At 34.2% G+C, this 72,089-nt stretch overlaps 3 protein-coding genes across 3 annotated transcripts; 2 read left to right on the plus strand and 1 right to left on the minus strand.

Annotated features, from left to right (window-relative positions):
- The first annotated feature begins 10,281 nt into the window (after positions 1-10,281).
- Positions 10,282-10,869, plus strand: LOC141519457 (olfactory receptor 14I1-like). Its single transcript, XM_074231695.1, has one exon. It carries the CDS (start codon positions 10,282-10,284, stop codon positions 10,867-10,869), a length of 588 nt encoding a protein of 195 aa, XP_074087796.1.
- A 12,425-nt stretch (positions 10,870-23,294) lies between these two features.
- Positions 23,295-24,188, plus strand: LOC141519458 (olfactory receptor 14I1-like). Its single transcript, XM_074231696.1, has one exon. It carries the CDS (start codon positions 23,295-23,297, stop codon positions 24,186-24,188), a length of 894 nt encoding a protein of 297 aa, XP_074087797.1.
- Positions 24,189-60,697: 36,509 nt separating this feature from the next.
- Positions 60,698-61,642, minus strand: LOC141519459 (olfactory receptor 14I1-like). Its single transcript, XM_074231697.1, has one exon. The coding sequence runs from the start codon at positions 61,640-61,642 to the stop codon at positions 60,698-60,700; it is 945 nt and encodes a 314-aa protein (XP_074087798.1).
- Positions 61,643-72,089: the final 10,447 nt, after the last annotated feature.

The following is a 72,089-nucleotide window of genomic DNA, read 5'->3' on the forward strand; positions in this document are numbered from 1 at the left end:
TATGGAAATACATTTTTCAATACTGCACAAGTGCAATCTATATAAAAATGATTGCCTTTTTAAGGAGGGGGCAAAAGAGAGATGGAGAAAATGAGTGAATTAGGATCCCAACTTTAAAACTGTCTAAAATGTGACTACTACACATCTGAAAGAAAGTTTGTGACTGATTTGTGAATGTTTCATGATTCTAAAAAAGCAAAATCAGATAAGAAAAGGCAATTATTTCAGAAAAATTGGGCCTGAAACAAGTAACTATTGCAGAGGAAGCAGGTGTGGGGGTAGAGGGTTTGTAATATTGGAACCTTACTCTCATCTGATTTAAAGAGAAAACAATGTATGCATCTGAAGAAATTTAGAAAATTTCAGAATGTCTGGAGAGGCAAGAAAGTCGGGACATGGGGGAAAGACATTTAGAAGGGTGTATAGACTAAGATTAGGAGAGTGGGGGAGAATATAGGGGAGGTCATTTTAGAGTGTTGGATAAAATAAGGAACAAGTAAGAGGAAAAGATAAGGTAACAAAAATAGGGCAAGAAAAGGTGCTAAGAAGGAAAATAGTGAGCAATAATAAGACTGAGAGAAATTTACACATTGTAATTACAACTTCATCAAAGCCATAAGAATATAAACCCTTCACAACCTTGATGAATGGTCAAAGATACGAACATATAGTTTTGCAGTGAAGAAATCAAAATAATTTGCAATAGTATATATGCTCTCAAAAATAGTAGTGTAAATAACAAATCTTAGAGAACACAAGGAAAACTTGAAAATACAATTCATTGTCTGAGGAATTGTCAGTTGATTCAAACAATTTGGAGACCATTCAGGAATTATGCCCAAAGAGTTATTAAAATATCTCTGCCCTTTGGGCATAATAGAATATTGTATACAGTAACAGCAATATTATTTTTAGGAATGATTTTGAGATAATAAGTTATTTTATTTGTCATAAATGTAAGAACTAGAATTAAAAATTTTAAATCAAGAATTCTAGTTCTTACTGTACAAACGTTATTCTCCATCCACCAAAGAGAGGAAGGAAGAAGGACTGGAGGCGATAGGGAGCCCAGAGCCTTGCCTCTGGGTCTGAGCCAGCTTGGATTGATCCTGATTTCTGAGCTTTGGTCCTGAGTGGAGGAGGATGCAGAGGACAAGGTGAAGATAGGGGTGAGGTGGGGTGGTACAGTTTTAGGAACAGTATCAAGGTTAGGGCTAGGTTCTCCTGTGAATTATTTATATGGATAGAAGCAGAGAAGTTTTAACAAGTTCCATTCGAAAGCACTTCAGCTCTTAGGAAACATTGTAGTAAAGTCTTTGTGCTAAAAATTTCTTTCATCTTCTCTCTAACTGCTTGCACTTTGCTTCTAGTTTCTTTGAATATGCATCCGACTTGGAGGCTGCTTGCTCAGGAGCTGCTACTTGCTCCTCAACTAGTTGGAATCTGTTTGAATTCTACTTCTGTCTAAAGCATTACCTTTCACTTCTAGATTTTTCAAGCTACTCAATGTGTTCATTTTTTTCAGAAGACAAGAGTCTTTACTGATGGCTATCAACTCGCTTGGCCAGGTACATGGTCATGTTGGAGAGCATGTCCTGGCACAACCTCTTGATTTCCATCTGGACAGACAGTGCCACAGCATCTCCTAGTCAAGTGAAGGTAGAAAGGAAAAGCTGTGGAGGTAAGGTTAGGGATGGAAGAGGAGAGGGGAAAGAGGAAAGGCAAGAAGAGAGAGGGGAAGGGGGTTAGGGGGAAAGAGTGGGGAGAAAGAGGGAAGGATGAAGAATCAGAGAGGGAGATAGAGAAGTGAGCAAAGGTGGGGTGGCACTTGCCTCTTCATCATTTCTGACTGCACATTGACATTCCATAACAATCATGTACTACATCATTTTTTTTTACAAGGCAATGGGGTTAAGTGGCTTGCCCAAGGCCACACAACTAGGTAATTATTAAGTGTCTGAGGCCGAATTTGAACCCAGGTCCTCCTGACTCTAGGGCAGGTGCTCTATCCATTGAGCCACCTAATTGCCCCACTACATCTTCTTTTGCCATTCACCAATTGATTGATATACCTAGGGATTCTAATTCTTTATGGCCACAAAAAGAACTGTTTCAAATAGTTTGATGCTGCAAGATCCTTTTATTTTTCTTAGACGAAATAGTGATATTACAACTTGGTTTTGGCTTAAACTTTTACCTTTCTCATTCACAGCCATATTTCCCACTATTAGTTTCACTTCCATTAAAACACCTACCTCACCCAGTCTAATGGACAAGTTTTCCTAAACAATTTTCCCAGAATATACCTTTAAGTTTATTCTATCACTTTTATAAATATAGACAACAAAACAACAAATCAATGTCTGATTTGTGATTTTTGAGGAATAAATTATCACAGCGAATGTTTGGCATTTGACTCTCTTCAGTCAGTTGGGGCTCACCTCAGCATCATTCTAAGAATGTCTCAATTTCCATGGCCACTATCATTTGGTAGCCTCTCCTGTGAGGTTTATTCATTTATACTAAGCATGTAATAAATAATTTACTAACCCCATAACAATATCCTTCTTTTCTCAACAAGTTCAGTGCTAGATTCTCGGTCTTTCTTCTCTAAACAAGAGAGAAGTTAGACTAGAAACTTTTAATATACATGTTGAAACCCTCCAGAGAATCTCCATTTTCCAGTCCTTCCTACTGCACAATCACAATGACTTATTCTTTTCATTCCATATAAGCTACAAAGATAGTTATGACCTGATTTTGCCATCACATGCAAGAGTTTTATTTCTATGAGCAGGAACTCCAAATTTCTTTCATTTCATCACAATTGTTTTTATACAAGCCTTCACTAATCCAGGAAAGTCTTTATCATTGCCATGATCTCAAACACCTCCATCCCTCAGTTACCCCAATTCCCTCAGTCATCTAACCTGAGCAATAACACCCCTCGCTTCTCTTTTCCAACCCCTTGATAAATCTGCTCAACTCTTACCATTTTTTCCATTCAAGTTTTTTGTTTCATTGTCCTTTTAGGAGGAATGCAATGATATCTTGCCAAATTTTAAACCTTTATTACTCCTATCATTTGGCTCCTTCACTGCTTTTCATGTGCTAAGGAATGGAATTGTTGATAGCCACAGAAGTTTATTGTCTGAATCCATTAAAAAGTAATCTCACTAAGATATTATAACATAGCAATTCCTTCATATCTCCATAATTAATTCATAAATTCAATATCTACAAACTTCATCCCTTCCTCCTAAATTATTACACATCACATTTTATCAGTGTGTTTTTCTACTTCTTTTCCCATCCTTTGCTTAATATTTAATAAAGTGGTCAGTAAAATGAAAGTCCTCCAAACATAATGATATCCACAGATGTTTTGGGACACCCAAACTAGAATTCTTTCTTCTTTTGGTTGAGTCTGAAGGAATTAATTAAATGAGAGAATCTATTAAATTTGAGGATTGTGTATTATTCTCTTTAATTCATGGAGGAAAAGTTGGAGAGAGAGAAAGAGAAAGAGAAAGAGAAAGAGAAAGAGAAAGAGAAAGAGAAAGAGAAAGAGAAAGAGAAAGAGGAAGAGGAAGAGAAAGAGAAAGAGAAAGAGAGAGAGAGAGAGAAAGAGAGAGAGACAGACAGAGAGACAGAGAGACAGAGAGACAGAGCCAGAGACAGAGAAAGAAACAGAGACAGAGACAGAGACAGAGATAGAGAGGCAAAGAGAGACAAAGAAACACAGAGTGAGAAAGACACAAGTCATTTGACTAAGTGCTCAGAATGTAAACACAAGCCCAAGAAAGACATTCCCACTCTCGAGTATCTTACATTTTAACTGGAGATGACAAAAGAAGGATCTAGGAGAAAGATACCACTAGAGAAAAGGTTATTACATTACTTAAAGTCCAGGGATTTTAGAGAGAGAAATAAGTTGTGACTGACCCCAGCATTTTCTCAAATAGAGGCTGAGGTCAGGAACTCATCAGTAGGAAGAAGTTATGGGGAAAAGTGAGTGAACACTGGGATGGAAGCATCTTGGGGGGGGGGAGAAACACCTGGAATAGAGGTGGGCAAGTCCAGAGACTAACAGCTTAGTTCAGAGAAGTGTGAGCTGTGATTGACTCAGCGATTTACAACAGGATATTCTAGAGAAAAAGGCATCGACAGGGGTTTGAAACAGACCTTAGATTAGAGTTGAGAAGGCAGGTAGAGAAGCCTGGGATATGTCCTTAAAGGAAAAGAATGAAAGAAAGATTTCAGCTCTATAGAAAATTAAATTTTAAAATATTAAGAGTAATTATGAACACTTTAAGTTTTTCAAATTAATTGAGATTATTTTCTTACTTGATATTTAAGATCAGCTTGTGAGGGAGGGCTTCATTTTAGAGATAATAAAATTGGACCTGAAAGAGCCTTTCTAATCCAGAACTGAACCTGTTGAGGTGCTTCTAATAATGCTTAAAATAAATTGTCTTTTCCTATAGTAAGTCCACACTGATGGTTAAAATGGCAAGAGTCAAGGTTCTGGCAGTATCTAGCTCTATCATTGCTTTACTGTCAATACAGAAGAGTAATAGAATTCAGAGGACATGGAAAAAAGGACTGAATTGAGAATCAGAGTCTACTCTATGTAATATATGAAATTTGTATCCAGAGAAAGAATTATGGACTTTGAACAAAGACCAAAGACTAATACCTTCAAATTAGAAAAAGCAAAATGTTATCTTATTATGTAATTTTACTATCTCATAATTCATTTTTCTTCCTTAAGGATATGATTTCTCTCTCATCACATTCAACTCAGATAAATGTATAACATAGAACCAATGAAAAGATTAACAGAATGCCTTCTGTGTGGGGTAGGGGAAGGGAAGCAAGAATGGGGGGAAAATTGTAAAACTCAAAATAAATAAAATGTTTCTAAAAAACAAAAAGAAAAGAAAAAGAAAATGGCAAATTTGAATTCTGTAAAAAAAAAGAAATATCTGAGTCTACATTACACCATTTTTAAGATAAGAATTTATTATGCATTCAAACAAATGTAGCAACACTGTTTAGACAAAACAACTGATTTCTTGCCATTTTAAATACTGATTTGTACTTATTATTTAGCTAGCAATCATAAAATTGGCAATTACCTAAATTTCATTGTTTATTTTATGACTATTTTTAGAAGCTTAGGAATTTGATATTTTTCAAATATAAGTGATTTTCAAATGTAAGATTTTGATCACATTTAAATTAAACTAATATACAGGTTATACTAACAGTGTATATGATAGGAACTGTGTTTGAAATACAGTTGGTGATCTCAGAAGTTTTTTTTACAAGATATGCACATTTTAGTTTGTATGTAGTGTTTCTTAAAGCATTTTCACATAGTTTTAAAAAAATAAATTTAATTTAGTTTGAGAAGAAAAGAAATTTGATTAATGACCACAAATGCATCTATCCAAAATAATTTTTCATAATATTGTCATGTAATTTAGCATGTAAGTCATATTTAAAAATATGACTGAATGAATGATTAGATTGTTGGCTCCATAAAGGGAGAAAAAAAGAGTTGAAACTTGTCTTAATGGTTTATTCCAGGTCACAGGATGTATGGGAGATGCATGTCTTACACACTATTTTTTTACCTGCTAATTTACTTGCTAATCTTGTTGGGAATCTTCTCACTACTGCTACAATTACCACTGTCCCACAGCTTTATGTTTTTTTTTATCTTCTTATGAATAACTTCTCCTAACTGAATATCTGCAACATGTCACTCATGCTTACAAATACAGTGAGGAGTCAGTTCATCTTCCTTCTCTTTTTTGAAGCTACAAAGTTTGTTTTGCCAATGGTCACATCCAGGATCTTTGTGGGTGTCTAACACACCTTTTCACCACTACTCTCTATTTAAGCGGAGAGCACAAAACATTTTTCCCCTCATTTCCTACCAGTTAAATTGCCTTTGTCCTTCTCCTTTATGCCCTTGTACTAGGTGCTTTTTACCTTCCTCGTCCTCTCTCAATTTCCTTTACAATTAACACATTGTCTGGTATATGATAGGCATTTAATAATTGTTTATTGATTCTTGACTTAGACCCTCATGAACTGAGAGAATCCAATTAGCCATAATTTTTTCACTGATATTTGAATGAGACGAAAGGGAGAAAGTTTTTCACCATGTTGTTTATACTGTGGACTCTACCTAATTAATAATTCTCAAGGGATGGACAAAGAGTTCATAGGAACAAAGGAGATGATGCTGTTTGCCTTGTATACTCTGAAGAATTCATAGAACCATCTCCAAATGACACTGGGCAATATATTTCACTAATTCCTTACCATAAGAAATACCCCAAATCACCAGAATGTCTTTGGATTCTGATGTTTAGATTTCATTGCTTGACCATATTTTTGAGTATGCCAGGGAGAGTGGAATTAGTTGGTGAAGAAATAGTCTCCAGATTGGGTGTAGGATTCTAAGAAGCTAAAGAACTTGATGACATTAACAACAAAGCTGAAATGTATGCACATTTGAACAATTTTTTCAGGTATTTTCATTAAGATCATGATTTTTTTTTGTGACTGATCAGTTTGCTCAGGGGCTTAATGTTTACTCAAAAGCATGGGGATGACATCGGTATAAGTAACTCTTTTTTTGTGAGAGGTAGTTTGGCATCATACTGTGGATAAAATGGTAGGTTGGAATAAAATAAGATCTTAGTCCAAATTCTGCTCCTGGTCCTTATGAGCTGGGTAATCTTTTAGGTTCCTTTCTTGGATCACCTCTAGCTCTTCCTGTATATATCATTTTTTCATCCTTATTTGCTTTCTCCTCTTCATTGACTGAGTTTGCTGAGATCAGGAACTGTTTTTTGCCTTTCTTTTAGTAATTACAATGCTCCCACAAAGTCTGGGACATAACAAATACTTAATAATGGCTGTTGACTTACTGTAACTTGACCATGAGTAAATCTCATTCTAGCTGATTCCCCCTACACATGCCTCTAACATGTATATAGTATAAATTTTGTCATTTTGATGCTCATCAGAAATCATTTAATATACTTTGTGAATCTCAAGTATTATGTAAATCAGTCAAATTTATTTTTCTGATCTATGATGACAGACCCCAATTTTAATTTCAATTAATTGCAAATTTGTGGTACTGATAGCAAGGAGAATTGAGCAAGTGGGCCAATTCCTTGATTTTCTTTGTCCAAAGATTTGTCTTTATGATGGAGCACCACAAAGTTACCTGGGGAAAAAAGGAACTGTGTGACAATTCGTCCTTCACCTCTCTATTTCCTCCATTCCTTTATCTATAATTCAGTTTTGTTGTAACAAAGATAGATTGGACTTTTGCATAAATTCAGTTGGAGTAGTAATGAATTTGGAAGCAGAAGACAGTTATTTAACCTGGACTGTGTCTTTTCAAACTTGAAAAACTATTATTACGGCGTGTCTTTGTCCTTCCTTTGTATACAAAGGAACTGGATAATTTACTTGTTCCCTTTGTCCAGTTTGAATTTCTGATCCTATCATAAAGCTTGAAGGAGACATACATACATATAGGTATGACTTACTTTGTTGGGGAATTCAACAATTCCCTAGGAATTTTCAAAGTACGTGTTTGTCCTTCAGAAATTCTCTGAATCGGAGGACACTTTCAAATGACTTGAAATAGATGTAAAATCCCCTGAATTCTACTGCCTAGAAAATTGACTTTTATAACTGCAGGCAATAGAGCAAAATGCATGTAGATGTACATCTAAATGTAAAGGTCAATGAATTCAAGGGCACCAGGTTTGGGCAATGCTGTTAAAAGGGTTAACAGATGAGAATGAAATGATGGAATATTTGGAAGATTGGAGTAGAAATTCTAATGTCCACTTGGGAGTTCAAGATGGGGAACAAGTTTCAACAGAAGTTGATATCTAGAAGAGTATTTTTGATTAAGGAGGATGGTGATTCACATCTATTTATCTATCATCTATATATCTACGTATCTATGTATCTATGTTTTTATGATTCTATCTGTCTATCTAGCTAGCTAGCTAGCTAACACCTATCTGTCTTTCTGGACATACATAGACATACCTATATGCAATTAATTATTATTTGATTTTACAAATATATTCATGCAAGTTATATGCTTATATATACATATATATGGGCATGTGTGACTATATAGATGCATACACAAATAAAATATATCTACATTTCTCTCCATCAAGATATTTATTACTGTCCAAATATTCATGTAACAATCAATTATCTATTTCTTTACTTCTATATCTCTCTATTAGAATCTGCATCTCTACTTCCATCTCTGTCTTTCTTACCTATCTGCATTGTTGAGTGTTTTCTCTCCAGGAGGTCCCTATAAAGATAAAATCACAATGCCATTCCTAATTTCTTTGCAAAGTCAATTAACTATTAGAGTAGTTTATCTTCCTAGCAGCTGATTTGGAGGAATTTCTTTCACACAATAAGAAGAGTATGCAGAGATGATAGGAATCATAAATGTTGGTTCTAGTAGGGGCAGTTGCACACTATATCATCCAATGTGAAAATTTTACAAATTCTGGACCTGATAATCCAGAGGAAGCAAAAAAAATGAGAGATAAAGAAGTGACATTAAGGATGAAATGCCTTAGAAGTGGTAAAATTATTTCTACAAACTATAGCTCTGGAATTCCCACTTCCATTTTCTGGTTACTGAATCAGATGAAAGACATATATTAACCTTAGTCCAGTCTTGTCCAACTAGCGGAAAGATAATCTCATAAGAAAGCAAAACCCCTTCCATCTTAGTTACAGTAAAGATGCTCAGTGAGTAAGGATAAAAAGAATATTTCTTCAGGTGGAAATTCTTCAGACTGAAGGGAAACATAAAGACTTCTGATTGGCTTTCAAATTTTGGATGACAAATGAGGTCTCTAGGTAGCACTATAGAAGGACTGGCCAGAAGTCATTTCTGAGTTCAATTCTGGACTCAAACTCTTATTGTCTCTGTCATCCTCAGCAAGTCACTTAACTCTGTTTGCCTTAGTTCCTTAAATGTTAAATGAGTTGGAGAAATCGCAAATTATTCCAATATGCCAAAAATGGAGATCTGGAAAATTAATACAATTGAAAAAATGACAAGAACAATAATGGAAAAAATTCTCTGTGAATGGTTTTATAGCTATTTGTATTTCTGTTTTTTATAAGAAGAAAATTCTTTTTAGAGTTAAGATAATTGATGTCAAGTTCCGATAGAAATACTAAAGAACTTTGTTACTTGCCCAAGAGACTGAATTACACATAAACTTGTTTACCCTCCTGTGTATTAATACTATCAAAAAATTAACTTAACTCATAGAATGCTTGAATGTTACCAACCACTTTTCTGAACCATATTACTATAAAATAAAAATAAAAATCTTTCCCTCATCCTCAACTTTCATTTTCTCTTGATTTATTTCAATAGATAGTTAAAATAGATAGAAAGATAGATGTTTTTATTGATGATGATTGAGAAATATAAAAGTATATATAGCAAGACACATATTTATATACTTATAAGCAAGTATTTCTATGAACACAGAGCTCTGTGTATATGTGTGCTTGTGTCAATATGCAAGCACACAGCTTTATGAAAGCCATTTCTTCCCTTGGGTTGATAGTCCTCTTTATTAACTCTGAAGTGCTGCCTTTCATTTGAATAATGTTCATTTTGTCTAACTTCCTCTGGTCATTCCTGGGAGCTAAGATATGAAACTGTTCTACAATTATCATAAGCATCTTAGCCTTGTCTTTCCTACTACAAGCTCTACCTGCAACTGGTGATTTTTCTTTTGTTCAGGTTTCCTTGGCTGAATGAGTATTTCACTACTTCTGTCTTTTAAAACCTATTTTTCTGCTACTCATAGTGTTATTTGATGGACCAAGAGGAATCAGCAACTTCTCCATCATCACAGAGTTCCTTCTCATGGAGTTTTCCAGTGTGCGGGAGCTGCAGGCCCTACATGCTGTGCTGTTCCTGATGATTTACCTAGCAACCCTGATGGCAAATCTTCTCACAATTGCTGCAATTATAACTGACCCACAGCTTCACTCTCCTATGTATTTTTTCCTGAGCAATTTATCCCTTGTGGATATCTGTATCAGCTCAGTCATTCTTCCTAAATTCATTGCTAATTCTTTCTCTGGAATTCATTCTCTGTCCATCTTTGGCTGTGCTATTCAATCCTTTTCTTTACGTTTTTTCTAACAGTAGAAATTGCATTACTCGTGGCCATGTCCTATGACCGCTTTGTGGCCATCTGCCACCCCCTACATTATGGCATCATCATGAATCATGCACGTTGTCTCTGGGCAGCATCTGGTTCCTGGATCAGTGGGTTTATTTATTCAGCAGTCCACATAGGTAACATGTTCCGCCAGCCCTTCAGAGGATCCAATGTGATACACCAGTTTTTCTGTGATGCCTCTCATATCTTGAAAGTCTTACCTTCTGAGGTGTTTAAAAGTGAGTTTGTCTTAGTTGTGCTAAGTTTAAGTGTTTTCTTATTCTGCTTTGCCTTTTTAATTGCTTCATATGCTCGCATCTACTCCACTGTCTCCCAGATTCCTTCTGTGGAAGGGCGCTACAAGGCCATTTGCACCTGCTCCGCTCAGCTAATCATCCTCCTGTTGTTTTTCATTTCTATATCGCTTGCAGCCCTCATGGACACATCAGACACGGTCCCTATTCAAAACCTTTTAATTGCATTGTCCTATACAACATTGCCTCCACTGATGAACCCCATCATCTATAGCCTGCGGAACCAGAAGATTACAGGTGCCATGGGCAAGATGATCAGGAGGATGATTCACTATCCTTGACAACATAAAAATCTCCCAGACTGGAGATTATATATTTTGATTGTCAAATGTGCAAAATGATGCATATATGAGATAGCCTAAAAGAGAGACCCAAAAAAACGTCACCCAGGAAAATGGATCTTTTGATGAAAGGTTACCTGGGATGGAATAAATCCATTAAATAATTTAGCATAATATGAACACATCCTACCAGAGGCCGAGGTCAATTGACCCATTGTCTTTGGTCAGTAGTGTCATCAGACGAATCAATGGAACAATACCTGAGCCCCTCAATAGCAGTAGATAATCTTAAACAAAAGTAGCCATCAGGATGGTTATAGTTTCAATCTGCTGTAGGAATCTTGCTTTCTCACTTTCTTTTAGTTCCATTTATCTTATTTGTGGAATTGTTCTTTTCTTTCTTTGCATGTTGGAGATATATTCGTCTTTCCAAATATATATATATATATATATATATATATATATATATATATATATATATGTATATATATATGCATGTCCAGATTTATATATGTGTTCATATGTTAAGTGTGTGCTTTTCCCAAAAAAGGTTTTTGGGACTTTAACTCTTTGATCCTATTTTTACTATTTTTAAAGAGGAGAATATTGGCTATATGACAACAGTAGTCACTTCATTACTTTTTTGAGTCTATGATTTTGTACTAGACCTTTGTTCATCCCTCAAGTTGAAATTAATTGTTTACAATTTATACTTTTTCTGCTGTGTTTAATGTATTCATTATTTTAGTATTTATAGCAGCATTAATTTCTTATTTTTCCAAGTGGTTTTCCCTATTCCTTTTCCACTTGCGTACTTGCTAGGTTAGTTGATAAAAAATAATGACTCTTGAAATGATCCTATGTATTTCAACTGATAAAGTTTGAAGCTACAATTGTACACAAAATCTAATTGCTTCTAATCCAAGGGAATTTTAAAGATGCAGCCACCTCAGGGGATTATTTATACCATTTGTACTAATTGGATTAATATACCTTACAATATAATTTTACATATATTAGATTGCTAATATGATAGAAGCATAAAGTGACAAATCTTACAGAAGACATGGAAAAATTGGAAATCTAATTCACTGTTTGTGTGGAATAATCACTTGATTCATCCATTATGGCAACAAATGAGGAATCATGCCTAAAGAGTTATTTAAAATACCTCTGTTTTGTGCATTATATACAGTAGCAGCAATATTATTTTAGTTATGACTTAGAGAATAACTTATTTTATCTATAATAAATTTCCAAAATCACTACACGTGGCATACAATGAAATATGCTATTTGCATCCAAAGAAAGAATTGATAAATAGAAGTATACTTAGAATAATTTTACACCCCCCCCACACACACACTCACACTCAGGAAAACCAACCAGAAGCATACATGCACACACAAATACATACATATAAAGATATCTTCTAATGATATTCATCTCTGGGAGGATAGGGCAGGAAAAAAAGGAAAAAATTATATAATAATTTTGATGTTTAATTTTAAAGGAAAAGCAAATTGTATTTAGTAGATTTTCAATTACATATACAATAATCCTTTTTAATAAACTGCATTATATTATAGAGATACATGTTTCATTTCATAAATATATATATCAATGTATAAAATAAAAGAAAAATAATATATGGAATGACAATTATGATTCTACAAATATAGAATAAAAGCCTTTTAAAATATCCATCATTTTCTTTAAAAGAATCTGGTAATCACAGGATTAAATGGAATTTTCTTAAATGTAATAAATAATAATTTTAAATCAAGAATTCTTGTTTTTATTAGACAAAGTTAACTTTCCATCCACCAATAATCAATCTGGAGGGAGGAGGGAGAAGACAAGAAGTCCAGAGCCTCTTCTCTGGGTCTACTTCTGGTTGGATTGCTCATGATTTCTGAGCCTTGTTCCAGGGGTGTGCTTCCAAAAGGAAGCAGAGTCCCAGATGAAGGTTGGGGTGAGAGGTGTGCTGTAGTTTTAGGAATAAGATCAGGGTTGGGCTGGATTCCCCTTGGACCAGTCCCATGGCTTCCTTTTATGGAATTGAAGCACTGAAATTTTATAAGTTACATTCCAGTGCACTTTGGCTCTTAGAAAACATTTTTTGTAGTAACGTATTTGTGCTAAAGAATTCTTTCACTTCTCTCTAACCTCTTGTCTTTTGCTTCTAGTTTCTTTAAATATGCATCCAAGTTTTAGGCTGTTGTTCATTAGCTGTTTACAACAGATGTTTTCATTTCTAGATAGGTCAACCACTTTCTTCATATTTTTTAGATGTTTATTGTCTTCACTGGTGCCTTTCAGCTCACCTGTCAGGGATATGACCATTTTGGAGAATATATCCTGGCACCACCTTTTGATATGTGCCTGGACAGACTCCACAACAGCAGCATCTAGGCCACTGAAGGGAGAAAGAAGAAGAGGTAGAGGGAAAGATAAGGATAGCAGCGGGGAGGGGAGAGAGGGAAGCAGAGAGAGGGAAGGTGTGAGGAGAAGAGTTTAAGAAGACATAGAGGGGAGAATAAGAGAAGGTTGAAGAACCACAGGGAGAGAAAGAGAAGTGGGCTAGGATGGGGGTGGCACCTGCCTCTTCATCATTTCTTACTGCACAATGTCATTCCATTTCAGTAATATAGCATATCTTATTTAGCCTTTCTCCAATTGATGGACATCCTTGCAGATTCTAATTTTTTATCACCACAAAAAGAACTGTTTCAAAAGTTCTGCTACCTTGAAGTCCTTTATTTTTTCTCAGACCAAATATTGATATTACAACTTGTTTTTCTCTTGAACTTTTTACTTTTCTTATTCTCAGTCAGATTTGCCAATATTGTTTCACTTCTATTAAAACATCTATCTCACGCATTCTTTTTTGTAAAGGGTTTTTGCAAGGCAATGGGGCTAAGTGGCTTGCCCAAGGCCACACAGCTAGGTAATTATTAAGTGTCTGTGGCTGGACTCGAACTCAGGTCCTCCTGACTCCTTGGCTGGTGCTCTATCCACTGTGTCACCTAACCACCCCCTATCTCACTCATTCTTGTGGAACAGCTATCCAAAACAATTTACCCAGAATATATCTTTAAGTTTATTCCATGTCAGTAACATCTTTTCTATCAGATTTATAATTATAGACAATTAACAAAACAACAAACCAAGATCTGATTTGTGATTTTTGAGGAGTAACATCACACTGAAAATTTGACAATTGGTTCTCTTAAGTCATTTTGGGCTCACTTCTGCACAGTTCTATGAATATGTCTCAATTTCCATTGCCACTTCCAGACTCTCACACCATCCTGCAGTAGCTTCACCTATGAGGTTTATTACTTTATACCTAATATCCAATAAATAATTTGCTAATCCCCACAACAAAATTTTTCCTTTTTCAATGAGTTCAGTGCTAGAGTCAAAGTCTTTTTCTCTAACTCTTGTTTTTAGGCTAGAAGCATTTAATATACAAGTTGATATGTTCTGAAGAATCTCCATTTTCCAGTCCTTCAGATTACACAATATCTGTGACTTCTTTTTTCATTCGAACTTAGTTATAAAGGTAGTTATGACTACTTTGTCATAATGTGCAAACGTTTTATTTCCATGAGTAGGAACTCCAAGTTTTCTTCATGTTAGCACCATTTTTATCATACTACCCTTCATGAATTCCAGGAAACTCTTTTATGATTACCATGATCTCAAATGCATCTATCCCTCAGTTGCTCCAATCCCCTAGGGCAACTAATTCTGAACTATTCCCTATTTTAAATCTGTTCAACTTGTTAAATCTGTTCAACTCTTCACTATTCTTTTTTTTCATTAGAGTTTTTTCCATTGTCTTGTGAGCAGACATGCAATAATGTCTTTCTGAATTTTGAGCCTAAATTAACTCCTATCATTTTCCTCCTGCACTGCTTCTCCTGTCCTGAGGAACTAAATTGTTCATAGTCACCAAAGTTTATTGCTTGAATCCATTACAAAGTGAAGTCATCCAGTAATCTCAGCAACATATTTTAACTAAGCAATTGCTTCCTGATTCCATAATCGATTCACTAATTCAATCCCCACATGCTTTACTCCCTCCTCCAAATTGCTAGCTTCATGTTTAATCAGTTTGTTTTTCTGTTTAATTTCCTGTGTCTTGCTTAATATTTATTAAAGAGTTCAGGAAAATGAAAATACTCCATACATAATGATATCAACAGATGTTATGGAACACCCAAAGGAGAATTCGTACCTCTTTTAGTTAAGTCTGAAGAAATTGATTAAATGAGAGACCATTAGATTAGCAGTGATTATCTCAGGCTGGATCCCAACTCAGGTTTTACTAATCCAGCACTATACAATATGTTGAAGTGGTTTTAATGATACTTCAAATAAATTCGCTTTTTCTATAGTAAGACCATACTGATGGTTAAAATGAAAAGAATCAAGGTTCTGGCAACATGGAATTCAATCATTTCTTTACTGTCAATAAAGAAGCATAATTGAATTAAGAGAACCCTGGAAGTGAACTGAGATAAGAATCAAAGACTTTACTCTCTTAAATATATGATATATACATATATATATATATACACACACACACACACACACACACACACACAAACACACACACACATGTTATGATGATGATATTAAATGTCATGTTACAACTGGTGAGGTCATTTGTTGCCTGGATCATTATATAATGCCCCTTAATTGATTTTTCTAATGCCTCAAGTATTTCCACATGAATATTACTTCTCACATCTTCCGGGTTCCATAAATCTAACATTGGGGCCATGGTATCCAGTTCTTGGATGACAGTTCCCCCTCTACACACACCACACACACACACACACACATAAACATAAAGACAAAGACACACACTTCCCTATATACACTGAGTCTTTTTCCACCTCTATATTTTGGAATAGTAATCAAAGCAACAATATCATACCTGGGAAAGATATTTCAATCAATTGGTGCATAGGGTGAGTCTTCATCCCTTTGTCATTCCAATGTAAAACACTTCTTTTTAGGAAGAAGTTACATGATACAATGGAAAGAGAACTGAGTCTGGCATCAAGAAGATTCGAATTACAGTTTGTTCTCTAAACTTATTGGCTATGACACCTTGAGCAATTCATTTAACTTCTGTCTGCCTCAGTTTTCTAAAACATAAAATAAATAGAACTTCGTATAGCCTGTGAGGTTGGTGTGAGGATCAGATGAGATGATTTTAAAGTGCTTTCCATAATGTTTGGCACATGGAAAGAGCAAGCTAAGTTCTTATTTTCTCCCTTCCCTGGAAGTTTTGCTCCTTGGACTCAGGAACTAACTTTATGTATTTGTATTCCTTATCATACTATCTTCTATTTTATAGGTGTTTGTTACATGCTATCTTACCATTTTAATTTACATTGATTATGTTAAGTTCACAAGCAAAAATCTGACCATATCACTGTCCAGTTTTCAATAAATTCAAACGGTTCACTCTTACCTTTAGAATGATCAAGATCTCTGTTATTTAAGTTCCTTCATCATCTGAATACAGCATATCATTCTAACATAATTAACACATTTCTGTCCTCTATTTATTTTTTGATCCATCCAAACTGACCTTCTCTCAAGTTCTAATATGGGATGTTTCTTTTCTTATCTTAGCATATGCTCTTTATGTACATGGGAACTAAATGAGCTCAATTGATTTGCCGATTATCTTATATAACATAAATGTCCAAAGAAAAGTTTGAACTGAGGTCTTTCTAATGACCTTTAATTCATCACACTGTTCTCTATAAGACACTATTCTCATTTACAAAGCATTGCTTTCACACGAATACATTGGGGATCATGCTATTTACATTACTATTAGGGCAACTAGGAAATGGTGTAGATGTAGCACCAGCCCTGGAGTAGGAAGAATCTGAGTTCAAATCTGGACTCTGACTCTTGACACTTACTAGCTATAGGACCTTGGGCAACCTGATTTACTCCCATCTCCCACCATCTCCAGTTATTTATTTTGGACAATTTAAAAAAGGTTCTATTGCTGTTAATGTAATTCATGTCACATCCTTATTCACCTGTTTAACAGTCATACGTACTGTGTATGTACTTATGGAAAGTAGGTGCTATCAAATTTCCTAGTCTTTTCTAATTTTTATTAAAAACTAATTGACAAGTTTCTGATCATAATGGTTGCTAAGGTGTAAATTAAATAAAAAATCAATAGAATTGAAATATCTTGATTTCATACTTTAGAGGAGTTTGTAACATATAAGGTAGCTTTTTTTCTGCTTTAACTAATAGTTCTCAAACATTTTTTTTTTCATATAGAGCAATAATCCTTTAAAAGTTACTGACTGGCCATCATAATTATTTGAGAAGAAAAGGGGAGGGGGCTTTAGGGAAAGTTTCTATCTGCTAATAGAGCAGCATGAAAGCCCTCTGCAGCACTCCTCAGAAGAACAGATATATATATATCTTGAAACCCCTCATAACTCCACTGAAAATTACAAGATCCTGTTTGAGAACGACCAATCTGTATACCACAACCAGATGTCCTCCAAAGCATTTTGTGTATTCCCATATTTTCTAATGTTTCGTAATAAGCAAAATTTTCTAATATATTAGTATTACATCTTTATTCAGACAATTTTTAATGTCCATGTTTTGTTTAAACCTATAGTATTTTTATATTTTTCTGCAGGCTATTCATTAAAAAGTGATATGTATTTTAGACTGACATTCTGTACATGAATGTGTTGAAAAAATGTGATTATAAAAGCTAACTTTGGCTTGTTCAAGCACAGTTTATTATAATCTTCCTGAATTATAGGGTTAGCATTTAAACAGTAAAGATAAATAAAGAACAGTTTTATCACACAGGAATACCAAAAAAAGTTGAATAATTTTTCAACTGCATATTTCTGGTTCATGGATTGACTGGTTTTGAATTCTAAGCATGGTGTTCAACAGTGAGACAAATGGCAAAAAAATAAATTCAGTTCACTGCATTTCTAGCCAGTTATGCCCAAGCCTCTTCCTTGACTACAATGACCAAAAACTTGCCTTGGATAAAAATGAAGTGAAACAGAAAACAGCAAGTTATATACATTTGCCCTCCATATGACGATAAATAAACTCTAGGGAAAATATGCTATTCATTTCTGAAAATACTTTTTCTAAAAGTGTGTAGTCAACCATACAGCAAACGTACAGCAAATCATGTGGCCAGCCATACAGCAAAACAACCTCTGCATTAAAAATATTTTCATTTTGATTTAGGTTATTTATGTTTATGTACTTGAAACCAGAGTTTTTTGGCCAAGTCCTGAATGAATGAAAGGACTGTATTCCTTTCCTTTCCCAGAGGTAATTTTTAATAATTGTTCTTGCACAGCTCATGGGGGTGATGATCAACCTTGATGGACTTGCTCGTTCCATCAGTGCAACAATCAGGGACACTTTGGGGCTGTCTGTGATGGAGAATACAATCTGTATCCAGAGAAACAACTGTGGAATTTGAAAAAAAAAGACTATTAACTTTAATTCAGAAAAAAACTGATATCTTATTGTCTAATCTTGCTATCTCTTATACTTTATGTTTCTTCCTTAAGGATAAAATTTATTTCTCATCACATTCATTTTGGATCAATGTATACCATGGAAACAATGTAAAAGACTGGCAAATTGCTTTCTTTGGGGGTTGGGGGGAGGGAAGAAATATTGGTGAAAAACTGTAAAACTCAAAATAAATATAATCTTTAAAAAATAATTATTCATGCATTTTTACTTTTAAAAATGTTCAATAGTTTATAAAAACTTGCTTTTTTGTTTCAAAATCAAAATGCGGATAAATTGGATTCAAAGTGACATGAAGTCAGCAGTCCTTTGTGATTAGAAATAACTTCCATCATACTATTTTCCAGACCAGAATTTATTATGCAGTCTAAGCAATGTAGCAACACTGTTTAGACAAAATAACTGTGGATTCTTGCCACTTTAAATAGTGATTTGTACTTAGCATTTAACTAACCACCTTATAATTGGCAGTTACCTAAATTTAATGTGGTTTATTTTGATGCTATTTTTAAAAGCTTAGGAATTTGATTTTTTCCAATATAAGTGATTTTCAAAAGTAAGATTTTGATCAAGTTTAAATAATTAAGCTAATATACAGGTCATACTAACTCCACTGTAACTGGATTAATGTAATTGGATGTAATTGGAACTGTGTTAGAAATATACAATTGGTCAACTCAAGAATGTTTTTTAAAATAAGTATACGCATTTTACTTTGTCTTTAGTAATTATTAAAGCATTTTCACTTAGTTTTAACAAAATAAATTTAATTTAGTTTGGAAAAAAGATTAGATTAGTGACCCCCAAATGCAGCTATCCAAAATAATTTTTCAAAATATTTACCATCTAATTTATCATGTAATTCGTATTTAAAAATTTGACTGCATGAATGATTAGATTGTTTGCTCCATAAAGGGAAAAAGAAGAGCTGAGACTTGTCTTAATGGTTTATTGCAGGTCACAGGACATATTGGAGATGCCTCTCTTACATAATATTTCCTAACTGCTAATTTGCTTTCTAATCTTATTGGGGAATTTTCTCACTACTGCTGCAATGATCACTTTTCCACACCTTTACTCTGTTTTTCATATGTTTCTGAATAACTTCTCTTTACTGAATATCTGCAACATCTCAGCCATGCTGACAAATTCTTCGTGGAGTCACCTCTCTTCCTTCTCTTTTTTGAAAATACAAAGCTTGTTTTGCTAATGGTCAAGTCCATGATCTTTGTGGGTGTCTAACATACCTTTTCACCACTACTCCCCATTTAAGGGGAGAGCAAAAACATTCTTCCCCTCATTTCCTACCAGTTAAATTGTCTTTGTTCTTCTCCCTCATACCCTTGTGCTGGGTGCTTTAACCCTTCATCTTCCTCTCTCCATTTCCTTTACACAACATATTGTCTGATGTATAGTAGGCATTCAATAAATGTTTATTAATTCTTAACTTAGACCCCCATGAACTGAGAGAATCCAATTAGCCATAATTTTTTTCACTGATATTTTAATGAGACTAAAGGGAAAAAGTTTTTCACCATGATGTTTATACTGTTGACTCTGCCTAATTAATAATTCTCAAGTGATGGACAAAGAGATCATAGGTACAACAGAGATGATGATACTTACCTTGTATACCCTGGAGAGTTCATAGAACCTTATCCAAGTGACACTGGGCAATATATTTCATTAATTCTTTACCATAAAAATTACCAAAAAACACCTGAATGTCTTTGGATTCTGATATTTCACTGCTTAGCTATATTTTTGAGTTTGCCAGTGAAAGTAGAACTATTTGGTGAAAACAAATAGTCTCCAGATTAGATATAGAATTGTAAGAAGCTAAGGAACATAATGACATTAACAACAAAGCTGAAATGTAGGCACATCTGAACAATTATTTCAGGTATTTTCTTTAAGATTATAATTATTTTTCTTTGTGACTGGTCAGTTTGCTCAGGGCTTTAATGTGTGAACTCAAAAGGATGCGGATGTCATCAGCATAAGTAACTCTTTTATGGGAGGTAGTTTGGCATCATACTGTGGATAAAATGGTGGGTTGGAATAAAGTAAGATCATAGTCCAAATACTGTTCCTGGCCCTTATGAGCTTTATAATCTTTTAGGTTCCTCTCTTAGATTATCTCCAGTTCTTCCCATAGATATCATTTGTACATCCTTATTTTTTTTCTCCACTCCATTGATGGAGTCCAATGAGGTCAGAAACTGTTTTTTGACTTTTTTAGTAATTTCAATGCTTACACAGAGTCTGGGGGACAGCAAATATATAATAATGGTTGTTGACTTACTGTGACTTGACCATGGATAAATTTCATCCTAGCTGATACCCCCTTCACATGCCTTTGACATGTACATAGTGTAATCTTTGTCATTTTGATGTGTATCAGAAATCATTTAATGTACTTAATCTCAAGTTAATCTAAAGTATTTCATTTATGTCTCTGTGTGTGTCTGTGTGTGTGTGTGTGTGTGTGTGTGTGTGTGTGTGTGTATATATGATGTGAATGAATATAGGTGTATGTCTAAATATAAATCAATATAGGGCAGGAGGCGAGATTCTGCTAGGTCAATGAATGTAAGAGAACCAGGTTTGGACAATGGTGTTAAATGGGTTGACCTGTGAGATGAAATGCTGGAATATTTGAAGGTGGGAGAATGAATTCTATTGTCCACTTGATAGTTCAAGATTGGGGGAAAAGTTTCTGACAAAGCTGAGTTCTAGAAGAGCATTTGTGATTCAGGAGGATGGTGACTCCCATCTATTTATCTATCATCTATCTATCTATCTATCTATCTATCTATCTATCTATCTACCTATCTATCTATCTCTCTGTATATCTGTCTATGTTTCTATCTATCCATCTATCTACCTATCAGCATTCTATCTTTCTCTACATACATATACAAACATATATGTGTATAATCATTATTTGATTATACATGGATATACACTCATTTAATATGCTTATATACTTATGCATGTGCATGTCTATGTAGATGCATACACAAAAATATTTTTATATATCATTCCATCAATATACATATATTGCTCTCTATCCATCCATATTTTCATGAAATGATCTATTATCTATTTTTATTTGCATATCTCTCTATTACAACCTGCATCTATTTCTATCTCTCTCTCTCTCTTATCTATCTGCATTGTTGGAAGTTTTCTTTCCAGGAGATCCCTATGGAAATAAAATCACAATGCCATTCCTAATTTCTTTACAAAATCAATTAACTCTTCGAGTAGTTTATCTTCCTAGCATCTGATTTGGAGAAATGAATTTCTTTCACACCATAAGAACTAGCATGCAGAGATGATAGGAAACGTAAATGTTGGTTCTACTTGGGGCAGTGGCACACTATATCATCCAAGATGGTAATTTTACAAATTCAGGCCCTGATAAACCAGAGGAAGCAAAAAATGAGAGATAAAGGAGTGACACTAAGGATGAAATACCTTGGGAGTGGTAAAATTATATCTAAAAATCATAGCTCAGCCATCTTTTGATTACTGATTCAAACGAAAGGCATGTATTAAGCTTAGTCTAGTCTTGTCCAACTACAGGAAAGACACTCATAAGAACAAGTAGAAACCTTTCCACCTTACTTACAGTAAAGTTGCTTGATTAGTAAGGATAAAAAGAATATTTCTTCAGGTGGAAATTCTTCAATCCAAAGGGAAACATAAAGACTTCTCATAGTCTTTCAAATTTTGGATCACAAATGGGGCCTCTGTTATTTTTTGAGCAACTAGGTAGCACTACAAAATGACTGTCCAGAAGTCAGTTCATGATTTCAATTCTGGCCTCAGAAACTTATTGTCTCTGTCATCCTGGCCAAGTCACTTAATTCTGTTCACCTTAGTTCCTTATCTGTAAAATGTGTTGGAGAAATGGCAAATAATTCCACTATGTTGAACATGAGGATATGAAGAGTCAACAAAATTGAAAAAATGACAAAAACAATGGAAAAAATCTATTTGGATTTGTTTTTTATAAGAAGGAAATTCTTTTTTTAGAGTTAAGATAATTGATGTCAAATTCTGATTGAAGTACTAAAGATGTTTGTTACTTTGCCCACAAACCTGACTTACACATGACTTTGCTTTACCCTCCTGTGCAATAATACTGTCAACAAAATCAACTTATCTTTCAGAAAGTTTGAATGTTTCCAGCCACTTTTCTGAACACAATGCTTTTAATATAAAATAAACATGAAAATCTTTCCCTCAACCTCAACTTTCATTCTCTCTTTATCTCTTTGTAAAATGTTTAAACTAGATAGGAAGATAGATGCTTAGATGATTGAGAAATGGAGGAGGAGGAATACCAATGAACATATTCATATACATATAAGTATTCCTGTGAACACATATCTCAGTGTGTATGCGTGCTTGTGTCAGTATGCAGGCAGAAAGATGTATGAAATCCATTTCTTCCCTTGGTTTGCCGGTCCTTTTTATTACCTCTGAAGTGCTGCCTTTCATTTGACTAATCTTCATTATGTATAACTTCCTCTGGTCATTCTGGGGAGCTAAGACATGAAACTATGATCAAAAATTATTGTAGGCATCTTAGCCTCATCGTTCCTTCTACAAGATCTAACTTCAACTGGTTTTGGCTTTAAAATACAGTGTGATGTTCCTTTTGTTCAGGTTTCATTAGATAGAATAATTCTCAAGTTCTTTAGGGATGAGTATTTAACTTCCTATTTATTTTAAAAACTTGTTTTTTGCTACTTATAGCGTGACTTGATGAACCAACAGGAATGAGCAATTTCTCCATCATCACAGAGTTCCTCCTCATGGAGTTTTCCAGCATGCGGGAGCTGCAGGTCTTACATGCTGTGCTATTCCTAATGATTTACCTAGCTGCACTGATGGCAAATCTTGTTACCATTGCTGCAATTATTACTGACTCACACCTTCATTCTCCTATGTATTTTTTCCTGAGCAATTTATCCCTCGTGGATATCTGTATGATATCAGTCATTCTTCCTAAATTCATTGTGAATTCTTTCTCTGGGATTCATTCTCTGTCGATCTTTGGCTGTGCTATACAAATCTTTTTCTTTACCTTTTTTGTAACGACAGAGTTTGCTTTACTTGTGCCCATGTCCTATGACCGTTTTGTGGCCATCTGTCACCCCCTACATTATGGCATCATCATGAATCCTGCACGTTGCCTCTGGGCAGCATCTGGTTCCTGGCTCAGTGGGTTTATTTATTCAGCCATCCACATAAGTAACATGTTCTGCCAACCCTTCAGAGGATCCAATGTGATTCACCAGTTTTTCTGTGATGTTCCTCATCTATTGAAAGTCTTACCCTCTGATGTGTTTCATACTGAGTTTATATTAGTTGCAGTAAGTTTAAGTGTTTTCTTATTCTGCTTTGCCTTTTTAATTGCTTCATATGCTCGCATATTCTCTTCTGTACTCAAGATTCCTTCTGTGGAAGGGCGCTTCAAGGCCATTTCCACCTGCTCCCCACAGCTAATTATTCTCATGCTTTTTATTATTTCAATAATGCTTGCAGTCCTCATGGACACATCAGACACATTCCCTATCCAAAATCTTTTAATTGCTTTGTCCTATACAACATTGCCTCCACTGATGAACCCCATCATCTATAGTTTGAGGAACCAGAAGATTACAGGTGCCATGGGCAAGATGATCAGGAGGATGGTTTCTTCCCTAGCCTGGAAAACATAACCCTAATCATGGATATTATATATTTAGGCTGTCAAATATGCAAAATGATGACTATATGAGATAGCTTAAATGAGGCACCCAAACCAAAGTCACCTAGGAAATGGTCCTTTCGATTAAAGTTACCTGGTATGGAATAAATCCATTATTTAGTTTAGCATAATATGAACCCATCCTACTAGAGGCTGAGGTCAATTGACCTATTTTCTTGGCTCAACAGTGTCATCAGAAAAATTACAGAATTAATACTTGATCCACTCAGCCCCAAGAGATGATCTTAAGCAACAGGAGACATCAGGATGGTTATGCTATTTCGACTCACAGTAGGAATCTTGACTTTTCACTTTCTTTTATTTCTATTTATTTTTTAAGGATTTTTTCTTTTCTTTCCTTACGTGTTTTTTTGGAAAAATACAGTGTGATGTGTCTTTTGTTCAGGTTTCATTGGACAGAATAATTCTCAAGTTCTTTAGGGATGAGTATTTAACTTCATATTTATTTTAAAAACTTTTTTGCTACTTGTAGTGTTACTTGATGAATGAACAGGAATGAGCAAATACATATATATATATATATATGTATGTATATATATGCCATTATCTACATATATGCACATGTGTAAGTGTGTCTAATTCCTCTTTTAGGGATTTAAACTCATTGATCCAAGTTTTGCTGTTTTAAAGATGAGAATATTGGCTATATGACAATGATAGCCCATTTCTTTTTGAGGCTATGAATCTTTACAAAATCTTTGTTCATCTCTCAAGTTGAAATTAGTTTCCATCAGACCTAATTGTTTAAAATTTATATTTTTTTGCTATGTTGAATATATTTATTTAATATTATTATTTATAGCATTATTATTTTCTTATCTCTCCCAGTGGATTTCCCTATTCCTTTCCCACTTGCATACTGCCAGATTGGTTGATAAAAATCATGACTTTTGAAATGATTATAGGTATTTCAACTGAGAATGTTTGAAGCTACACTTGGCCAAAATATTTTAATTGCTTCAAGTCCAAGAGAATTTTAAAAATGCAACTGCTTCAGGTCATTACTTATACTATTTACACAATAATCCTTGATAGCAAATTCTGTTGTGCTTTTGCCTTTATATTTATAGAACATTTTGCATACAGTAGATGTTCTAAAATTACTATATTGAATTTCAAACTTCTTGAGAAGAGAAGTCTTCTTTACTTAATTATATATTTCCTTACCACCTAACAGAGGTAGAGATAAATGAAAGAGTAGAGGGAGGGACTCAACTGAACTTTTCCAACTTCCCTTCCAAATAACTTTTGAGATGATTGAATAATTTGAATTTTAAGTGCTATAACCAGTTAGAGGCTGATTTCAGAAAAACCTGGGAAGACTTATATGAACTGCTGAAAAATGCAGTGACCATAATAAACATGAGAACAATGTATATAATAATATCTATAATGAAAGATGATCAAATGTGAATTCCTGCTATTCTCACCAAATCATTGATTAAAGTTATTTAATGAAAATAATATTCTTAACTTTTAGAAATAGAACTGTGACTGTCCAACTTCATATCAAACCCTATTTTTTAAATTAACTTTACTGCTCTTATTTTGTGGGTTTTGTGTCCATTTTCTTTAGTGACATGGTAAATATGGAAATTAATTTTGCATTACTACACACACATAATTAGTAACAAATTGCTTGCCCTTTCAAGGAGGGAGCAGTGGAGGGATAGAGAAAGTGAGAGAATTTGAAGTTCAGCATTTTAATAATGTTTGAAATATTATAATTAGTAGACTGAAAGAAAGTTTGTGACTGAGTGGTCAGTGTTGGATGATGCTAAAAAATCAAAACTGGGTAATAAAAGGCAAAAGTACAATTATCTCATCAAAACTGGATGTGAAACAAATAACTATAATACATGAAGCAGGAAGGGGTGAAGGACTTGTAATGTTTGAACTTTTCACTCATCTGGTTTAAAGAAGAAACTATATATATCTGAAGAAATTAGAGGTTTGCTGAAAATATAGAGATTAAGAAAATTAGGGCTGGGTAAAGTGCTTTTAGATGGGTGTGTAGAATAACATTAGAGGGGGAGAACATAAAGAATAGAATTTTGGAATATTTATCAAAATAATAAGAAATTAAGGGGAAACATGGTAACAAAGATAGGACAAGAAGAGATAATAAGAAGCAAAATAGTGAATAATAAGATGGAGAGAAATTCAAACATTATAATTAGAAGTTCATCAAATCTTAATAAACAAATCATTTGCCAGTCAATAAATGGTCAAATATATGAACATACAATTTTCCAATGAAGAAATCAAAATAATTTATAATCATATATAAATGTTCTCCAATATTCACCATTGGGCAGACAAAATGAAGATTAATTATAGAAGCATAAAGTGACAAATCTTAGAGAAGACATGGAAAAATTGAAAATCTAATTCATTTTGTATGGAATTGTCAATTGATTCAACCACTATGGCGACCAATGAGGTATTATGCCTAAAGACTTATTAAAATATCTCTGCTTTGTGCATAAAAGAACATTATATACAGTAGCAGCAATATTATTTTAGTTATGACTTAGAGAATGTTATTTAATCTATCATAAATTTACAAATTAACTATAAGTGGCTTATAAAGAAAGATTCTATCTGCATCTAGAGAAAGAATTGATAAATAGAATCATAGATAGAATAATTTACACATCCCCCCCCCACACACACACGCACACAAACACACACACACACACACACACACACACACACAGAGATAAACAGACATACTTTTTTCTAATGATATACATCTCTGGGAGGAGAGGGTAGAAAAAGGGAAAAAATACATAATCATATTGATCTGTATTTGAAAGGAAAAGCAAACTGCATTTAGTAGATTTTCAGTTTCATGTACAAACATCCTTTTTAATAAACTATATCATGTTATAGAAATGCTTGTTTCATTTCATAAATATGTATCAATGTAAAAAATACAAGAAAAATAATATAAAGAATGGAAATTATGACCCTACAAATATAGACTATGAGGTATTTATTTTTCTGAGTTACCACCTCACACCTCTCAGGCTAGCCAATATGACAAGAAAGGAAAATGATAGTTATTAGAAGGGTTGTGGGAAATCTGGGACACTATTGCACTGTTAGTGGAGCTGTGAACTCATCCAACCTTTCTGGAGAACAATTTGAAAGTACTCCCAAAGGGCAACAAAACTGTGCATACCCTTTGACCCAGCAAGGCCACTACTGGGTCTATACTCTGAAGAGATGATGAAAAAGGGCAAAAATATCACTTGTACAAAAATATTCATAGCAGCTCTGTTTGTGCTGGCAAAGATTTAGAAATCAAATAAATGTCCTTCAACTAGGGAATGGCTTAGCAAACTGTGGTATAGTATGTCATGGAACACTATTGTTCTATTAGTAACCAGGAGGGATTGGAATTCAGGGAAGCCTGGAGGGATTTGCAAGAACTGATGCTGAGGGAGATGAGCAAAACCAGAAAAACACTGTACACCCTATCAGTAACATGGGGGGTGATGATTAACCATGATGGACTCAATCTTTCCATCAGTGCAACAATCAGGGACTATTTGGGGTGTCTGCGATGGAGAATACTGTCTGTATCCAGAGAAAGAACTGTGGAGTTTACCAAGGACTATTAACTTTAATTTACAAAAAAAAATGATACTTTTTTTTATATTTTTGCAAGGCAATGGGGTTAAGTGGCTTGCCCAAGGCCACACAGCTAGGTAATTATTAACTGTCTGAGGCCAGATTTGAAATCAGGTACGCCTGATTCCAGGGTCAGTGCTCCATCCACTGAGCCAGCTAGTTGCCCAGATTAAAAATTGATATCTTATTGTCTGATCTTGTTATCTCTCATACTTTATGTTTTTTCCTTTAAGATATGATTTCTCTCTAATCACATTCAATTTGGATCAATTTATATACCATGGAAACAATGTAAAGACTGGCAGGTTGACTTCTGTGTGGGATGGGGGGAGGGAAGTAAGATTAAGGGAAAAATTGTGAAACTCAAAATAAATAAAATCTTAAAAGAAAGCCATTCCCCAATTTACAAATTATCAAGGGATATACAAAGGCAATTTACAGATGAGCAGATCAAAGTGCATAGTCTTATGAAAAATTGCTCTAAATCATTACTTATTAGAGAAATGCAAATTAAAGCTTCTTGAGGTATTACTGTACACTTCTCAGACTGGCCAATATGACCAGAAAGAACTATGATTATTGTAGGAAGGGTTGTGAGAAATCTGGGACACTAATACATTGTTAGTGGAGCTGTGAACTAATCCAACCTTTCCGGGAAGCAGTCTGGAACTACTCCCAAAGGGCAATAAAAATATGCATACCCTTTGATCCAGCAATACCACTACTGGGCCCATACCCTGAAGCGATGATGAAAAGGGGTAAAAATATCACTTGTACAAAAATATTCATAGCAGCCCTGTTTGTGGTGGCAAAGAATTGGAAATCAAGTAAATGGCCTTCAACTGGGGAATGGCTTAGCAAACTGTGGTATATGTATGTAATGGAACACTATTGTTCTATTAGAAACAAAGAGGGCTGGGAATTCAGGGAAACCTGGATGAATTTACATAAACTGATGCTGAGTGAGATGAGCAGAACCAGACTGTAATTCTTGCTCTTTATTGAAATTCTAATAATTTCCTACTTATTGGACCTCTGTCAAATAACCTTCTCTGTTATAATATCTCTTGTTTTTGCTTGCTCAATTTTTTCCCCTTGAGTTTCATTTCTCTAGCTCTATGTTTCCAAGATGAGTCTAGGCAGGATGCCAGTCAACTTGCCAGCCAATTCTGGACACTGAAGTTCCTGCTGCAATGCATTCATGGACTTTGAAAGGCTCATAAAAATCTGGGTCCCAAATAATTTTGAGGGGGAAATGATGAGGGAAAAGATGTAGAGAATTATAAATGTAGCAGAAACAAAATCTTGTTAAATGGGTAGAGGCTCCCCACTCTTGAGATGTATATTCACTCCCATTGTTTCATTGTTTAATATAAAATTTGTATCATAATCTCCTCAGACTTAAACCCTCTACCTAATTTGGGTCCAGTATGGGGGAAAGGGAATCCACCTTTTGCCTTCTGGAAAAGGGGCATGACCATAAAAGCTGGGTTGGATCTCTGCTAGAGGCAAGTAGCTTCTTGCAGTTCCATTGAGTGATCTTTTATCTCTGTCTCTCTCTTTAGCTATTACTTTCTTTTATGTTGTAACTTCTTTAATAAATCTCAATTTTCTTCCACACCTGTATTCCCTGGTCTCTCAATTGTGATTCCTCCCAGGTGATAATCAAACTACAGCAGTGGCTACATGTTGAACCACATTATCAAGTTGAACAGATTTAAAATAGGGAAGAGCTCAGAATTGGATGCCCTAGGGGATTGGAGAAACTGAGGGATGGAGGCATTTGAGAATCATGGCAATGATAAAGGAGTTTCCTGAATTAATGAAGGTTTGGATGAAAAAAAAAATAATTGGTGATATAATGAAGGAAATTTGGAGTTTCTGCTCATGGTAATAAAAGTCTTGTACATGATGGCAAAATAAAGGTTATAACTATCTCTGTAGCTAGGTTGGAATGAAAAGTAAGTCATAGGGAAGGTGTAATATGATGGACTGGAAAATGGAGGTTCTTCAGAGAGTAGCAATATGAATATTAAATGCTTCCAGCCTAAAAACAAGAATTAAAGGGAAAAGACAATTACTCAGGGACTGAATTCTTTGTGAAAGGAAGGATTTTGTTGTGGGGTTTAGTAAATTATTTATTAGGTAAAAGGTATAAACTAGTAAATCTCAAAGGAGATGCAATTGAATGATGGAGTGAGAGTCTGGAAGTGGCAATGGAAACTGAGACTTATTCTCAGGACTGTGCCTATGTGAGTCCAACTGGTTTAAGAGAGTCAATGACTAAATTTTCTGTGTGATAATAAACTCCTCAAAAATCACAACTCCGATCCTGATTTGTTGTTTTGTTAAATGTCTATACTAATAGAAGTGATAGAAAAGCAATTACTAACATAGAATACATTTAAAGGTATATTCTGTGTAAATCGTTTTGGAGAGGTGGTCCACAAAATTGAGTGAGATACATGTTTTAATGGAAGTGAAACCAATATTCGAAAAACTGGCTGAGAACAACAAAAGTAAAAGTTCAAGACAAAAAGAAGTTGTAATATCACTATTTTGTCTCAGGAAAAATAAAAGGATCTTGAGGTAGCAAAATATATGACCAGAACTTTTTGTGGTGTAAAAGAATTGGAATCCAAATGGATGTCCATCAATTGTCGAATGGTTAAATAAGAAATGGCAAATGATTGAGATGGAAAAGCATTGTGCCATAAAAAATGATGAAGAGGCAGTTGCAACCCTTATCCTTGTCCACTTCCCATTTCCCTTTCTGACTCATCATCCTTCCCTTTTTCTTCCCTTCCATTTCCACCTAACCTCCACCCTCCCCCTTCTCTTTCTCTCCTTTCCTCCTTCCCCTCTCCTCTGCCATCCTTTTTCTTCCCTTCATCTCTTCTCCTTTCTCCCTTCACTGACCTAGATGATGTTCTGATGGAGTGTGTCCAGACAGACATAAAGAAGTTGTACCAGGACATGTTCTCCAAAATGGACATTGTACCTGACAGACGAGTTGACAACCACCAGTGAAAACTACAAAGTCCTGGATAATATGAAGAAACTGTTTGAAATATCAAGAAGTGAAAAACATGGCTGTAAACAGCTCCTGAGCCAACTGTCTACACTGGATGCATATTCAAAGAAACTGGAAGTAAAGTACAACAAGTTAGAGAGATGATGAAGGAATTCTTTAGCACAAATACTTTACTACAAAAAAAATGTTTTCTAATAGATGAATGCACTGGGATGTAACTTATAAAACTTCTGTGCTACAATAAAATTTAAAAAAAAAGACATGGGACTGATCCAAGGAGAATACAGCCCTAATCTTTGTGCTATTCCTCAAACTCTACTACCCCCCAACCCCTAACTTCATCCTGTTCTCTGCTTCCTTGTGTCCCCTGATCCAAGGCTGAGAAATTAGGATCAACCCAAGTAGACCCAGAGGCCAGACTATGAACTCCCTGTCTACTTCCTCCTCTTTCCAAATTGACCATTGTTGCTTTGGAAATAAAGTCTGTACATTAAGAATAAGAATTTTTGATTTGAAATTATTATTTATTATATTTAAGGAAATTAAATTTAATCCTATGATTACCAAATTATTTTCAAAGAAAAAGAAAAAAGATAATAATTTTAAAAGGTTTTAATATCTATTTGAAGGACCATATTTTTATTCCTCATATTATTTTTTATTTTTTAATTTGATATACATTTATGAAATGAATCTAACATTTCCATAACATAATGTGGTTTATTGAAAAAGATTTATTGAAAAAGAAATTGAAAATCTACTAAATACAATTTGTTTTTTCTTTCAAATACATATCGAAATTATTATGTATTTTTTCTTCTCTTCTACCCTCTCCTCCCAGAGATGTTTAAAATTAGAAGAAAATTAGTATGTATGTTTGCATATGCATATGTGTGTGTGCCTGTGGTTTGTGTGCCTGATTGTGAGTGTGTGGGAATTCAGGTGTAAAATCGTTCTAAGTAAACTTCTATTGATCCAAATCTTTTTGTGGATACAGATAGCATCTTTCTTCATATGCCACTTATAATTAATTTGAAAAATTATGAAATATATAATAACTTATTCCCTAAATCATTACTAAAATAATTTTGCTGTTATTGTACACAATGTCCTCTGATGCACAAAGCAGAGGTATTTTTAATAACTCTTTGGGCATAATTCCTGATTTTTCTCCATCATGGTTGAATCAATTGACAATTCCACACACAGTGAACTAGATTTTCTATTTTTCCATATCTTCTCTAAAATTTGTCACTTTACATTTCTATCCTATTAGCAATGTGGTATGGTTAAAATGATATTTAAGGTAAATCAATCTTCATTTCCTTACTCAATAATGAATAATGGTAAGCACTTATATCTGATTATAAATTATTTTAATATTTCATTTGGAAAACTGTTTTCATATCCTTGACCATTTGTCAATTGGTAAACTACGTGCTTTCTTATAGACGTGATGGACTTTCCTCAATTTTATTATTGTTCACTATTTTCCTTATTAGCGTCTCTTCTTGCCCAACCCCTGTCACCATAACATATCCTCTTAATGGCTTATTGTTTATTTTGCCCAACATTCTAAAATTCTCTCCCCTGCTATCTCTCCCACCCTCCTAATCGTATTCTGTACACCCATCAAAAAGTCATTTCCTTCTGGCACTAATTTTCTTAACTCTCTAGATTTTCAGTAAACATCTAAATTTCTTCAGGTAAACATAATTTCTTCTTTTAACCAGATGAAGGACAAGTTCCAACATTATAAGACCTTGACCCCCACCCCCTTCCTCATTAATAGTTATTTGTTTCACATCCAATTTTTATGAAATTATTGAACTTTCACCTTTTTTATCTAGTTTTCTTTTTTAATTGCATCATCCAACATCCACTTCTTAGTCACAAACTTTCTTTCAGACTCCTAGTAGCAACATTTCAAACATTATTAAAATGCTGAACTCCTAATTCTCTCACTCTCTCCATCCCTCCACTGGTCCCTCTTTGAAAGGGCAACTACATTGATATACATTATGCATGTGAAGTAGTACAAAATTTATTTCCATATTAACCATGTCACTAAAGAAAATAGAGAAAAACACACAAAAAATAGATAAATAAAGGAATTTCAAAAGAGAAGGTTTTGATCTGAAGTTGGACAATCTCAGTTCTTTTTCTAAAATTAGATGATATTTTTCATTAAACATCTTGGATCAATGAATTGGTGAGAACAGTAGTCATTCACAAATGATCATCTTACTACCTTCCTATTATTGTGTACAATGTTCTCATGTTTACTGTGTGTTCACTGTATTTTTAACAGTTCATATAATTCTCATGTTTTTTTATGAAACCAGTCTTTTATTGATTATAGCACCTAAGAACTCAAGTTTGTCAATTATCTTAAAGTTTTTTGAAAGTGAATTTGGGAAAGCTCAGCTGAGTCCCTGCCTTGACTCTTCCATCTATCTCTACCTCTGTTAGGTGGTAAGTAAATGTAAAGTTAAGGAAAGGAAGGCTTCTCTTCTCAAGAAGCTATAAATTAAATACATTATTATTAAATACATCTATTGTATACAAAAAAATCTGTCCTATAAAGACAAAAACGAAACAGAACTTGTTATCAAGGAATGTGGTGAGGTTCTAATTAGTCTAAATAGTCCCCTGAGGGGTTACATTTTAAAAATTTGCCTCAGGGATGGCTAGGTTGCCCAGTGGATAAAGCACCAGCCCTGGAGTCAGGAGTTCCTGGGTTCAAATCTGTTCTTAGACACTTAATAATTACCTAGCTGTGTGGCTGTGGGCAAGCCACTAAAAGCCCATTTGCCTTGCAAAAACCTAAAAAAAAATTTGCCTCAGATATTTCTCTTAGACTAGAACCAATTAAAATATATTTTTTATAATTGTAACTTCTAAATTTATCAACTGAAATACATATGATCATTTCAAGAGTCATTATTTTTGTCAACTAACCTGTCAGTATGAAAGTGTAAAAGGAACAGGGGAATCCACTAGGCAAGATAATAAATTAATAATGCTATAAATAATAGAAAATAAATATATTAACAACATCAGGAAAATATACATTGTAAAAAATTTGGTGTAAAAAAGACTACTTTCACCTTGAGGCATAAACAAATAAGTTGTACAAAATCATAGCCTCAAAAAGAAATGATTGGACTCTAATTGTCATATAGCCATTATTCTCATCTTTAAAATAGCAAAAATAGGATTAGAGTTCAAGTCTCAAGAAAAGGAACTAGATCAAACATGCATTTACACACTTGTGCACATGTGCAAATATTGACATATGTATTTGGAAAACTGAATACATCTTCAACAAGCAAGGAAAGAAAGGAACAATTCTACAAAAAGATAAATGGAAGTAAAAGAAAGTAGATGACAAGATTGATGTTGGGGGTCGAAATAGCATAACCATTCTGATGGCTACTTTTGGTTACAATTATCTCTTCTATTGAGGGGATCAAGTATTGTTGCATTGATTTTTTCTGATGACACTGTTGCCCAAAGACAATGGGTCAGCACCATGACAAATCTACCATAGCCAAAAACCACTGGTATGATGAGATCATATTATGCTAAAATAAATTGATTTATTCCATCCCAGGTAATATTTCATCTAAAGGGCCATTTTTCTGACAGGCTTTGTTTTGGTTGACTCTTTTCTATCCTTTAGACTACCTCATATATTCATCATTTTTGCATAGTTGAAAGCCCAAATATATCATCTCCACTTTAGGTTTTGTTTTTAAGAATAGGGAATAAACCATCTTTCTGACCATCTTGCCCACAGCACCTGTAATCTTCTGGTTCCTTAGGCTATAGAAGATGGGGTTCATCAATGGAGGCAATGTTGTATAGGACAATGCAATTAGAAGATTTTGGATAGGGAATGTGTCTGATGTGTCCCTGAGGAATGCAATCATGGCAGAAATGAGAAAGAACAGGAGGATGATTAGCTGAGGGGAGCAGGTGGAAATAGCCTTGAATCGCCTTTCCACAGAAGGAATTCTGAGGACAGAATAAGAGAATAAGATAAAATAAGAAAACACCTAAACTTGCTTCAACTAATATAAACTCAGTGTGAAACACATCAGAGGCTAAGACTCTGAAGATATGAGGGACATCACAGAAAAACTGGTGAATCACATTGGATCCTCTGAAGGGCTGGCGGAACATGTTTCCTATGTGGATTGCTGAATAAATAAGTCCACTGAGCCAGCAGCCAGATGCTGCCCCAAGACAACGTGCAGGATTCATGATGATGCCATAGTGTAGGGGGTGGCAGATGGCCACAAAGCGGTCATAGGACATGGCCACAAGTAATGCAAACTCTGCAGATGCAAAAAGTATAAAGAAAAATATTTGAATAGCACAGCCAAGGATGGACAGAGAATGAATCCCAGACTAAGAATTCACAATGAATTTAGGAAGAATCACTGAGATGGAGCAAATATCCAGGAGGGATACATTACTCAGAAAAAAATACATAGGAGAGTGAAGGTGTGGGTCAGTAATAATTGCAGCAATGGTGAGAAGATTCCCCATCAAGGCAGCTAGATAAATCATTAGGAAAAGCACAGCATGTAAGATCTTCAGCTCCCATACAATGGAGAACTCCATGAGGAGGAACTCTGTAATGATGGAGAAGTTGTTCATTCTTGTTGATTCACCATATAACTCTATGAATAGCAGGGAAAAATAATGAAAAGATGAAAGAAATATAATACTCATTCAGAAAACCTTGAAAATTATTCTATCCAATGAAACCCGAATAAAAGAAAAATCAACAATATTATAAAGCCAAAACTAGTTGAAGGTAAAGCTTGCAGTAGGTAAGGTGGGACTAAGATGCTTCCAATAATTCTAGAACAGAGTTTTAAATCTTAGCTCTCCAGAATGACCAGAGGAGTTGAAATATGATAAACATTAAGAAAATAAAAGGAAGCAATTTAGAGTTAATAAAGAGGACTATCACCACCAAGGGGAGAAATGGATTTCATAATCTGTGTGCCTGCATACAGACGACAAAATGCATACAGACAGAGATATGTGTGTTCATAGAAATACTTACATACAAATATATAAATATGTGTATTTCTATATCTACTTCTATATTTCTTAACTATCTCAGTATTCTTCTATTTTAACTATCAGCTATAAATCAAGAGAGAATGAGAGAAAATTGAGGATGAGAGAAAGTTGTATTTTTTGTATATTAACTGGTTTGGGTTGAACCAAAAGTGGTATGAAAACATCCAAACATTTTATGTTGTTAAAATTATTGATAGTATTATTGTATAGGACAGTAAACTACGGTTATGTCTAATCCAGTTTTGTGGGCAAAGTAACAAAGATCGTAAATACTAACTTCTGAACTTGACGTCAGTTGTCTTGACTCTAAAAAGAATTTCCTTCTTATAAAAAACAGAAATGCAAACAGCTATAAAACAATTTACAGTTATTTATTTCCATCGTTGTTGTCAATTTTCAGTTAACTGTCCAGATCTCCATATTACAGTGGTTTGTCACTTCTCCAACCCATTTTGCAGATAAGCAACTGAGGCAAACAGATTTAAGTGACTTCCCCAGGATCACAGAGACAATAAGTGTCTGATATGAGAATTAAACTCATGAACTGACTACTGAACTGCCATTCCAAAGAGCTACGTATTTGCTCAATTACACTATCCCATATTCAAATGATCAATATATGCTCTTCAAGATTTATGTAATTGCTTTACCTAAACAGCCTATAACAGATTAGAAATTTCACCTCTACTAAAGTATTCCCCTTAAATTTGTTTCTTTGCTCTGCTAATTTCATTTTTTGTTCATTCTTTTTGCACTTAACAGACATTTGAAGAGTTCACTTATGAGGTGGGTTTTTTTTTTTTGTTTTGTTTTTTAGTTTTGCAAGGCAGTGGGGTTAAGTGGCTTGCCCAAGGCCACACAACCAGGTAATTATTAAGTGTCTGAGGCCAGATTTGAACTCAGGTACTCCTGACTCCAGGGTCGGTGCTCTATCCACTGTACCACCTAGCCACCCCCTACATTATGAGTTTAAAAGAAAGGGGACAGCATTTTACTGTGCATATTAATTCTTCCTTCCTGCTAATTCTACCTGCATTAGTGACTGTTTTCTGAAAAAAAAAAGCAGAAACAAAGGTCCCATTTGTGATCCAAAATTTGAAAGACTATCAGAAATCTTTTTGTTTCCCTTCAGATTGAAGATTTTCTACTTGAAGAAAGTCTTTTTCTCCTCACTCACTTTGTATCTTTACTGGAAATAAGGCAGAAAGGGTTTCTCCTTGTTATTATCAGATTATCTTTCCTCTTGTTAGACAAGATTGGAGTAAGGTTCATATATGTCTTTCATCTGATTCAATAATCAAAAGATGGAAGTGGGAATTTGAGAGATAAATTTAACTACTTCCAAGGCATTTCATCCTTAGTCTCACTTCTTTATCTCTCATTTCTTCCTTTCTCTGGATATCAGGATCAGAATTTGTAAAATTAGCACTTTGTATGATAGAGTTTGCACTGCCCCAAGAGAACCAACATGAATGATTCCTATAATCTTTGCATATGGTTTCTTACTCTGTGAAAGAAATTCATTTCTCCAAATCAACTATTGTGAAGAAAAACTACTTGAAGAGTTTACTGACTTTGAAAAGAAATTAGGAATGACATTATGATTTTATCTCTCTAGGGACCTCCTGGAGAGAAAACTGTCAACTCTTTAAATGGATAAGACAGAGATAGAGATAGAAGTAGAGATGGAAATTGTAATAGAGAGATAAAAACGTAAAGAAATAGAGAATGGATCAATACATGAATATATGGATGTGTAGACAGTAATAAATATATTGATGGAGTGAGATACAGATATATCTTTATGTAGGTATATAAACATATAAATTGTGTGTGTATATTTTTATCCATCAAATAATGTTTATATACATATATGTGTGTATAGGTATGTAGAGAAAGACAGAGAGGTAATAGGGAGAGAGACAGACAAAGAGATACATAGATAGATAGATAGATAGATAGATAGATAGATAGATAGATAGTAGATAAATAGGTTTGAATCAGCACCCTCCTTAATTTCAAATACTCTTCTAGACTTCAGTTTCTTTCAGAACTTTTTCCCAATATTAAAATACTAAGTAGATATTAAAATTAATTCTCCAAACTTTCAAATATCCCATCATTAAATCTCACAGCTAACCCTTTAAACAGCATTGCCCAAACTTGGTTCCCTTGAATTCATTGACCTAGAATAATCAAACCTCCTGCCATATATATATATATATATATATATATGGCAGGAGGTTTGATTATTTGATTTATATATATATATATATATATATATATATATATATACACACATACTTATCTTTAAACATACAGCTACATACATTTACATCACATACACACAAACACACACATAAATGAAACACTTACTGTTGTTCCCCAGCCTTCTTTTTCCTGCTCATGACCCAGATTGAGAAAGAAGTCATAGACCTCTACTTCTCAGAGTACATCATGAGAAAACACACATTTAGAGGACATCAGGTCATATCAGCAATCTCCTAATTTTAATTAGCACTGAGAATGAGTATCATTTCCTCTATATCCTGCAGCTATGAAAGTCTATTTTCTAGGTAGTAGAATCAAGGTGATTTAGCATCTACTTCAAGCGTTTTAGAAGTACCTTACTATTAAAAGTTTCTGAAGGTCAAACACTTTTAAAAATTACTAGGAACTTGCTGAAGTTCTCAGCAAACTCAATCATTGCTGTATGTATCTTTCCAGCATGATGACAGGAGAAGCCAATCAAACCCGGAAGAAGGGAACAACTAAATTATCCTGTTCCTTTGGTTACAAGGGAAGGACAGAGCCATGCAGTGATAGTTTTCGAAGTTTGAAAGCGACAAAATCTTCTGCTTCAAATTCATTAGTCCTTCAATTGAATTTATTCAAAATCCAATCTATCTTTGTTGCAACAAATTTGAATTATAGATGAGTTAATAGAGGAAAAAGAGATGTGAAGGGAGAATTGACACCAAGTTCCTATGTTCCCCAGTGATTCAGCAAAAAAAGATTAAACTACGGATAAAACGCATCAAGGAATTGACACCCTTGTCCGACTCTCTTGGTGATCAGTAACATGAATTTTAAATTAAATGAAGGTAAAATTGGGATCTGCCATCAAAGATCAGAAAAAAATAAATGTGACCTCTTTACATACACTCGAGATTCACAAAGTATATCACTTAAATCATCTCTGATGAGCATCAAAATGACAAAGATTATACTATGTACATGCTGTAGACATGTAAAGGGGGAATCAGCAAGGATGAGGCTTACCTATAGTTAAGATGCAGTAATTCAACAATCATTATTATGTATTTGCTTTTTCCCCAGATTTTGTGCAAAATTTTGAGTTACTAAGAAAGCAACAAAAGAGTTCCTGACCTCAGTGAACTCAGTCAACGAAGAGGAGAAAGCAAGTAAATAAAGATGTACAAATAATATATACAGGAAGAACTGAAGATGATCTAAAAGAAGAACCTAAAAGATTACCCAGCTCATTGGGGCCAGGAGCAGAATTTAGAGTAAGATCTTATTTTATTCCAACCTTCCATTTTATCTTCATTATAATATAAAACTACCTCTCACTTAAAAGAGTTACTTATACTGAGGTCATCCCCAGAAGTTTGAGTTCAGACATTAAGCCTCTGAGAAAACTGACCAGTCGCAATGAAAAATAATCATAATCTTAATGAAAATACTTGAGATGATTGTTCAGATGTGCATACGTTTCAGCTCTATTGTTACTGTCATTCACTTCTCTAGCTACTTACAATTCTATACATAATCTGGAGACTATTTCTTTCCTCCCCAATTAATTCCACTCTCACTGGCATATTCAAAAATGTGGCAAAGCAGTGAAATCTAAACTTCTGAATCTGAAGACTTCTGGGAATTTTTGGTAATTCTTATGGTATAGAACTAGTGAAAATATATTGCCCAGTGTCTTTTGGAGAAGTTTCTATGAAATCTCCAGAGTATACAAGGAAAACAGCATCATCTCCTCTGTTCCTATGAACTCTGTCCATCCCTTGAGAACTATTAGTTAGGTAGAGGCCACTGTATAAATAGCACAATGAAAAACTTATTCCCTTTAGGCTCATTAAAATATCATTCATAAAATTAGAGGCTAATGGGATTCTCTCAGTTCATGAGGTTCAAAGTCAAGAGTCAATAAACATTTTTTGAATGCCTGCTATACAACAGGCAAGGTGTTAATAGTAAAGGAAATGGAGGGAGGAAGATAAAGGGGAGAGAGCAGCCAGTACAAGGGTTTGAGGGAGAAGAACAAAGGCAATGTAACTGGTAGGAAATGAGGGGAAGAATGTTTGTTGTTCTCCCATTAAATGGTGAGTAGTGGTGAAAAGGTATGTTTGACACCCACAAAGATCATTGAACGTGACCATTAGCTAATCAAATTTTATAGCCTCAAAAAAGAGAAGGAAGATGAGCTGACTCCTCAATGTATTTGCAAAGCATGGCTGAGATGATGCAGATACTCAGTAAGGAGAAGTTATTCAGAAAAAGATAAAAATTTGAGTAAAGGTGTGGGATAGTGATAACTGTAGCAGGAGTGAGAAGATTCTCCAACAAGATTAGCAAGTAAATTAGCAGGTAGTAAATATTGTGTTAGACATGCATTTCCCATATAGTCTGTGACGTGGAATAAACCATTAAGACAAGTTTCAACTCTTTCTTCCTTTAAGGAGCAAACAGAATAACCATTCATTCGGTCATATTTTTAAATATGATTTACATGATAAATTATATGACAAATATCATGATCAATTATTTTAGATAGGTGCATTTAGAGTCCCTAATCTAATTTCTTTTATTATCTCAGGGAAAAAGTCTTAGGGAAGAAAAGAAAAAAATATTTAAAAAGAGAACCTAGAAATACTGACTTCACTGCCAGGTCAACTCATTCCTTGTTTGTCATTAATTCTTTTGAAAATATAAATATTTTATTTGTTCTACAATTACATAAAATAAGGGGCGGCTAGGTTGCACAGTGGATAGAGCACTGGCCATGGAGTCAGGAGTACCTGAGTTCAAATCCAGCCTCAGACACTTAATAATTACCTAGCTGTGTGGCCTTGGGCAAGCCACTTAACCCCCATTGCCTTGCAAAAACTTAAAAAAGAAACAAAAAACCAATTACATAAAATATTAATTTCTACCCAAATTAATTTTGGATGGTTTTGAATTTTACAATTTTTTCCATCCCTCCCTTTCCTCCTCTCTCCCCCCAACAGAATGCAGTCTGATTGTCTTTATATTTGTTTCTATGATATAAATATATCAAAATTGAATATGTTGAGAGAAAAAAATTATCCACAAGGAAGAAAGAAAATATTAGAAATACCAAAATTAAGAGATAATAACCTTTGGTCTTTGTTTAAATATCCCAATTCTTTCTATGTATACAGATGGTATTCTCCATCACAGATCCCCTAAATTTTCCTTGATTATGGCACGGATGGACTGAGCAAGTGCATTAATGCTGATCATTGCCCCATGTTGTTGTTAGGGTGTACAATATTCTGGTTCTGATCATCTCACTCAGTATAAATTCATGAAAATTTTTTCAAGCTTCTCTGAATTCCCATCCCTCCTAATTTCTAATAGAATGATAAAATTACATCACATACATATACCACAATTGGTTCAGTCATTCCCAATTGATGGAAATCCCATGATTTCCAATTCTTTGCCACTACAAACAGAGCTGTTATTAGTATTTTTGTACATGTGGGTTTTTCTATTAAATATTTTTCATGATTTCTTCAGGATGCAGATCTAGTAGTGCTATTGATGGATCATAGAATATTCACAAATTTTATCGCCCTTTGGGCATAATTCTAAATTGTTCTTGAGAAATGTTGGAATAGTTCACAGCTCCACCAACAATGCATTACTGTCTCAGATTTCCCACATCCACTTCAACAATAAATATTTTCCTTTCTGATTATGTTGATCAACCTGAGAGGTATGAGCTGTTGCTTCAGAGATACTCTAATTTGCATTTCTCTAATATGTAATGATTTAGAGCAATTTTTCATATGACTATAGATAGCTTTGATTTCCTCATCTGAAAATTGCCTTTGCATATCCTTTGACCTTTTGTCAATTGTGGAATTGACCTTTTGTCAATTGTATAATTGACCTTTTTTCAATTGTAGAATGGCTTGCTTTTAATAAATCTGATTCAGTTCTCTATAGAGTTGAAAAATGGAACCTTTGTCAAAAACACTAGTTATAAAAATGGTTTCCCAATTTGCTACATTTCTTTTGATCTTAGAGTGTTTTTCCTGTTCTCTTTTGTACCTAGTATATTCCAATAATTCACCACTCTATTTCTTAGCCAGTACCAGTTTCATTACTGATGCTTTATAATATAATTTTAGATCCAATAAAGATAAGCTGCCTTCTTTTGCATTTCTTTACATTAAATTTCTTGATACTCTTGTTCTTTTTTTTCTTCATAATGTAGTTACAAGAGTAAATTTTTGGAAGTATGATTGTTTAGCACTAAATAAAATAGTTTAATTTAGGTGTAATTGTCTTTTGTGTTATATTAGCTCAGTCTGTCCATGAGCAGTTGATATTTGTCCATTTATTAAGATGTGATTTTATTGGTGTGAAAAGTGCTTTATAGTTCTTTTCATAGAATTTCTGACTCTGCCATGGCAGGTTGACTCCCAAGTATTTTATGTTGTCTGACATTATTTTAGATGGTATATCTCATTTTAGCTGTTGTTCCTGCATCATGTTGGTAATAAATAGAAAGGCTGAGGATTTATATGTGTTTACTTTATATCCTGAAACTTTGCTAAAGTTGCTAATTGTTTCCAATAGATTTTAGGTATTTTTTAGGCTTCTTTAGATATACCATCATGTGATAAGCAAAGAGTAAGAGTTTTATTTCTTCCATCCCAATTATACTTCTTTCAATTTCTTTTTCTTTTCTTAATGTTGGAGCTAGCATTTCTAATACAATACTGAAAGTAGTGGTGGTAATGGGAATCCTTGTAATGGGAATCCTTGTTTCACACCTGATCCGATATGGGAATGCTTCTAGCTTATCTCAATTTCATATAATATTTTAATGAATTCAGATAGATATAGCATATCATTTTAAGAAATAATTCATTTTTTCTATATTCTCTTATGTTTTTAGTAGGAATGGGTATTATATTTTGTCAAAGACTTTTACAACATTTATTGATAATCATTTGATTTTTGTTAGGTTTTTTAAATTGATATAGTCAATTATGCTGACAGTTTTTCTGAATATTTAACCAACCCTGCATTCCTGGAATAAATCCTTCTTGTTCATAGTGCATTATCCTAGTGATGACTTGCTACAATTGCTTTTTAAAAAATATTTTCTTTAAGATTTTTAATTAATATTTATTTAGGAAATTTGTCTATAATTTTTTTTCTTTGTTTTCACTCTTCCTGGTTTAGGTATCAGCATCATATTGGTGTCATGGCAGGAATTAGGCAGAATTCTGTCTTTACATTTTTTTCCCAAATAATTTATATATAAATTGAAACCAATTGATCATTGAATGTTTGACAGAATCCAATTGTGAATCTATCTGACCCTGGAGATTTTTTTATGAATTTCATTGATGGCTTGTTGACTTTCTCTTTCTGAGATATGGTAATTCATGTTTTTTATTTCCTCTTCATGGTACAGGATTTAGATATAAAGACTGACACTATAGATAAATTAATAGACCAAGAAATATTCTATCAGATTTATGGAAAGATGATAAATTTATGACCAAAAACAAATTGGAGTACAGTATAAAATACAAAATGCATAATTTGATTATATTAAGTTAAAAAGATTTTGAACTAAAAAATCAATACTGCTAAAATTAGAAGGAAAGCAGAAATCTAGGAAACAATCTTCACAACTAGGAGATCAGTCTCATTTCTAAAACAGTAGAGAATTGCATCAAATATATAAAATTTTTACTCATTCCCCAATTGATAAATGGTCAAAGAATATGAATAGACAGTTTTCAAATGAAGATATTAAAGCGCTATATATATATATATATATATATATATATAATCATATGAAAAAATGTACCATATCATTACTGATATACAGAAACACAAATTAAAACAATCATGAAGTATAATCTCATACCTATCAAGCTGGCAAGATGAGCAAAAGGGGAAATGATCAATGTTGGAGAGATCATGGGAGTATTGGGAGATCGATGCATTGCTGGTGGAGTTGTGAATGGATCCAAACATTCTGGAGAACAATGTGGAACTGTGCCCAAAGTGCAGTAAAACTGTTCATACCCTTTGAAACAGCAATTCCAATTCTAGGTCTATATCCAGAAGAAATTATTAAAAATAGGAAAAGTCCTACATGTTTCACAATATTCATAGCAGCTTTTTAGTAGAGGCAAAGAATTGGAAAGTGAGGATACACCCATCAACTGGAGAATGGATAGACAATATGAATACTATAGAATATTATTGTTCTATAAGAAACCATAAGTGGGGGGTGGCTAGGTCGCACAGTGGATAGAGCACAGGCCATGGAGTCCAGAGTACCTGAGTTCAAATCTGGCCTCAGACACTTAATAATGACCTAGCTGTGTGGCCTGGGGCAAGCCACTTAACCCCATTTGTCTTGCAAAAACCTAAAAAAAAAAAGAAATTATAAGTGGTCAAACTCTAGAGAACCATGGAATGACTTAGAGCATCAAAATGCTGAGTGAAAGTAGAATCAAGAGAATAACATACATATTAACAGCAATATTGTGAAATGATCACCCTTAATGAAAGCAGTTCTTATTCAGAGAGCTAGCCCAACTGTATTAGACCATCTGTGGACAATGTTAGCTCCATCCAGGGGAAGAAAAATAAAAGAAAACAAAACAAAAACAAGAAAAACCAACCTTTCAGAACCACTTTATAATAGTAATCTCTTTTGTATCTCTTTCCCTTAATCCTAATTCCTCATACTAAAAATGACAAATTTGTAAACATGCTGATACCAAAATATGTATGTAGAAGGCTAAGGTGCTTGTTCACCTTAGAAGGGAGGGGAGTGGGAAGAGAGGGTGGAAGGAAATTTTGTAACTTCAAAATATACTTGTGCATTTGGATGAAAATTAATAAATGAATTCATTAAAAAATAGCAAAAAAGAACATGATGCCCAAATTTGACAAAAAAAGTTAATTTAACTTTCCAGAAATGCTTTTACTAAGGTAACTTGGAAGAGCCCCTCAGAAAAAAAATCCTCTTCATTTAACCTGGGCAATTTATATTTTTGTAAATATGTACCTATGTCACTTTGATTATCAAATTTCTTGGTATACAGTTGGGCAAAATAGTTCTGAATTATTTCTTTAAGTTCCTCCTCATTGGTGGTAAGATTTATTTATCTGCTTAATCAGAACCTGGACATAAATGAGGAAACAAACTTCTGCCGAGGAAAGGCCTAGACTGCATGGGCAGCATTTTGGCCAATGACAGGCCAAGGATCAGCCCTCAGGTACAGCACAAAAACAAAAAAAAAGCTTGGAACTATACTCCATATATACCAGCAACAGAGATAAAACAAAAAAGATGAGGGAAAAAAGGGTAAAACAGCACTCACTATAGATAAATACTTTACAGACAAGGATGATAACAATGCCATGTCACAAGAAGAAGTCAGTGAAAAATAACTCATGGGGAAGTAGCAAGACAATCTACAAATTGGTCTCAAATACAAAAGCTCATTGAAGAGCTTAAAATAATTTAAAAACCAAAGAAGAGAGGAAGAAAAAAATGTAAAAAGAAATGGGTCATGTAGGAAAATTATGAAAAATTGACCATAGAATTTATGATCTTTAAAAAGGGAACAGAAAAGGTAATTGAAGAAAATAAAACTCTAAAAATTAGGATTGAACAAATAGAAACCAATAAATCTAGGAGACTACAAGATCCCATCAAATACAATAAAAAGGCTGAGAAAATTGAAGAAAATATACAGTACCTGTTAGGGAAAGCTAATGACCTGAAAAAATGATACAGGAGAGATAATCTACAAATCACTGGACCACAAGAAAGCCTGGATCAAAAAAATAAAAAGAACATGGAAAACATCATGCAGGAAATTATAAGGGAAAATTGTCCAAATCTGCTAAAACAAGAAAACATTATAGCTATTGAAAGAATCCACGGGGCCTCTCCAGGAAGAAACCTCAGGATAAAACCTTCAAAGGCTGTTATAGTCAAATTCTAGAAATCTCAAATAAAAAAGAGAATATTGCAAGCATCAAAAGGAAAACAATTCAAATACAAAGGAAACACAATCAGACATACACAGGCCCAATCAGGCTCAAAATTGAAGGACTGGAAGACCTGGAATACCATATATTGGTCAGAAAAGGACCTGAGATTGCAATGCAGTATGTAGTACCCTGCAAAATTCAGTTTATACTGCTATGAAAAAGATGGATGTTCAATAAAATAGAGGACTTCCAGAATTTGATAACAAGAACCACAAGAACTGAAGAGAGAATTCAGTCACCAAATGAAGGACTCAAGAATTTCAGAAAAATGTAAATGAAAAGGGGAAGGAAAAAATGGGAAAAAGAAAACAAATATTGGTCAAGACAAATTAAATTTTAGGGTATATAACCCTAAAAAGGAAGATATAACACAATATTATTGCAGACATTGGACTTAATGAATGTGGGTATAGTTGGGTCTTGTCTCTACATTGAAGAGGACCAAGATGGCATTACTATGTTTGAGATAAAACTCCCTGAAGCAAACCAGGAATGTTAACTTTAAACTAAGTGTCTCATTATCATTTAACCCATTTTAAGTCTTCTGTGCCAAAGAAGCTTCACTCTTTGTCTAATGGAGAGGCAGTGTCTCCCATAACCTAAAATAATTTGTAAATTTATCAGATGTAACCTCCCGAGATTCTCAGTACTTACAGATCTTCAAGATTCTTGTAGTTAATTAGGTCAGTGTTTGAGTTAATTCATGCTTCATTTAACAAGGGCTGAAGAACCCAGGGTGAAGGGAAGGGGATAAGGTTTAAGAGAAAAATAGGCCTGGTGGAGGGGAACAAATAGTACAAGAAATTATTTGAGTTTGGGTGAATAGTTGGCTCATGAGCAGGATTTTGTGTCCTTGTAAGGCTCTTAAAAAGGGGGTAAAGTAAAATATGTTTATAATTATAATGTGATCCACCAATCTGTGATGATACTTTGATAAAAATATGAGCTTATCAAGCCATCAAATAATCAAAATATGATTGATAGTACTTATTAAAATATTAGAGCAATAAATAACACCTAGGTGAAGAAGAAAAAAAGATGTATAATTTTAAAGGGAAAGAAAGGAAAGTTTGAATGATGAGTAAATTCTGTTCAATAGATTTGACCTAGAGTGGGAATAAGATACATTCCCACTTGGGTTTAAAAATTTATATTGATCTACAGGGAAGGGGCAAACAAGGAAAGGGAAAGATAGGGGAAGAGGAACTGATAAAAGAGAAAGCAAATATATAAGTGAAAATAACCTATAAGTTAATTGTTTTCTTTTATATTATTTTATTTGTGCTTTAATTTTTATTTTTGTTAAATTTACTTACACATTACTAAAATATTCTTGCTTAAAAGTAAACATAATACCTTCTCCCCCACAAAAATATAAAACCTTGTGAGAAATAAAGTAAAAGAAAGAGAAAAAAAATATGTTTCAGTCTGTGTTCTGATACCGTCAGCTCTGTCTCAGTGTATCACTTTCTTTATCATAAGTCCATCATAGCAGTTACTTCCATATTTTGCCACAGCTGCTGTTGCTGATTGCAATTCCCTCTATCCATGCCTCCCCACTACCCTTTTCAATTGTGTTAGCTCTCCAGATCCCCACGTGGGATATACTGAACTGGTTTGCCATTTCTCCAACCTATTATACAAATAAGGAACTTAGACAAAAAGTTAAGTGACTTGTCCAGGATCACAAATACTATAGGTATCTGAGATCAGAATTGAACTCATGAACTGACTTCTGAATTGTCATTCTAGAGTATTATCTAGTTGCTCAATTATATTATGCCATATTCAAGTGAACAATATATATTCTTTAAGATTTATGTACTTGGCTCTAACTGAATAGACTATAATAGATTAGAAATTTCATCTCTTTGAAAATATTCCCAATAAATTAGTTTGTTTGCTAGGCTAATTTCATTTCTTTAGCTGCCTTTTTTGCACTGAACAGACATTTCAAAAGCTCAGATTTGGAGTTTGCAAGTGAGGAATAGGACAGCGTTTTATTATCCATATTAATTCCTCATCCATGCTAATGTGCGTACTGCTTTCTGCTTACTGCTTTCGTCATAACTGCTTTCTGGAAAAAAAAAAACTGGGGCCCCATTTTGATTCAATATTTGAAAAACTATCAGAAGTCTTTTTGTTCCTTCAGACTAGAAAATTTCTACCTGAAGATACACTCTTCTTATCCTCACTCACAGAATATCTTTATTGAAATTAAGATGGAAAGGTTTTCTCCTTCTTATAGGACTATCTTTCCTCTAGTAAGATAAGAGTGGACTAAGGTTAGTACATGTATTTCACCTGATTCAGTAATGAAAAGATGGAAAAGCAAAAGCGAGAGCTATGATTTTTAGAGATAATTTTACAATTCCATGGCATTTCACCCTTAGTGTCACCTTGCTATCTCTCATTTCTTTCTTCCTCTGGGTTTCAGGGCCATAATTTGCAAGATGATCACTTTGGATGATATAGTGTGCAACTTCCCATGCTATAACCAACATTTATGATTCCTATAATCTCTGCATGCTAGTTCTTATTGTGTGAAAGAAATTCATTTCTCCAAATCAGCTAGTATGAAGATAAACTACTCGAAGAGTTAATTGACTTGAAAAGAAATTAGGAATGGCATTGTGATTTTATTTCTATAGGGACCTCCTGGAGAGAAAATTGTCATCCATCCAGATGAGTAAAATAGACTGAGACAGAAATAAAGATGGAGATTTTGATAGAGAGATATACAAGTACAGAAATAGATAATGGATCAATTCATGAATATATGGATGTGTAGACAGTATTAAATATATTGATGGAGTCATATACACTTATATCTTTATGTGTGTATATATATCCATAGTCGTACATAAGTTTAAATATATAAATTATGTTTATATATTTGTTTGCATCAAAAATATTTATACGCACATATGTGTGTAAATATGTATATACAGAAAGACAGAAAGGTGATAGAAAGGTAGATAAAACTAGAGATAGATAGATAGAAAGATGATAGATAAATATATTTGTATCGACATCCTCCCTAATCACAAATACTTTTCTATATTTCGGTTACTTTCAAAACTTTTTCCCAGTTTTGAAATACCAAATGGACATTAGAATTCATTCTCTAACCTTCCAAATATTCCATTATTGAATCTGACAAGTCAACCCATTTAAAAGCATTGTCCAAATTTGTTGCCCTTGAATTCATTGACCTAGAATAATCACACTTCCTGTCCTATAGAGATTTACCTTTAGACATATATCTATATACATTCACATTACATACACACACACACACACACACACACACACACACACACACACACACACACAAACGTAAATGAAACACATTGTTGTTCTTTGGGCTTCACTTTCCTTAATAACCTAAATTGAGAAAGAAGTCACAAACTTCAACTTCTCAGAGGGCAACATGAGAAAACATACATTTAGAGGATTTCAGGTCATATTAGTGATCTCCTAATTTCAATTAGTACTGAGAAATAAATATAATTGGCTTTATTTCCTGCAGTTATAAAAGTCCATTTCTAGGCAATGGAATCAAGGGGATTTAACATCTACTTCAAGCCTTTCAAAAGTAAATTCCCCTTAAGAGTTTCTGAAGGTCAAACACCTTTGAAAATTGCTAGGGAATTGTTGAAGTCCTCATTAACATCAGTCATTACTGCTTGTATGTCTCTTTCAGGCCTGATGCTAGGAGCAGAAATTCAAAGCTAGGCGAAGAGAAGGACCAAATTATCCAATTCCTGTATTTACAAATGACAAACAGAGACATGCAGGGATTAATAATAGTTTTTCCAAGTTTCAAAATGACAAAGTCCAGATAAAATAACTGTCTCCTTTTAAATGAATTAGTTCTTCAAATGATTTTATTCAAAAGTCCTATCATTTTTGCAACAAAATTGTATTACAAATAAGGAAATGGAAGAGACAAAGAAGCAAAGGCAGATTTGGCACACAGTTCCTGTGCCCCCCAGGTATCTTTGGAGTGTTCCATCATAAATATTAAGCTATGGACAAAGATCATCAAGGCATTAATCCACTTGCCAAACTCTACTTGTGATCAGTAACACAAATTTGCAAATAATTAATGGTAAAATTGGTTTCTGTCATCATAGATCTAAAAAATAAATTTGACCTATTTACATAATGCTCTTGAAACTCACAAAGTATAATCATATAAATCATCTCCAATGAGCATTAAAATGACAAATATTATACTATGCACATGATATAGACATGTGTAGGGGGAATCAAGGAGGATGCAGCTTACCCATAGTCAAGTCACAGCAATTCAACAACCATTTTTTAGTATTTGCTATGTCCCATATATTCTGTGTAAGCATTGAAGTTTCTAAGAAAAAACAAAAGCAGTTCCTGACATCAGTGAACTCACAGTAAATGGCAAGGAGAATGCAAGTAAATAGGATGTAAAAATGATATTTACAGGAAGAACCGAAAAAGGTCTAAGTGAAAAATCAAAAAGATTACCCAGCTCATAAGAGCCAGGAGCAGAATTTGGACTAAGATTTTACTTTATTCCAACCCTCCATTTTTATCCACAATAAGATGCCAAACTACCTCTCACAAAAAAATACTTATACTGAGGTCATTCCCATGATTCTGAATTCACACATTAAGCCCCTGAACAAAGTGACCAGTCACAAAGACAAATAATCATAATCTTAATGAAAATTCCTGAGATAATTATACAGATGTGCATATATTTCAGTTTTGTTATTAATGTCATTAGCTTCTCTAGCTTCTTACAATTCTATACATAATCTGGAGAATATTTCTTACCTCACTAATTCCATTCTCAGTATTTTATTTTTATTTCTTTCATCAAGCTTTTGACTTGGTTTTAAGATTTTATCTGCATCGCTCTCATTTCTCCTCCCAATTTTTCATCTGCCTCCTTTAATTGTTTTTCAAAGTCTTTTTTGAGCTCTTCTATTGTCTGAACTCATTCTCTATTTCTCTTGGAGGTTTTGGATACAGAAGCTTGGACTCTATCATCATCTGAGTATATATTTTGATCCTCCGTGGGGTCAAAGTAATTTTCTATGGCCCGATTCTTCTTTTTCTGTTGTTTGCTCCTTTCCTCAGTATATGATTAATTTATCACACTTGCAGGGCTTTGGGGGGATTTAGGGACAATCCACAGGGACATTAATTCCTCTAATGTTTTATGAGAGGCTTCAGGCACTCCCCTCTGCCCTTTAGCTGTGAGGATGGTCCCTGCTAGTTTATGGTAGTGTGGAAGCCCAAACTGATGATCAAACTGGATCTAAATGTGGGCAAACAGCTGAGTACTTGCTCCAGGGAGAGAAGACAGATTTCTGCAATCGCCCATGATCCCCTTCCTGTCTATGGGATGAGATCTCTGGACATGGTGAGTGGCTCTGCAGATTCCACCACAGGTTCTCACCTCAGGACTTCTCTCCGTACTCATTCTGGTGCCACAGAGTTCTCTCACGACCCCTTCCGGCTGTTCCCAATGATTAAACTGCCCCTTCTGCCATGGACATAGGTGTCTAGCCAGGCTGTGCTACATGATATAGACATGTGTAGGGGGAATCAAGGAGGATGAGGCTTACCCATAGTCAAGTTACAGCAAGTCAGCAACCATTATTTAGTATTTGCTATGTGCCATATATTTTGTGTAAGCACTGAAGTTCTTAAGAAAAACAAAAGCAGTTGCTGACATCAGTGAACTCACAGTAAATGGCAAGGAGGATGTAGCTGGGGCTGTGCTGTGGCTTTTTCCAACCCTGGTCTGGGTAGAACAGACCTGTCCTGGAGATCTTCTAAGTTATCTTGGACTGGGAAATTGTATCACTCAGTCTTTCTGTGGGTTCTGCCCCTCCAAACTTTGACTAGAGTCATAATTGGATAACTTTTAGAGATTTTGGGGGAACAAGATGTGGGAATTCTTGCCTTCACATGGACATCTTAGTTCTGCTCAATTGATTCCATTCCAGTTGGCATACTCAAAAATATGGCAAAACAGTGAAAGTTAAACTTCTGAATCTGAAGACATTTTGGTAATTCTTACGGCATAGAACTAGTGAAATATATTGCCAGAGTCATTTGGAGTAGGTTCTATGAAATATCCAGAGAATAAGAGACAAACAGCATCATCTCCTTTTTTTCTATGAACTCTTTGTCCATCCTTTGAGAATTATTAGTTAGGTAGAGTCCACTGTATAAACAGCATGGTGAAAATTTTTCTCCCTTTAGTCTCATTAAAATATCAGCCATAAAATTAGAGGCTAATAGGATATTCTCAGCTGATGAGGGTCTAAGTCAAGAGTTGATAAACAATTATTGAATGCCTACTATATTCCAGGAAATGTGTTAAGTGTAAAGGAAAGGCAGGGAGGAGGATGAAGAGAATATATGCAGCAAAAGGGATGAGGGAGAAGAACAAAGGCAGTATATCTGATAGGAAATGAGGGGAACAATATTGGCTCTCCCAATAAATGGGGAGTGGTGGTGATAAGATGTGTTAGACAGCCATGAAGGTCAGAGTCATGACCATTAGCAAAACAAACTTTGTAGCTTCAAAACAAAGAAGGAAGAATCCTTAACTATTGAAGCTAAGGAGGGAGAGGAGCTAATACCTTGAAGTTTTTGTAATCATGACTGAGATGTTGCAGATATTCAGTAAGGAAAAGTTGTTTAGAAACATCTAAAAATTAGAATAAACATGTGGTAATTGCAGCAATAGTGAGAAGATTCCCCAACAAGATTACCAAGTAATAGTTTGTAAGACATGCATTTCCCATATGTCCTGTATCCTGGAATAAACCATTAAGGCAAGATCAAACTCTGTTTTTCTACCTTTTTGGAGCAAACAATCTAATAATTCAGTCATATTTTTAGAAATGATTTACATGATAAATTACATGATAAAAATCATAAAAAATCATTTTGCCTGGGTGCATTTAGGGTCAGTAATTTAATTTTTTTATTATCTCAGAGAAAAAGTCATGGGGAAGACAAGGACAAATATTTAATTAGGGACCCCAGCAAAGCTGACTTCACTTCCAGCTCACCTCAATCCCTGTACTTCATTAACTTTTTTTATTGTTAATATTTTATTTGTTTTCAAATTTTAAATAATAATAGTTTCTAGCATTCATTTTTTGGAAGGATCTGAATTTTACATTTTTTTCCCATCTCCCTCCCTTTCCTTCCCCCTTTCCCCAACAGAAAGCAATTTGAATAATGTTACAATTGTTTCCATGTTATGCATATATTAAAAATTAAATGTGTTCAGAGAAAAAATATCCACAAGGAAAAAATATTTAAGATACCAAACTTAAGATAACATTTTTTAAAATTTTTTTTTAGATTTTTACAAGGCAAATGGGGTTAAGTGGCTTGCCCAAGGCCACACAGCTAGGTAATCTGAGACCAGATTTGAACCCAGGTACTCCTGACTCCAGGGCCAGTGCTTTATCCACTGCACCACCTAGCTGCCCCTTAAGATAGCATTTTTAAAAATTGAAGATAATGAACTTTCTTCTTTGTTTAAACTTCATAATTCTTTCTTTGGATACAGATGGTATTCTCCATCATAGATCTCCTAATATTATCCCTGATTTTTGCACTGATGGAGTGAGCAAGTCCATCAATATTGATCATCACCCCATATTGTTGTTAGGGCATACAATATTCTTCTGTTTCTGCTCACCTTACTCAGTATCAATTCATGCAACTTTTTTTCAAGCTGTAAGAAATCCCATCCCTCCTGATTTCTAAGTTATTCCATCATGTACATATACCACAGTTTTTTTTTCGGTAATTCTGAATTGAAGGACATACCCTAAATTTCCATTTCTTTGCAACTACAACAGAGCTATTATAAATATTTTTGTACATGTGGGTTTTATTTTTTTAGCATTTTTCATTATCTTTTCAGGATCCAGACCCAGTAATGGTATTGCTGCCTCATAGGATATTCACATTTTTATTGTCCTTTGGGCATAATTACAAATTGAGGGGCCAGCTAGTTGGCACAGTGAGTAGAGCACTGAGGACCTGAGTTCAAATTTGACCTTGGATACTTAATGATTGCCTAGCTAAATGACATTAGGCAAGGCAATTACCTCTATTGACTTCGATAATTAAAAAATTTCAAATTGCTCTTCAGAAAGGTTAGAATAGTTCACAGCTCCACCAACAATGCATGTGTCCCAGATTTCCTACATCCAACAGTAATCATTATCCTTTCTGGTCAAATTGAGGAGGAAAGTAAAGAGAAAATTTAGAGCTTCTTTGCTGAACTGTCTGCCAATAATATTTACAAAAATACTAACTTCCTAAATTAACAGAGGATGAAATAAATTACTTAAATAACCTTATTTCAGAAAAAGAAATTGGAGAAATCATCAATGAACTCCATAAGAAAGAGGCTCCAGATTCAAATGGATTTACAAGTTAATTCTACCAAACATTTAAGGATTAATTCCTATCTAAATAAACACTTTTTAAAAAACAGGAGAGAGTGCTCTGTCCACCACCCAGCCACCCCTACTATTATTACTATTTTATATTTTATTTTATTTTGGGTGTTTTTGTGGGGTTTTTTGGTTTTTGCAGGGCAGTGGAGTTCGGGTGGCTTGAATGTCATATGGCTGGGTGATTGTTGGGTGTACGGGGCCAGATGTGGGCTCCAGTGCTAATGGCTCCAGGGCTGGTGCTCCATCCATTGAGCCACCTGACCATACCTACAATTATTACTATTATTTTTTTAATTTTAATTTTTTTCTCTCCCCTTTATCGCTCAAACAAGTCTATATTTATGGAGGAGGGGGTATTTCGTTCGTTTACTCTTAAACAAGAATATTTTATTAATGTAAAAAAATTATTTGTACAAAATGAGAATAAACATTAAATAAAAAAACAAACAAAAAGACAAAACAAAAAAAAAACAGGAGAGAGTTCTGCCAGACTCCTCTTATGACACCAATATGGCACTGATACCTAAACCAGGAATAAAAACAGACCGACAAAATATTTTAGACCAATCTCCCTAATAAATATTGATGTAAAAATACTAAGGAAATTTTAGCACTGAGACTGTAGCAAGCTTTTACTAAGATAATACACAATGATCAGGTAGGATTTATTCCAGGTAGTCAGTGATGGTTCAATATCAGGAAAGCCTCTACATTATTGAATATATCAATAATAAAACCAACAGAAATCATATAATTATCTGAATAGATGCTGAAAAAGCTTTTGATAAAATACAACATCTACACTAGCAAGTTCAGGAATAAATGGAGTTTTCCTTAAAATAATAGATAATATCTATCTAAAACCACCAAAAATATATATGTAATGGAAATAAATTCAGAATTTCCAGTAAAATTGGGGTGATACAAGATTGTCCATCATTACCATTATTATTCAATATACTGTTAGAAATGCTAGCTAAAGCAAAAAGAGGAGAAAAAAATAGATGGTATCAGAATTGGCAAAGAGGAAGCAAAGCTTTTACTCTGCAGATGATCTGATGGTATGTTTAGATGGTAGGCTCAAAGGAGAATGATGGTGTGAGAGTCTAGATGTGGCAATGGAAACTGAAACATATTCTTAGCACTGTGCTTATGTGAACCCAAGTGGCTCAGTGTGATAAGTTACTTCTCAAAAAATCACAAATCAGACCTTTATCTGGATTTTTTGTTGTTGTTGATTGTCTATAATTATAAAAGGGATAGAAAAAACATGACTAACATGGAATAATCTTTTTTTAGGTTTTTGCAAGGTAAATGGGGTTAAGTGGCTTGCCCAAGGCCACACAGCTAGGTAATTATTAAGTGTCTGAGACCGGATTTGAACTCAGGTACTGCTGACTCCAGGGCCGGTGCTTTATCCACTACACCACGCAGCCGTCCCAGGAATAATCTTAAAAGTATATTCCTGGTAAATTGTTTTTGAGAGTTGGTCCACAAGAATGAGTGAGATAGATTTTTTTTGTTTCTTTGGGTTTTTTTTTTTGGTTTGCTTTTGGAAAAGCAATGGGGTTAAGTGACTTGCCCAAGTTCACACACCTAGAGAATTATTAAGTGTCCAAGCTCAAATTTGAACTCAGGTCTTCCTGACTCCAGGGCCAGTACTCTTATCTACTGCACCACCTAGCTGCTCCCAAGATATATGATTTAATGTCAGATTTTGGAAAATCTGGCTCAGAATAAAAAAATGTAGAAGTTCAAGAAAAACATATTTTAATGTCACTATTTCTTTTGGGAAAAATTAAAGGTCCTTGATGAAGCAAAATATCTGAAACAGTGGTTTTGGTGTTGATAAAGAATTAGAAGCTATCAGGATGTCCATCAATTGGTGAATGGCTAAATAAGATTTGGTATATGATTGCGATGGAATGCCATCGTGCAGTCAGAAATGATGAAGAGGCAGGTGCCACCCCCATCCTAACTTAAATCTCTAACTCCCTTTCTGACTCTTCATCCTTCCCATTTTCCCCCATCGATTTTTCTCTAACCTCCTCTCCTTGCCCCTTCCCTCTCACTCTGCTTTCCTCCACCCCTCCTCTGCCATTCTTATCCTTCCCTCCATCTCTTCTCTTTTCTCCCTTCACTAGCCTAGATGATGCTGTGGTGGAGTCTGTCCAGACAGACATGAAGATGTTGTACCACGGCATGTTCTCCAAAATGGTCATGTACCTGACAGGCAAGTTCAGATACCAGTGAAGTCTATAAACTTCTGGAGAATATGAAGAAACTGCTTGATATATCTAGAAAAGAAAGATATTGCTGTAAACAGCTCCTGAGCAAGCAGCCTACAAGTTGGATACATATTCAAGGACACTAGAAGCAAAGTACAAGACTTTAGACAGATGATGAAAGAATTCTTTAGCAGAAGTGCTTTACTACAAAGAAATGTTTTCTGCAAACTGAAGTGCATTGGGACAGAATATATAAAACTTCAATGCAACAATTCCATAAGGAATCCATGGGTGATCCAAGAGAATCCAGTCCCAACCTTGATGCTATTCCTAAAACTCTACTAACCTACCCCCCATCCCCTATCTTCATCTTGTCCTCTGCTTTCTTTTTTCTCCCAGACCAAGACTCAGATATCAGGATTGACCCAGACAGGAATAGACCCAGAGGCTAGGCTCTGGACTCTCTGTGTTATTCCTTCTCCCTCCAGATTGATCATTAGTGGATGGGAAATAACATTTGTACATTGAAAACAAGAATTCTTGTTTTTAAATTAAAATTTATTATATTTAAGAAAATTACATTTATCCTGTGATTACCAGATTTTTTAAAAGAAAAAGATGATGGATTAAAAAAAAACTTTTAGTCTTATATTTTAGGATCATAATTTTCATTCATAATATTATTTTTCTTTTAGTTTTGCATTGATATATATATATATATATATTTATGAAATGAAACAAACATTTCCATAACATAATACAGTTTATTGGAAAAGATGATTATACACGAAATTGTAAATCTACTAAATAAAATTTGCTTTTCCTTTCAAATACACATCAAAATTGTTATTTTTTTCTTTTCTTCTATCCTCTCCTCCCAGAGATGTCAATCATGAAAGGAAAATAAATATTTGCGTTTGTATATGCCTATGTGTGTGCCTGAGAGTGAATGTGTGTGAATGGAGGTATAAAATTATTCTAAGCATACTTCTATTTATCAATTCTCTGGATGCAGATAGCAGCTTTATTCATATGCCACTTATAGTTAATTTAGAAATTTATGATAGATCCAAGAAATTATTCTCTAAGGCATTCATAAAATAATATTACTGTTACTGCATACAATGTTCTCTTATAAACAGAGTAGTTCTTTTTGATAACTCTTTGGGCATAATTACTGATTGGTCTCCTAATGTTTGAATCAATTGCCAATTCCACAAATAGTGAATTAGATTTGCAAGTATTTTCCAAGTCATCTCTAAGTTTGCCACTTTTCACTTCTATCATGTTAGCAATATGGTAGCTGTAAAATGATATATAAAGGGGCATTAATCTTCATTTCTCTACTCAATAATGAATTTGAGAACATTTATATATGATTATAAATTATTTTGATTTCTTTATTAGAAAACTTCGTGTTCATTTCTTTGACCATTTATCAATTGCTGAGTGATTTGTTTTCTTAAGATTTGATAAACTTCTAGTTACAATGTGTGAATTTCCCTCAATCTTATTATCGTTCACTATTTTTCTTCTTAGCATCGCTTCTTGCCCCATCCTGGCCATCATAAGGTTTCCTCTTACTCTCTTATTAGTTATTTTGCTTCGAATTCTAAAATTCCCTTTCCTATTTTCTCTCTTACCCTTCTAATCTTACTCTATACATCCATCTAAAAGTCCTTTCCCCTAGCCCTAATTTTCTTAACTCTCTAGATTTTCAGTAAACATTTAATTTTCTTCAGATATAAATAGTTGAGGGAAAAGTCCCAACAATGCATGCCCTTCATCCCCACCTGCTTCATCTCTATTAGTTATTTGGTTCACATCTAACATTTGAGATCATTCAACTTTTGCCTTTTTTTATCCAATTTTATTTTTTTAGCATCATCGAACACTCATCACTTAGTCACAAACTTTCTTTCAGACTCCTAGTAATAACATTTCAAGCATTATTAAAATATTGAACTCCTAATTCTCTCACTCTCTCCATCCTTCCTCTATTCCCTTCTTGAAAGGGCAAGTATTTTGATGTAGATTATGCATGTGCAGTAAGGCAAAATTTATTTACATATTAATAATGTCACAGAAGGAAACAGAGAAAAACCCCCTCAAAGCAAGAGAAATAAAGGAAGTTTAAAAAAGTAAGATTTGATCTGAGGTTGGACAATAGCTATTCTATTTCTATGAGTGAATAACATTTTTTGTTACACATCTTGGATCAATGAATTGGTGAGAGTAGCTGCCATTCACATTTGATCAGCTTACAATATTGCTATTGTTTTGTACAATGTTCTCATGTTTATTATATTCACTGCAGTTTTCAACAGTTCATGTAAGTCTTCCAAGGTTTTTCTGAAACCAGACTTTTATTGATTATAGCATCTTACAACGCAAGTTTGTCAATCATCTTAAAGTCATTTGGAAGGAAATATGGAAAAGCTCAGTTGAGGTGTTGCCTTTACTCTTCCATCTATCTCCACCTCTGTTAGTTGGCAAGTAAAGTTAAGTAAAGAAGGCTTTTCTTCTCAAGAGACTTGAAATTAAATATACTAATTTAAGAAACATCTACTGTATGCCTAAAACTGTCCTATACACACACACACACACACACACACACACACATATATGCATGTATATAGACAAAAAAAACAATTTGCTTTTAGGGAATATAGCTAGATTCTAATTAACATAAATAATCCCCAGAGGTCGTTGCATTTTTAAAATTCAAATCAGATATTTCCCTTGGACCAAAACCAACTTTATCATTGTATTGTATAATTATAGATTCAAACTTTATCAATTGAAATATATGCGATCATTTCGAGATTCATTATTTTTATCAACTAACCTGGCAGTATGAAAGCGAAAAAGGACCAGATGAATCTACTAGGAGAAATAAGAAATTAATACTGCTATAAATAATAGAAAATAAATATATTAAACAAAACAGAAAAATAAAAAAAAATTGTTAAAAAAATTAGGTGTAATGAAGACTAATTTCAATTTGAGGGATGAACAAAGATTTTGTACAAAATCATAACTCAAAAAAGAAATAGAGGCACTTTAGTTTTTATCTAGCTAATATTCTCATCTTTAAAACAGCAAACATAGGATTACCAAAGTTGAAGTCCCAATAAAAGAACTAGAATAAACACACTTTCGTATAAATTCAAAGATGTCTGTATTGCCATATGTTCTTGAAACGATGAATAAAGCTTCAACATGCAAGGAAAGAAAAAGAACAATCCCACAAAAAGATAAATGGAAGTAAAAGAAAGTGAGAAGGCAAGCTTCCTACTGGGGGCAGAAACAGCATCACCACCCTGATGTCTACTTTTGGTTAGGGTTATCTACAGTTGTTGAGGGATCAAATATTGTTCCATTGATTCTTCTGATGACATTGTTGCCGAAAGAGAACCGTGACAATTTCACCATTGACCACAACAACTGGTGGGATGGGTTTAATATTATGTTAAAATAGATCATTGGTTAATACCATTTCAGGCAATCTTTCATCTAAAGGGCATTTTCCTGGGTGGCTTTGTTAAGGGCACCTCTTTTCCCTTCTTTAGGCTACCTTAAAATATTCATTATTTTGCATATTTGACAACCCAAATTTATACCCTCCAGTTTGGGTTTTTTATGTTTTCAAGGAGAGGGAATAAATCACCTTCCTGATTATCTTTCTCATGGCAACTATAATTTTCTGGTTCCTCAGGCTATAGATGACGGGGTTCATCAGTGGAGGCAATGTTGTATAGGACATTGCAATTAGGAGATTTTGGATAGGTGACGTGTCTGATGCGTCCGTGAGGACTGCAAGTATTATTGAAACAATAAACAACAGGAGGATAATTAGCTGAGGGGAGCAAGTGGAAATGGCCTTGTAGCGCCCTTCCACAGAAGGAATCTTGAGTACTGAGGAGAAGATGCGAATATAAGAAGCAATTAAAAGGGCAAAGCAGAATGAGAAAAGACTTAAACTTCCCAGAAGTAATACAAACTCAGTATGAAACACATCAGAGGATAAGACTTTCAAGAGATGAGGGACATCACAGAAAAACTGATGGATCACATTGGATCCTCTGAAGGGCTGGTGGAAGATGTTTCCTGTGTGGACAGTCGAATAGACAAGCCCACTGAACCAGGAACCAGATGCTGCCCCGAGACAGCGTAAAGGATTCATTATAATGCCATAGTGTAGGGGTTTGCAGATGGCCACAAAGCGGTCATAGGACATGGCCACAAGCAAAGCAAACTCTGCTGATACAAAAAAGGCAGAGAAAAAGATTTGAATAGCACAGTCAAGGACGGACAGAGAATGAATCCCAGACAAAGTATTCACAATGAATTTAGGAAGAGTGACGGAGATGGAGCAGATATCCAGGATGGATAAGTTGCTCAGGAAAAAATACAGAGGAGAGTGAAGCTGTGAGTCAGTAATAATTGCAGCGATGGTGAGAAGATTCCCCATCAGGGCAGCCAGGTAAATCATGAGGAACAGGAGAGCATGTAGAACTTGTAGCTCCCACACGTTGAAGAATTCAATGAGGAGGAACTCTGTGATGATGGAGAAGTTGCCCATTCCTGTTAGTTCACCAGAAAACGCTATGAGTAGTAGAAAAAATTATTGAGAGATTAAAGAAGTAAAATACTCATTAAGAAAGAACCTGAAAATTAATCCATCCAATCGGACCTGAAAAGAATTGTATATCTTAGCTCTCCAGAATAACCAGTGGAATTTATACACAATTAACGTTAAGAAAATGAAAAATAGCACTTCAGAGTTAATAAGGAGGACTATCTCCTCCAAAGGGGAGAAATTGATTTCATACACACAGAGATAAGCATATTAATAGAAATATTACATAAAATATATTAAATATGTGTATTTAAATACCTACTTCTATATCTCTCAATGACCCATCCAAGCATCTATCTTTCTATCTTTTTTAACTGTCTATAGATAAACATATAGAGAGAATGAGAGAAAGTTGAGGATGAGGGAAAGATTTATATTTTCATTGTATGTTAAGAGGGTGTGGGCTCAGAAAATTGGCCTGAAAACATTCAAATGTCCTGTAAGTTAAGTTAATTTTATTGATAATATTATTGCACAAGAGGGTAAAGCAAGGTCATGTCTAATTCAGTTTTGTGGGCAAAGGAACAAAGATCTAAAGTAACAAAATAGTGAAGTCAAAACTTGATATCAGTTATCTTGATTCTAAAAAGTATTTCCTTCTTATAAAATTAGAAATACAAATAATCATAAAACCATTCACAGTGATTTTTTCTACATTGTTGTCACTTTTCAGTTGTGTTAACTCTCCAGATTCCCATGTGGGATTTATTGGAGTGGTTTATCATTTCTCCAACCCATTTTGTAGATAAGAAACTGAGACAAGCAGAGTTAAGTGACTTGCCCAGGATCATAAAGATAATAAAACTCTGAGGCTGGAATCAAACTCTTGAAAAGACTTCTGGACTGTCATTCCATAGTGCTACCTGGTTGCTCAATTACTCTATCCCATATTCAAATGATCAATATATGTTCTTTAAGATTTATATAATTGTTTTTAACTTAAATAGTATATAACAAATTAGAAATTTTATCTCTTCTAAAATATTCCTCAAATTTGTTAGTTTGCTTTGATAATTTCATTTTTAAGTACAGACATTTCAAGAGCTCAGATTCTGAGTTTGCAAGTAAGGAATATAATAGCATTTTATTATCCATATTAGATTCTCATTCATGGTAATGCTACCTGCATTAATGACTATTTTCTGGAATAAAAAACAATTTGAAAGACTAACAGAAGTCTTTTTGTTGCCTTCAAGAATGAAAAATTTCCACCTGAACAAATACACTTTTTATCCTCACTCAACCAAGTATATTTATTGTAACTAAAGTGGAAAGGGTTTCTCCTTGTTCTTAGGAGATTATCTTTGCTCTAGTTAGGCAAGACTAGACTAAGGTTAGTACATGTCTTTCATCTGATTCAGTGATCAGAAGATAGAAGTGGGAATTCGAGAGCTATGATTTTTAGAGATAATTTAACCACTTCCAAGGCATTTCACCCTTAGTGTCACTTCTTTACTTCTCATTTCTTGCTTCCTCTGGGTATCAGGGCCAGCATTTATAAAATCTTTGGATGATATAGTCTGCACTGCTTCTGCCAGAACTATGATTCCTATTGTTCTCTCCTTACTATTTCTTATTGTGTGAAAGAAATTCATTTTTTTCCAAATCAGCTACTATGAAGATAAACTATTCAAAGAATTAATTAACTTTGAAAAGAAATCAGGAATGGCATTGCAATTTTTATTTCTATTAGGATCTCTGGGAGAAAAAACTGTCAACAATGCATATGTATAAGATATAGATAGAGACAGAAACACAGATAAGAGATTATAAAAGAGAGATATGCAAAGTAAAGAAATAGATAATGGATCAATACATAAATATTTGGATGCTTAGACAGTAATAAATATATTGAGGGAGTGATATACATATAGATCATTATTTGTGCATGTTTCTATATAGTCATAAGTGTGTTCAAATATATATGGATATATAAATTGTATATAATTATTTGTATACATCAAATAATATTTATACAGATATATGTCAATATATGTAAGTACAGAAGGACAGAAAGGTGATGGGTAGATAGAGAGATAAATAGATACATAGATAGAAAGATGATAGATAAATAGTTGTGAATCACCATCCTCTTTAATCACAAATAATCTTCTAGACTTTAACTTCTTTCAAAACTTTTTCCCAATCTTGAAATATCAAGTGGACATTAGAATTCATTCTCCAATATTCCAAATATTCCATCATTTAATCTCACAGGTCAATTCATTTAACAGCATTGACCACACCTGGTGCTCTTGAATTCATTGACCTAGCATAATTTCAATAATCTCACTTTCTGCCCTAGATAGATTTACCTTTAGACATACACCTATATACATTCATATCATGTACACACATACACACACTCATACACACACACACACACACACACACACACACACACACACATAAATGAAACACTTCTTGTTGTTATCTGGGCTTCTCTTTCCTGCTCAATAACCCAAATTGAGAAAGAAGTCACAGATCTCAACTTCTCAGAGGCCATGAGAAAACACATTTAAAGGCTTTCAGGTCATATCAGCGATCTCTTAATTTTGATTAGCAGTAAAAAATGAGTATAATTTCCTCTATTTCCTGCAGTTATAAAAGTCTATTTTCTATGCAGTAGAATCAAACAGATTTAGCCTCTACTTCAAGCAATTCAAAAGTGGCCGCCAATTAAGAGAGTTTCTGAAGGTCAAACACCTCCTTTGAAAATTGCTATGGAATTTTTGAACTCTTCAACAATGTCATTCATTCCTGTATGTATTTCTCTTTCAAGCATGATTATAAGAGCAGAAACTGAAGCCTGGGAGATGGGAACAATTCAATTATCCAGTTCCTGTATTTGCAAAGGAAGGACAGAGACATATGGTGATTAAACAAGAGTTTTCCAAGTTTGGAAATGACAAAGTCCAGGTAAACTAACTGTCTTCCGCTTCCAAATTTATTAATCCTTCAACTGAATTTATTCAAAAGTTTTGTTGCAACATAATTGAATTATAGTTGAGGAAATGGAGGAGACAGAGAGGTGAAGGAAGAATTGGCACACCGTTCCTATGTCCCCCAGTTATCTTGGGGATGCTTCATCATAAAGATTAAGCTATGGATGAAGAATATCAAGGAAATAATCCACATGTCCAACTCTCCTTGTGACCAGTAATACAAAATTGCAATTAATTGAAGGTAAAATTGGGGTCTATCATCAAAGATCACAAAAAAATTTGAACTATTTAACACTAGAGATTCAAAAAGTATATCATTTAATTCATTTCTGATGAGCATCAAAATGTCAAATATTATACTATGCATTTAATGTAAATACATGAATGGTGAATCAGCAAGGATGAGGCTTACCCATAGTCGTCACATTAAGTCAACAACAATTATTAAGTATTTACTATGTCCCAGACCCTGTGTAAACACTGAAGTTACACAGAAAGGCAAAAAAAACATTTCCTGACCACAGTGAACTCACATTCAATGGAGAGGAGAAAGCAAGCAAATAAGGATATATAAATGATATATGCAGGAAGAATTGGAGTTGATCTAAGACAGGAACCTAAAAGATTACCCAGCTTATAAGAGCCAGGAAGAGAACTTGGACTAAGATCTTATTTTATTCCATCCCTCCATCTTATCTACACTATGATGCCAAACTACCTCTCAAAATAAAAAGTTACTTTTACTGAAGTCAACCCCATGATTTTGAGTTCACACATGAAGCCCCTGAGCAAACTGATAAATCACACAGAAAAATAATCCTAATCTTAATGAAAATACCTGAGTTATTTTTCAGTTGTGCAAACATCCCAGTGCATGTTGATATCGTCATTAGGTTCTCCAACTATTTAAAACTCTACACATAATCTGGCGACTATTTCTTTCCTCACCAATAAATTTCATTCTCACTGGCATACTCAAACATATGGCCAAGCAGTGAAATTGAACCTTCTGAATCTGAAGACATTCTGGAGATTTCTGGTAATTCATGTGGTATAGAATCAGGGAAACTTATTGCCCAGTGTCATTTGGAGAAGGTTCTATGAAATCTCCAGTGTATACAAGGCAAACAGCATCATCTCCTTTGTTCCCTTGAACTCTCTGTCCATCCCTTGAGAATTATTAGTTAGGGTAGAGTCCACTGTATAAACAGAATGGTGAAAAACTTTTCCCTTTAGTCTCATTAAAGTATCAGTCATAAAATTAGAGATTTTCTCAATTTATGAGGGTCTATGTCAAGAGTCAATAAACATTTATTGAATACCTACTCTGCACCAGGCAATGTGTTAAGTGTAAAGGAAATGGAGGGAGGAATATGAAGGGCAGAAAACTTCCAGCAGAAGGGCATGAGGGAGAAGAACAAAGTCAATGTGACTGGAAGGAAATAGAAGGGCTGAATGTGTTGGTTTCTTCCATTAAATGCAGATTAGTGGCTATAAGGTGAGTTAGGCACCCATAAAGATCACAGATTTGATCATTAGGAAAATAAACTTTGTAGATTCTAAAAAGAAAAAGAAGAATGCTTAATTATGGAGCTAAGGAGAGAGAAGAGCTGACTCCTCAGGACAATTATAAGAATGGTTGAGATATTGCAAACATTCAGTTAAGTAGAAGTTGCTCAGAAAAAGATATAAATTAGAGCAAAGTTTTGGGACAGTGATAATTGCGAAGGTAGTGAGAAGCTTCCAACAAAATTACTAAGTAAATCAGCAAATAGAAAATAGTGTTGCATCTTCCAAATATCCTGTGACCAAAATAGTTGCATCTCCCAAATATCCTGTGACCTAATAAACCTTTAAGACAAGTTTAAACTCTTCTTTCTTGCTTTATTGAGCAAAAAATTTAATCAGTCACATTTTTATAAATATATTACTTACATGATAAATTACATGACAAATATGAAAAGATATTTTAGATAGGTGAATTTGGGGTCACTAATCTAATTTCTTTTATTATCTCAGGAAAAAGTCCTGGGGAAGAAAAGGACAAATACTTAATGAGGGACCACAGCAATCCTAACTTCCCTGCCAATGCAAGGTAATCCCTTTACTTCATTATCTCTTTTTTAAATATAAAAATTTGTTTTTCAATTATTTACAATAGTAGGTTCTACCAATCATTTTTTGTGGAAGATTTTGAATTTTACAATTTTTTCCAGTCTCTATCCCTTTCCTCCCCTCTCCCCCTCTCCCCACAAACAGAAGGCAGGCAGATTGTCTTTACATTTGTCTCCATGATATGCATATATAAAAACTGAATATGTTGAGAAAAAATATCCACAAGGAAGAAAGAATATATTAGAGATAAAAAATTTAAGGCAAATATTTTTTTAAAAATTGAAGATAATAACTTTTGATCTTTCTTTGATCACCACAATTCTGTCTCTGGATCCAGATGGTATTCTCTATCACAGATCCCCTAAAATTGACCTGATTATTGCAGTGATAGAATGAGCAAGTACATCAATGTTGATCATCATCCCATGTTGTTGTGTTCAATGTTCTTCTGGTTCTGCTTATCTCACATAGCATAAATATATTCAAGATTTTCCAAGCTTCTCAAAAATCCCATCCCTCCTGCTTTCTAATAGAACAATAGAATTCCATCACACAAACACACACACACACACACACACACACACACACACACACACACATATATATATTACAATTTGCTCAATAATTCCTAATTGATGGAGATCCCCTCAATTTCCAATTCTTTGCCACTACAATAAGAACTGTTATGAATATCCTTGTACATGTTGCCCAGCATTTTTCATGATCTCTTCAGGATACAGATCCAGTAGTTGTATTTCTGGAACACAGAATATTCACATTTTTATTTCCTTTTGGTCATAATTCCAAATTGCTTTCCAGAATGTTATGAATAGTTCACAGATCCACCAAGAATGCATTAGTGTCCCAGATTACTCATGTTCACTTCAAGATTATTCATTTTCCTTTCTTGTCAAATTGGCCAGTCTGAGTGGGGTGAGGTGTTACTTCAGAGTTGTTTGTTTTGATTTCCATTTATTTAATCATTAATGAATAGGAGCAACTTTTCATATGACTATAGATAGTTTTGATTTCCTCTTCTGAAAGATGCCTTCATATATCCATTGATCATTTGTCAGTTGTGGAATGGCTTGCTTTTTATAAATTTGATTCAGTTCTCTATAGATTTAAGAAATGACTCCTTTGCCAAAAAACATTAGTTGCTAAAATTGTTTTTCAATTTACTATACTTATTTTGATCATGGTTAGAGTGGTTTTGGTTATGCAAATCATTTTAATTTAATGTATCCAAAATTATCCAATTTTTTTATAATGTTCTCTAGCTCTTCTTTGGGGATATCTTTAATTTCTTCATCTGAAAATTGTTTTTGCATGTCCTTTAACATTTGTCAATTGGGCAATGGCTTGTTTTTTTTAATTTGACTCAGTTCTCTGTATATATTAGAAATGAGTAATTGTCAGAAATACTACTTGTAAAGATTACTTCCCAATTTGCTACATTTTTTAATTTTGGTTACAGTGATTTTGTCTGTGCAAAAGTTTATTTTTTGGGGGGGCAGCTAGGTGGCATAGTGGATAAAGCACCGGCCCTGGAGTCATGAGTACCTGGGTTCAAATCTGGTCTAAGACACTTAATAATTACCTAGCTGTGTGGCCTTGGGCAAGCCACTTAACCCCATTTGCCTTGCAAAAACCTAAAAAAAAAAAGGTGTTTTTTTTTAATTTAATGTAATCAAAATTATATACTTTGTTTTTGGTGATGTTCTCCATTTCTTCCTTAGTTATAAACTGCTTCCTTTTCCATAGATCTGACTGCTATATTACTTTTTGATCTTATAGTTTACTTATAATATGGTTTTTTATGTCTAAGTCCTGAATACTTTTTTATCTTATCCTGGTATAGAGTGTGAGGTGTTGGTCTAATCCAAGTTTCTTCCATACTAACTTCCATTTTTCCCAACAGAATTTATCAAAAAGAGAGTTTTTTTAATCACAATAGTTGGAGTCTGGGTTAATCAAACAGCAGATTACTATAATCATTTCTTGTTATTGCATCTACTCTATTCCACTGAACCACCTTTTTATTTCTTAGTCAATACTTGACAGGTTTGATGACTGATGCTTTATAATATAATTTTAGATCTGGTAGGGCTAAGGCTCTTTCTTTTATACTTTTTTCATGGAATCCCTGGAAATTCTTAACTTTTTATTACCCAATATGAATTTACTTACAATTTTTTTAATTCATTACAGTAATTTTTGGAATTTTGATTTTCAGGGCACTGAACAGGCAGTTTAGTTTGGGTAGAATTTTCATTTATATCATATTAGCTCGACCTATCCATGAGCAGTTGATGTTTGCCCAGTGAATTAAATCTGATTTTATTTGTGTGAGAAGTGTTTTGTAATTGTTTTCAAAAAGTTTTTGACTCCTCACAGCTCCAGGGTAGAGGGGAGCTCCTGTGGCCATCTATATATCAAAGCACAGGCAAGAGAGGATAAAGACCTTGGAGGAATAAAGGTCTCAATGGGGTGTCCTCAAAAAAACCCCAAAGACTTGGAAGTGCAGTAAATTTGTCTTAGGCTGAGGAAAAGAGCAAACAAAAGAAAAATAATACTCTGACCATAGGAAATTACTTTGGTCCCATGGAAGATCAAAACCCATATTCAGATGATGACAAAATTGAAGGTTCCATATCCAAAACCTCCCAAAGAAATAGAAAATAGGCTCAGACTATGGATGAGCTCAAAAAAAAACTTTGAAAAGAAATTAAGAGAGATGGAGGAAAACTTGGAGGAGAAATGAGAGCAATGCAGAAAAATCATGAAAACCAACTCAGCAGCTTGGTGAAAGAAATGCAAAAAGAATACTGAAGAAAATGATATGTTAAAAACCAGTTTAGGCCTAATGGAAAAAGCAACTCAAAAGGCAAATGAGGAGAAGAATGTCTTAAAAAGCAGAATTGGCCAGCTGGAAAAGGATATAAAAAACTTCTCTGAAGAAATTAATTCCTTCAAATGCAGAACAAAACTAACAGAAACTGATGATTTTGTGAGAAATCAGGAAGAAATAAAACCATTCACAAAAAGCCAAAAATTAGAAGAAAATGTGAAATATCTCATTGGAAAAAACAACTGGCCCTGAAAAAAGATCCAGAAGAAATCAATTAGAAATTATTGGGCCACTTGAAAGTCATGACCAGGAAAAGATCCTAAATTTCATTTTTCAAGAAATAATACAGGAAAAATTGCTCTGAGATCCTAGAAGCAGAGGGTAAAATTGAAATTGAGGGAATTCACCAATCACCTCCTGAAAGAGATCCCAAAAAGAAAAACTTCCAGGAATATTATGGTCAAATTCTACAACTCCTAGGTCAAAGGGACATTACAAAAACTGCCAGAAGCAATCAATTCAACTACCCAGGCTCCATGGTCAGGATTACACAGGATCTGGCAGCATCTACATTAAGGGCTCTTAGGGATTGGAATATGATATTCTGGAAGACAAAAGATCTTGATTTACAACTGAGAATGAACTACCCAGTAAAACTGAATATCCTCTTTCAGGGGAAAAGATAGACTTTCAATGAAACAGGGGACTATCAAACTTTCCTATTGAAAGAACCAGAGCTGAACAGAAAGTTTGATCTTTAAGTACAGAATTCTGATGAACCACAGGTGCGTGGACAAGAAGGACTAACTATGAGAAACTTAATGATATTGAATTGTTTGTATTCCTGCATGGGAAGAAGATACTAATAACTCATATTAGCTTTCTCATTTATTTTATTTTAGGGTTTTACAAGGCAATGTGTTTAAGTGGCTTGCCCAAGGCCACACAGCTGGGTAATTATTAGATGTCTGAGACTGCATTTGAACTCAGATACTCCTAACTCCAGGGCCAATGCTCTATCCATTGGGCCACCATGAACTTTCTCATTTATAAGAGCTGTTAGAAGGAGAATGGGTGATAAAGGGAAGTACTGGGAGGAAGAGAAAGGAGAGGAGTGAAGAGCTAAGATATTTCACATAAGGGTCAAGAAAAACCTTTTTCAATGGAGTGGAATTGGAGGAAGGCAATGGGAATGAGTGAGCCTTCTCATCAGAAATGCCTCAGAGAGGGGCACTAGGTGGTACAGTAGATTGAGCACTGGTCTTGGAGTCAGGAGTACCTGAGTTCAAATCTTGCTTCAGACACTTAATAATTATCTACCTTGGGCAAGTAAATTACCCGCATTGTCTTGCTAAAACAAAAAACAAAACAAATTATATATATATATATATATATATATATATATGTATGTATGTATGTATATGTATATGTACATGTGTGTAGATTTAAAAGAACAGTTTCAGAGAGGAAATAACTTACACACTTAATAGGGTATAGAAATCTATCTTACCCTAGAGAAAAATGAGAAGAGAGTGATGGGACAGGGGGGAATGGAGGGGAGGGGAGGGGTGAATAGCTGATAGAAGAGAGAGAAGATTGTGGGAGAGGGTACTCAGATACAATACTCTTTTGGACAGGGCCAGGATGAGAGAGAGAAAAAAAAAATAAATGATAGTGGGGAGGAATAGAGTCGAGGGAAATACAGCTAGTAATAGCAACCATGGGAAAAATATTGAAGTAACTTTTCTGATGGACTTAAGATAAAGAAAGCAACTCACCCCAGACATAGAGGCATTAGACTCTGAACACAGACTGAAGTACATTTTTTTCCCTCACACTATTCTTGAGGTTTCTCATTTTCTGGGGGGGGTAGGGGTTTTATATTTACTCTTATAACAAAATTATTATACTAATATAAATTAAATCTAGGGGGAAATAAATAGATAAATAAATGAAAAAGTGAATAAACAAATAAATAAATAAAAATTAAATTTAAAAAGAGCTGAAGTGCTCTGAAATGGGACTTATAAAACATCTATGCTTCAGTTCCATAAAAGGAAGTCATGAGACTTATTCAAAGAGAATTCAGCCCCAATCTCAGTGCTACTCCTAAAACTCTACTACCCTCTGCTTCCTTTTTTTTCCCTGGACCAAGGATCAGAAATCAGGATCAACCAAACTGAGAGTAGACCCAGAGGCAAGGCTCTGGGCTCCCTGTCTTCTTCCTTCTCCTCCTGCCAGATTGATCATTTGTGGATGGGAAATTAAATTTGTACCAAAAGATCAGGAATTCTTGATTTAAAATTATTATTTTTTATATGTAAGAAATTTCATTTGATCCTGTGATTACCAGATTTTTTAAAAGAAAAATATGATGGATTTACTAAGCCTTTGAGTCTATATTTGTGGTATTATAATTTTCATTATTGCTATTATCTTTTTTTAATTTTTACATTGATATATATTTATGAAATGAAAC

This window comes from Macrotis lagotis, chromosome 3 (assembly GCF_037893015.1).
Source record: "Macrotis lagotis isolate mMagLag1 chromosome 3, bilby.v1.9.chrom.fasta, whole genome shotgun sequence".
In the NCBI taxonomy this organism is placed as follows: domain Eukaryota; kingdom Metazoa; phylum Chordata; class Mammalia; order Peramelemorphia; family Peramelidae; genus Macrotis; species Macrotis lagotis.

Bases quoted from the DNA above. Each gene is read 5' to 3' on its own strand.
- LOC141519457 (XM_074231695.1), top strand. From the start codon at position 10,282: ATGTCCTATGACCGCTTTGTGGCCATCTGCCACCCCCTACATTATGGC.
- LOC141519458 (XM_074231696.1), top strand. From the start codon at position 23,295: ATGCGGGAGCTGCAGGTCTTACATGCTGTGCTATTCCTAATGATTTAC.
- LOC141519459 (XM_074231697.1), bottom strand. From the start codon at position 61,642: ATGGGCAACTTCTCCATCATCACAGAGTTCCTCCTCATTGAATTCTTC.